At 41.7% G+C, this 63,429-nt stretch overlaps 1 protein-coding gene across 1 annotated transcript; it reads right to left on the reverse strand.

Moving 5' to 3' along the window:
• Window positions 1-34,426: 34,426 nt before the first annotated feature.
• Window positions 34,427-38,974, reverse strand: Dusp6 (dual specificity phosphatase 6). Its single transcript, XM_069989579.1, has 3 exons — window positions 37,923-38,974; window positions 36,914-37,351; window positions 34,427-35,962 (listed from the first exon to the last, which is right to left on the reverse strand). Exons 1-3 carry the CDS (start codon window positions 38,320-38,322, stop codon window positions 35,655-35,657), a joined length of 1,146 nt encoding a protein of 381 aa, XP_069845680.1. The 5' UTR covers window positions 38,323-38,974; the 3' UTR covers window positions 34,427-35,654.
• Between the last annotated feature and the right edge of the window lie 24,455 nt (window positions 38,975-63,429).

The raw sequence follows: 63,429 nt of genomic DNA on the forward strand, positions 1-63,429 counted from the left end.
AGACCGACAGCATCCTATCTTATAGAGCACACTGAAGATCAAGATAATGAGTAAATCAAATGTTAGATGTTGGCTGGCAAGTGACAGTCAAGGGCATGGAAGTGGGTATAGGGGAAAAAAGGAGAAAATGAAGCTCAGCAGATGAGACTAAGAAGAGCCTCCCAAATGATATGCTGTCTGTACTTATGCCAGCCACTCTGAGAACCAGGCCGGCATATGAACAGCTCTCATTTGTGCCCAGTCCCCATGAATTTAAACTTAGTGAGTCAAATTATGTTAGGCAAATGTGTTCAAGTTTTTACCCTTTGTCTGAAGACATAGACTCAAAAAAGTCTTATAGAAAAGCTTACCTTTTTTAAAAATGAGAAAAAGTTGCTACTCTGGATGTGTAGTGGAGAACAAATGGAGCAGGTGTGAAGAAGTAGTGACTCCCACGCATGGATCCTATGCTCCTCTGTACTCCAAACACCCCATGGTGAGTACCAAATGAATCCATAGAACCCAGCTTCAACTTCACTGACTTGGACATTATATGCTATCTTATGGAATCTTTGAAGGAAATTCAGTAGCCTTGAAAGGATAAAGATACTACCATTTGTTAACAGAACCTTGGGAGTCAGATCAACTTACTACATTTTAGGATTTGTTTTATTGCTTTTTCCTTTCTAGTTTAAAAAAATGAAGTATTTTTAAATTACTGTCCATTTTCCATTTAGGTAACATTCGTAAGTACTTTTGATGACAGTCTTAGGTTGATACAGTCTGAGAAATACATTACTAGACTATCCTTTTGTGTAAGTATCATGGAGTGTACTTAACACAAACTAAAGCAGATATGATGTGTCTGCTTGATATAATCTTAAAGGATTATTGTCATATATACAGTCAGTTGTTAATTGGAATGTAATTATATAGTACATGAATATATTTAAAATAGTACTCAAGACAACTAACAACTATGCCCTTCCTTCTTTTTTACATTGTTCCAGGTCATTTATATGTACAGGCATGTATGTGTGTGTGTGTGTGTGTGTGTGTGTGTGTGTGTGTATAAACATTTAATACTCTCCACAATCCTGAGAAGTCAATAATATGACTATTTATCTAGAGAGCTGAAGGAACGGAGACACAGAATAGTCAACTAATTTGTCCAAAGTCATAAGCTTTGTAAGTGGAAGCATATTAAAACCATAATCTGATGCACATTTTGTTTACAAAGAAGGAAATTATGCTTTAATGAAGTTACTAACTCCTAGTAAGTCTTATTGAAGGTTCATGCCAGGAAATCTCTATAGACTTATGGAAATCAATCACCGAGTTTAAATCATAGAAGGTCATGAAAATTTGTTGAGTGACTCAAATGTTTGAAGAGTCTTTGAATCTTGATAAAATTTATTTTAGCTATGAGTAATCTATGGCAAGCATATTTGTCAAGTGAAGCTTTTAACATAACCCACTATTCATAGCTTCTGTTACTGTAACAAAATATCTGGGATAAGCAGCTTAACAGGGAGGAAAGGCTTATTTGGATCCACAATGTGGGGCTCATTATTTTGGGGCCTGTGGTAAGGCAGGACATTATAGATGGAGTACAGGTAGAAGAAAGCCATTTGTCTCATGGTCGCTGGGAAGAGAAGAGAGAAACTCAAGAAGGGTTTGAGTCTTAATATCACTTTGAAGAGCACATGCCAATGAACTAACTTCCTCCCACTAAGCCCTATACCTCAAAGGTGCCAAGGGCAGGGGACCAAGTCTTTAACACATGAACATCTGGAAGACACAGATGATCCAAACTATAATGTCATTGGCAGAAAAAAAACTACCCTAAAATGCAATTTTCAAAATTTTCTCAATGTCACAAAGGAAATTAAAGTATATTGTGACTAGGTTATAAAACATTAAGGAGTTTTGTGAAGATTCATGTGGGTCTAAGTCATGAACACCAGAAAAGAGTTGACCTGGACTTCACAGACCTGAACATCCAGAATTTCATCATTAATAACCAGCAAATATTTAATGAGTACTTAAAAATAAGAAAGATTTTCATCTGGATTTCAAAGTATAACTATAGCATTTTTAATTCATTCAAAAAAAGATAATCCTGTCCACAGTGTTAATAATCTAGAAGTAAACAGGATAGAAAAGGTTCTAGTCCTGAGGCTTAAGTCCCAGTGTAGACAGTAAACAAATGAATAAACCAGAAAAGCCCTGGACAGTGACCAAAGTATGTTTGCAAAGACACGTGGTATGGCAGGTAGAACCAAGGGAGTTACCTCACATTGCTGATTCAAGGAAGGCATGTCTGAGAAACTGATAGTTAAGCTGAGACATGAATGATAAAAATGAAAGATAAAAATGATTTTAAAGACAAGACAGAACACTCCAGGAGTCAGAAACAGAGTTGAAAGGCCCAAAAGTTTGGTTCAGACTTGGCTTCATCACAGAACAGAAAGAGAGTCAGTGTGGCTGGAACACCATAGTCAAAGAGAGCAGGAGATAAAGGTGGAGTCAGGGCTCTCAGAATAATGATGAATTAGATTTAGTGAGAGACTGGGTAAAGAAAGAATAATAGTGGCATGTGAGAAATGTTATGAGAAAGGTAAGGGAAGGTGACAATTGTAGCACAGAGACCCCTCACCTAGCCTAGAAACAGTGATATTGACTTAAAGCCCTAGAAATCTCTAGAATGATAAATAAGCCTGGAATCTGTATAGGATGTATATGGCATATACAAGGAAGAGCCAAATGATAGTCACCAAGAAATCATAATGCCTGTAAAAAGGGCACACAAAATGTGAACAAATTCATCAGTGATACTAGACAGTATGTTAAAAATTAACTATAGAGGCTGGGAAGGTGGCTCAGTGGTAGAGTCCTTGCCTTGTATGCATGATGCCCTGGGTTCAATTCCTCAGCACCACAGAAGCAGAAAAAGCCAGAAGTGGCACTGTGGCTCAAGCAGTAGAGCGCTAGCTGTGAGCTGAAGAGCTGAGGGACAGCACCCAGGCCCAGAGTTCAGGCCCCACAACCGACAAAAAAAAAAAAAAAAAAAAAAAAAAAGAACTATAAAATTTTTGGATGGGGATGGGAGGGAAAAACTAGGGGAGACCAAGGGAAGAGGTAACATTATCCAAAAAGAAATGTATTCATTACCTGACTTATGTAACTGAAACCCCTCTGTATATCACCTTTAAAATAACAATAAAAGAATGCTTAGTTAAGTAGAATAAACATCAAATGCAATGAATGCAGAGGTAACACATAAATTAAAACACTTTAGAAAGTGGCCCTCAAGAGCCTAAAATTCTAGACATTGAGACTGTCAACCCTATAGCTACCACTCCAGCACCTTCCTGCTGGTGGAAAATGGAAATAATAATTATTATATATATGTGTATATTTATTTAGGTTGTCTGCCAAGCTCAGTCACAAGATTCAATTCATGTCCAGAAGTGTTGACTATCATCAAACTATTCACCAGTGCCTCTTCTGCAGGTACTCTCTCTCTCTCTCTCTCTCTCTCTCTCTCTCTCCCTCTCCATCTTTCCCTCTATCTCTCACTGAGGATGGACTATATGTTATAGCCCTATTAAACACAGAAATAGACAAATGACTTACTGTAACCAATGAAGATGTAGAAGGAAATTATGCATCACTTCCACACAGAAGCTTTTAGAGTTACTGAGTGATTCCCCTTATTCTTTTCCTTCTGCTACAATGGCTGAGTGTTCCAGACAGATACTGCTCTGTCATACAATGGGTTGTGGGAAGACAGCCAGTCTGGAAAGAATGTAGTCTAGAAGATCAATCATTCTCTAAGTCACTGAGATTTGAGTGCTATTTGTGCCAGTACTGGGGCTTGAACTCATGGCCTCCTGCTCTTGCTTAGTAATTTTCACTGAAAGTTGACCCTCTACCACTTGTGCCATACTTCCACTTGAGTCCCATTTATTACTGCCATATAAACTAAACTAGCTTGTCTTAACTACTATCGTCATGAAAACAGACTTTCAGAATAGAAAGAACGAGGTAAGAGATGTTGAGGACACACCATGTACCTGGAATCCTTTGTCAGGTAAGTGCCTCGGGATTTACCTCCCCTTGGAACTTCCTGATAGGTTTCACACCAGCACGGGGTAAATGAAGCAAATTGAATTTTACATTTTTCACTTTCTCCCTGATCGTGACCAAACAATGCAGTGCTAATGACTAACTACTCCAACTAAAAAAAAATTTTTTTTTTTAAAAAAGCATGACATGGTATGTAGGCAGCCTGTCTGTGCTGTTTCACAGCTCAGAGCTATAAATAATACCATTAGCAAAGCACACATTGCCTTAGAAGGAAGACACAAAGAAAAGTACTTTCTCCGATAGTTTAGCAACACATTCAGATTTCGTGTCTCAAGGTAAAAATAGGCCTAACAAATGAATTAATTTGGAAGCTGAGCTAAAGTGAAGAACACTGGCACATGAAGCATGCTGTAGGAGGGAAGAGAGACTTATAAGGTGCTATATTTTCTCTGCTGATGAGAATGATAGAAGGGCGGAAAAAAAGGATTTTCCAGAGAAATAAAAATAATCACCAAGAGTCGGAAATTTAAAATACCATACTTAACAGAATTTGTAGCCAAAAAGAGCTCTGAGAATCACACAGTCTTCAATAAAGGATAAAACAAATCTCAACACAATATATTCTTTTGTGAACTTTCAACATCCGGGAGAGGGAGGGAAAAGTCAAAATAAATATTGAAGAAGAATGTTTCTATTATTCCTATTATTTCTATTATGCAGTTTTCAATGGTAGCTTTTATGGGTCTTGTAAATTAGCAAAGGCAATGTTAAGAAAAAAAACAACAACAAAACTTCCAAAAGACAAAAAAAAAAAAAAAATCTGCCCATCAATCTTCAGGCTTTACTCAGGAGAGAGGGCAGGGCAATACTGAACGACTCAGAACTTCAACTCTTAAAAATCCTTCACTCTAAAACAAGTATACCCCCTCTTCCTTAAGTAATATGGAAACTTAAACCAAGTTGTGATTGTTAACTTGTATTACTGGGTTAAGTAACATCTATCTCAGTAAAACACATCTCAAGGTACATCAGTGATGGTATTCAGGTTTAAAGGGTTCTGACCTGTGGATAGATTAATCTCTTAATGGAATCAAAATATATATAATGTCATTATTGTGAGGTTGTATAGGGAGGCAATAGAGCCTTGTTAGAGAAAGTCAGTCACTGGGCATTATATCTGTCTTGCACTCTTTGTTTTTTCTTTCTTTGCTCCCTGGCCACCATAATGTGAGCCACTCTGCTCCTCCACCCCCTCCTCCCAAGTAATCTGACACCTCTGAACCCTGTGCCAAAATAAAATCTTTCTTCTTTTAAGTTATTCTTCTCAGATGTTTGTTCACAGTACTGCAAAACCCTTGTCTCCTAAAAACCCTGCAAAACAACTGTCTTCTTAAGTCAAAGTATCTGAGATTTTAAGTTGGATGTCATGGATTACACTTATAATGCCAGCACTCAGGGGCATTAACAGACAACCTGGGCTACATAGCAAGATTTCATGTATTATAAATAATATATACACTATATCAAAGTAGAAATTGTTTCTCACATTAGATTTTAAGTTTTTTGAGGATAAGACTCATTTCTTGCTCTCTTGTGTATCTATTTCAGGGACTGCTTAGTACAGTACTTGACACCCAATAAGTGTTTTGTGAGCTTTTCTTGCTCCAAGTGTCCTACTGTCAATAAAGGTCAATGCAAAATTAGTATAACTTTGATGCCAGGATAACCTCAGTAGATAATAACAGCACCTCTTAACTCCCTGTCTATATCTGTGGGCCTGAAATCTGCCACTGGCATCATCAATGAAGGAACATAATTAAATCACTGCTGAACAACTGGAGAGCTGCTTGCCTATGGTAACAGCCCTGGGGCTGTGATAATATACCCAGACCTCTGTTCTTGGAGACCAGCCTCTGAACACAGGTGAAGCCTTTCCAGGAGATCCAAATGGTCTGGCCACAGAACTGAGATGACTCAAAGCCCTAATCACAGAAAGCAAAGGAATCTTGTGTGCACTGTAGACAGAGCCTGGAACAACTTATTCCTGGATGTCTGGACAATTCTTGTGGTCAGCCCCTCCAAGCAGAGGAGATCTAAGGAATGTCCTTTCACACAGTCAACAATGGTTGTGCAAGTCCTCAACGACAATAATGATGTGGGGGCTTCATGACTAATTTGTGAATAGTTCTGTTTCATTACTTGAAGGCCAGTTAGCACATTGGAAACACTGGGGGAACAAAGCATAGTTTTAATATTATAAGTTGAAATGTCAGTGGTAACAAAGTTTATATTTTTTTATTTCTTAAATTACTGGCAGATATTTCAACAGACAGGAAACAGCAAATACAGCATTGCTTTTTTTTTTTTTCCTAGCTGGCTATGAAGGAGCTCAACAAAAGGACCTAAATTAAGACAGAGTAAAGCCAATTAGGACTGATGCTTTTATTTGTTAGAATATACATACACCATAGATTATACATTTTTATGGAAGCATAAACAGGAGATTCATGCTGGTCTAAGGCATAAACTCAAGACTCTATTCCAAAAATAGCTAAACTAAAAAGGGCCAACGTGGTAGTCAAGTAGTATAGTCTCTACCTAGCAAACACAAAACCCTGAGTTCAAAGCCCAGTACCACCTAAAGAAGAAAGGAGAAAAGAAACCAATGGCTATGAGCTTGGAACTTAGAAACACCAGGCTCTTCCATTGAGCTTTCACTCCGCCCTTGAGACAAGTCTTGCTGTACAGCCCAGGCTCACCTGGAACTTGAGATACTTCTGCCTTCACCTCCAAAAAACAAGGATTATAGAAGTGTGTTACCACTCCAGGTTTTAGATAACTTGTCTTTTTTTTTTTTTAAAGAAGAGAGTAAGTTCAAGAACAAGAAATATTCCCTCAAACATGAAAGCCTGGTTTGTTTTAAAGAAACTTAAAAATAATAATGATGTAGGTATGATTATAGGAAAGTCCAAATATTAAGATAAAATGTTTCCCTGGTTTGTTCATTTTTTTCCAAAAGAAGTGAAATGGAATTATGGTTTTCTAAAATTAAAAGATTCTTCCTCTGAAGAAAAAAAAGACAGATTAATTGAAACCATTTAAAACAATTTCTATTTATAGTTTTTTCAAAGTTGAAAAAATTGAAAAAAATTGAAACTTCACTTGCTGACAAAAGGCAGCTTAGGGAGCAAACAGAAGCCTTAACATTAATCCTCTCCTCTTTCTGCCTATTTAGAAAAATTTAAAAACATATTGTAAGTCAAGCTCACACTAATGATCCTAGTTACTCAGGAAACTGAGATCTGAGGACCTTGATTTGAAGCCAATTTGGGCAGACAAATCTGAACTAACTAGGAAAATAATTGAAAATAGAGTTGTGGTTCAAGTGGAAGAATATCATCTGAAAAAAGCTGCAGGCCCTGAGTTCAAAACCTAGTACCAGAATTTAAAATAGAAAAGAAAAGGAAAAAAGAAATCTAGGTCAGTTCCTATTGTTCTACCAACAACATCTTTTTAAAACTGGTATTTATTGGATATTAGGTTTCATATATCTATCTTTTATTCCACAAAATCAATCATGTAGAATATAGTATAGTTTATACATTGAAACTAAGCTTTTCCTTGTGGATACCCAGTGAATTAGTAGAAGCCCGCAGAGAACAGCAGGAAGCATTATATGTTGCAAAGTCTGTCACTTGAAAGAGCTGCCAGCTTCATTTTTAAAATCTCTCTCATTCAGCCAAACTCTCCATACTCATTAAACCTTCTAACCTCGGGTAACCCTTAAGACTGGAGGGTGAAGAGGTCAATCTTCATTCACACCTTCCCAGAAGAGACCCTGCTCCTATTTGCCTGTAATAACATCTTAATATTGAGCTTAATCTTGCTCACAAATTACAAGTTTATAACCATTACCTCAAGAGGGACACCAGGAAACAAGGATATATTATTACTACCGCGTGATCCCTTCTTCTTTCCAATTTAGTCTTTTTATACAGGGCCTTTGCAAGAAGCCTCATTTATTCTTAAATTCCAGGAACACAGGAGCTGAGAAAAGCTTTGTTGTATGGCAGACAACTTCAGACCTGACATTCATGGGGAAAGGGAAATCAAATGGGGCCTTCCATCCATTACCGGGGTCAGCCAGAGTTGTTATGAAACCCCCTGTCTATGCTAATGATAGATGGGCCTCCAGTCCTTTCTGGGGCCTGAGCCTCTCAGACTACAAGATGTTTGCATTCAGTCAACACTTCTGTTTTATAAGCCTGTGGAGCCAAAGATTACAAGACTTTTGAACTCCAGGCTGCCTTCTGTCTGGCTACACCCTCTGTTTCTGGAGCCCAAATCTTTTTTAACAGCTCCACAAAAACAAGCAATTAGAGCAAGGCCTATTAATCCTCTCCTTTTGACTGAGAGGTAATTATGTATTCAGAAGCAATCAGTAAGGAAGTACACGACCACTACCAAAGTTGAGAGCTTTTTAGAGAAAAGTTGAAATGTGTTTCAAGGAAATGACCAGGACGGATACAGGTCTCTTTAAAAAAAAAAAAAAAAAAAATGCCCTCCTGTTGGGAAACAGGTACAATACAATAAGCCAAAGTTTTAAAGTAAAGAAGAAAGGTATGAATTAAAAATGAAAAGATGATGTGGTGGCTAGTGTAGTTGCAGATGCCTGTGATCTTTGTGCTCAGATGACAGAAGAAAGAGGATCATGAATTTGAGGCCACCCTGGGCTACATAGCAAGACTTTGTCTTAAAAATTCAAACAAGAAAAGGCAAAACAAAAGAAAGTCATTGAAGGTTTTGTTGTTGTTGTTGTTGTTGTTGTTGTTGTGTGTGTGTGTGTGTGTGTGTGTGTGTGTGTGTTTTCCCAGTCCTGGGACTTGAACTCAGGGCCTGAGCACTATTCCTGAATTCTTTTCCTCAAGGGTAGTATTTGAGCCACTTGAGTCACAGCACCACTTCTGGCTTTTTCTGTTTATGTGGTGTTGAGGAATCAAACCCAGGCCTTCATGCACACTAGGCAAGCACTCTGCCACTAAGCCACACGCCCAGCCCACTGAGGAATTTTTAAAGGCTCAAAATATGCTAAACCTTGACCTGGTAACTGCCTTCCACCATTGGTAGCTATGTATTTGGTTTCTCTGTATGTAATAACACATAACTTCTGTTTTGCTTTTTTTTTTCATTCATAGTGTTAGTGAACTTCAGTCTATTATCCACAACGAAATTTTGTCTAGGAAATCTGAAATAAAACTTGGTAGCCTTTTTAATAACTCCAAATAAAGTGATAACAGCACAGAAATAGTTATAGTATTTTTTTTCAAACTTTGACTTTTAAAATTGTATTTTGTCCTAATTCCCTAGAGTAATAATATAAAATCCACAATAGGTCCTCCAAAAGAAGGAAGAAATCTTCCTTACTCTCATCAACAAATATTTTGATGTAAAATATGCCTAGTTGGCAACTCTATTCATGTAGCATTTACAAGTCCATAGTTTTCTAAAACAACTTTACTTGGATATTCAATCTCACACTTCTTGCAACATGAGCATTATAAATTGTATCAAGGCTACTGCTTCACTAGAGAACAGGGAGTTCCCAGTTTACTAATGGGTTGTGTTTCAAAACCTCATTTTTTACATATTTGGAATGCAGAATGAGTTTTCCCATGGAAACGTTGTTATGACTATTCCCTCCAAATGGGTCTGTCTGCCTAACAGCTCTTCACTCACTCTTACATTCTTCCATGATGTTTTGCCTCGCTCACTTGACTCATGCAATGCCCTCCCCCCCCCCCAGGCCTTTTGCCCTTCCTCTCCCTCACTGTCAAGGCCAATTCCATGTTCCTTATGACCAGCCTGAATGCTAACACATCAAAATTCCCACAAGTGGAGCTGTCACTGCATCTCCTGAGCTCTTCAAGTGTACTTCCTGGCCCTTCTATAGCAGACATGTTGGTTATTTCCCTATGTGGTATCCTTATCAGAGTAACCTACCATAACAACCATAGGATTTCAGTAAGACTGAATCCATCCTTATTGCCTGGGATAGAATCTGTGCCAGTATGGATTATTTCATCCCTTTGACATAGTCATTGGTCCAGGTCGTTCAGCCCTAACCAGTGGGTATTTGGCATTCTTTCTGACAACATTGGCAGTTCAGGTTAGATCCAAGCAGCTGCAATTTTAGGATTATGGACCCATGGTTGTGAATTATTCTCTTTCTGGATTTGAAAACGAAGGAGTATATGTCTCATGTGTCTGTAGGCAGATGTATCATTCCCTGGAAGGAAAGCAGTTTGAGGATGAAGTTGACAAGCAGAGGTAAGTCTAATTGAAAGTTTCATAGAGAAATAAAGCATAATAGAGTAAGCTCACTAAACCTGCGCAACTTTTGAACTTTCCAGTTATATAAGCCAATCATTTCATCATCATTCTAGACATTTTCTTTGTGGATGGTACTGGAATTTGGACTTAGGGCCTTGCACTTGCTAGCCAAATGTACCTCTTGAACTTCACTTACTGCCTTAGGAAGTCTGGTGAGAAGGGAAAGATGTGGAAGAAAGTGGGTTTTGCTGGAATGATCACAAAAATAGAGCATACATGTTACAAAAATGGTGCATAGATGCCTCCCCCCAAAAAAAATTAATAGCTCAATCAATAAATGGGCAAAGGAATGAAATAGAGACTTCTAAGAAGAAGAAGAATGGCCAATAAACACATAAGAAAGTACTCAACATTCCTTTTTTTTTTTTTTTTTTTGGTCAGTCATGGGGCTTGAACTCTGGGCCTGGGTGCTGTTCCTGAGCTCTTTAGCTCAAGGCGAGCACTCTACCAATTGAGCCACAGGGTCACTTCTAGTACTCAACATTCCTGCCCATAAAGGAAATGCAAATCAAAACAACATTGAGATTCTATCTCACCTCAGGCAGATTGGCTAGCATTGGACATTCAAACAATAACACTTGGATGCTGAATGCAACCACTCTGGAAGGCAGTTTGGAGATTTCTCAAAAAAAAAAAAAAATAGAACTATCTGGGCATCTACCCAGAGCATTGCAAGTCAGGATATGGTAAAGACACTGGCACATGTTCATTATGCACTATTCACAATAGCCAAGTTATGGAAACATCCCTACAATGGATGAGTGAATCAGAAATGTGTGACAGCCAGGTGCTAGAGGCTCATGCCTATAATCCTAGCTTCTTCAGAGGCTGAGATCTGAGGATCATGGTTCAAAGCCAGCCCAGGCAAAAAACTCTAAGACTCTCCAATAAACCATTTTAAAAAGGCCAGAAGTGGCATTGTAGCTCAAATGGTAGAGTTTTAGCCTTGAGCACAAAGAAGCTCAGGGACAGCACCCAGGCCCTGAATTCAAGCTCCAGGATCAGATAAACAAAAAATGTGTTACACATACACACACAATGGAATATTATTCATCCATTAGAAAGAATAATATTATGTCATTTGCAGGGTAATGGATGGACCTAGAATAAATTATAAATGAAATAAGCCATGCTTTCTCCCATGGAGAAAGGTAGATCTAAAATAAAACTATGCATGATAACATATACAGGGCTCAGTGTATTTACAAACAAACATACTGACTAAAGGAGGGTATACTCAGGGGAGGAATCCAAAGGCACAACTTCCCTCAAAAACCAAAGTACCATTTATCAAAACGAATACCAGAAAGTAGAAACATGTTTTGGGAGGTGTGCACAGAAGAGAGGCACAGAAATGGAGGGAGGAAGAGTGAGCCAATGTAAACATTATATTCAATGTACATTATGCACAAAATGAGCTATGTAACTTTAGGGTAGGGATGGGAGGAGGAAAATGGGGAACAATGAAGGAAAGGGTGACACTGACCAAAAAGCACTGCATGCATAACCTGACTTACGGAATTGCAATTTCTTTGTAAAACGACATCATCATCACCATCATTGATGGTTCTGGGGAAACCATGATGGGTCTTCCTTCTTCCCACATGGTGAGGGGAAGCTATGGGTAATACACTTCCTGACAAGAGCTTTCAGCAGTCAAAGGCTGCAGAGTAAAGAAAAATCAGGAGAGCAAGAGAGGCTAGAAACTGGATTCCAGGTATGAATTTTAAAAGGAAGCACTTCTACCCTCCCCTCTCATCATTACTGCAACTGCATTCCCAAACTAGTCTTTCTTCCGAATGAGAATAAGTGCCAATGGAGAACCTCCCTACCTGCATTCTAGTCTTACCATTAGGGGCTATTTGATCTCAAGTCATCTGACTCCTCTGGGTCTCTGGTTTCACAGGTAATTTGTTGAAAGGATCAGAAATAGGTAACCTCCTTAAATATTGGTCTTGTGGAAATTAAACAGTGTAATTATTTCAGTTTTGTATTGATTACTATTGGAAAGCTGGTCACTATGACACTGTAGTCAAAAGCAAGAGCTTTGTTATCCAAAAACAAACCATTTTCAAGTCCAGCTCAGTAACTGCCTAGCAGGAAGGTCTTGAGTAGAACAATGTCTTAAACTCCCAAAGTTGCAGTTTCCCCATCTATAAAGGATGGCAAGAGCTGTAGTAGAATCTACTGAGTACATGAAAGAGGCTCTGCGGTTCCATTATAGTACTGGAAGAAAAAGAGGAAAAAGGGGAAAAAAAGCACAGAGGGAAAATGCCATGCAGAGTAACTTTATCATTTTTCTCAGTCCTTAAAAAATTCCTATCCCAGGTGACAGAGAAAAGAATGTCTTCCAGGCATCCAACAAAAATAGAACATTGCCGGGCTCCGGTGGTTCATGCCGGTAATCCTAGCTACTCAGGAGGCTGAGATCTGAGGATCACTGTTCAAAGCCAGCCAGGTCAGGAAAATTCATGAGACTCTTATCTCCAACAAAAACCACTAGAAAATCAGAAGTGACGCTGTGGCTCAAGCAGTACAGTGCTTGCCTTGAGCTGAAGAGCACAGGGACAGCGCCTAAGCCCAGAGTTCAAGCCCCACAACCAACAAAATTAAATTAATTTTTTTTTAAAAATAGAATATTTGGATTAACCAAAAATTCTGATCTTCCCATCTTCTCCCTCATGTACCAGGTACCAAAAGGACAAGTAAAACCTAAAACATCTAGATACTTTCTTTTTCAACTAAATAAAACATTTTATCATTGCAATGGGTCTTTTCCCTTCCCCTCCACAAATTATACCGACATCAAATACAGTGAAAGCAGGGAATATACTGTGGGGGAGGGACATACAAAGCAACAAAGAAATCATCTTGTAAAAGTGTTAGAAACAATCGCATGAAAGAAAAAAACATTTGAATACATATCTTAGGTTCACAAGTCGCTATGTCGAACGAACTTTACAGCTTTGGTAGGGGGGGAGGATTTGGTAGGGGGTGAGGATGGGAAAGGGAAACAAAGGCAACAATGCTTGATAAGAAATGTACTCATTATCTTGCCCATGTAATTGTAACCCCTCTGTACAGTATTTTCACAATAAAAAAAACATTTTATCCATTCATAAAATGAGAAGGAGGTGTATATTTAGGCATGGACTGGAATCTGGTCTGGAGAGTTCAAGGGCCCAGGGTATTTATAGCATGATCTCATAAGAGAGCATGAATAGCAAATGAGTATGTGTCTCTGTCCACTTATCCCAAGAAAAGCTAGGATGGGACCTTTGTAAAGCATGGTCCCAGGTACTGGCACCTCTTGCCTGGCTCTCATGGCAGCAACACTGATCAAACCACTGAATGCCTCAGACCAAGGTCCCGGGGACCAGTGAGGTCCCACCTCCCTCCCTCCCATAGACAGATGGCCGCCAGAGGAGCTCTCGGTGCTTTAACTTCTTTTATGTGACACCTCCACTCCCACAACCCTAGCCATAAATCACAAACAAATGTCAGGCGACCAGCTTCTTTCTAATGTCTCACTCCTGACATTATTCTCCAGTCTGAAAATGAAATCCACTTTGCTATTTTCTCAAAATTCAGAAAACTTGTCCTTTCTTGACATTTTATCCTGCCCCCCAAGACGATACACACACACACACACACACACACACACAATGATACAACATATATAATATATTGGATACAATAATATATTGAACTTGTATTAACATTAGATACAGAACATGTATCAACATTGTACATATATTACATATATATACAAATATCTTTACATTATTACCTTCCCCTGTTTTCCATTTTAAAAAAAATCAGTATACTGCTGCCCAGTTTCCTTTTTCAACTGATATCCAACTTTGCCTCTATTGCTGGGCCCTATTTCCTTATCTTATTAGTGTTCACTCTTCTTTCCCTTTTTACTCATGCTGTCTCTCCTTCATCCACTTCTCTCACTTCTTTGAGAAGAACCTTCTCAGGGGTTTTAATAAAACTCTCCCTATTTTTTTTTTTTAAAGTACCATTTTTCCTAACTAGAGCTCCTTAAAAACCCTTGTCCTCATAGGCAATAGAAAAATTTCTGTCTGTGAGTTTTTGTTTTCTTTTGGGAGAGTTGGTGGTTTGAGGTTTGAATTGGGAAGCTGCAAGGCAGGTGCTCTAACACTGAACCCTTTTGTACATTGGTTATTTTGACATGGTGTCATGCTTTTCTTTGTTTGCCAGGGCTGGTTCCTGGACCACAAATCTCTTATTTTACACTTCCCACAGTAGCTAGGATGACAGGCATGCGCAGTGACACCCAGTGTCTCTTGCCCAGGCTGGCTTGGATCCTCCATCCGTCCAATCTCAGCCTCCCACTTAGCTTGGATGACAGGCATGTGCCATCAGCAGCATGGAGAAAGGGGTCTCAAAAACTTTTTGCCTGGGCTTGTGTCGAAGGATAAGCCTCCTGATTTTAGCCTCCTGAGAAGCTAAGGATTACAGGCATGATTCATTGTGCCCAGATGAACTTTTTGTTTTCTAAGTCCAATGAGACAATGGGTCATGTGCAGAGTAAAGGAGATCTCCCATTTATTACAAACCTTGATCACCTAGAGCATTTGCTCTGTTCCACAAGTACAGAATTCCCATGCATCTATGGGATCAGACGAAGTGGAGATGTCCACAACTAGGGACCACACTTTCCATTCCAACCAGAACTTACATCAAGTTTAGCAAGAAACAATGGCATTCTTGCTGTTCTTCCTCTCAATACTTTGTTATACTCCTAAGCTTCCCTGTTATAGCCAAAATGCTTATCTTGAAAATAATATCCATAAAAACAAGGAAAAGATAGGACAACTAATAGTTTCTTTTCCTTTCTGTCCTCCATTACCCCATTGTAAGCAAAAGGTTAAGAGTGTTGGTGCAATGTTGCATATCCAGAAATAAAAACAACAGAGCTCCTTTTCTGTGGCATTTCCACTGTCCTGGTACAAACAAAATACAGAAGCACTACACAACAAGAAAGGTATATGAAAGATATCTGAATACCAGTACAATGTTCTTGATTACATTTGCTTTAAAAACCTGCATTGCACAATATAGAAATGAGCAGTAAAATTCAATCTAATAATTTGACATGTTCAATGTGTCTTATAATCGTGTAAAATCTCAAAATGAAAACAGCATAACAAGTTGAATGGGAGTCTGGAAAAATAAGAAAAAAAGCTTTTCATTTCAGTACCTCTAACTCTACCTCATTGCCTGACCCACTCCCTTTCTGAACTAGGCCATGCAAGATATGTAGCCACCCCTGGTGAGCAATGAAAAGAGATTGAGTGGGATCCAGACTGAGATTGAAGGGGTCAGAACTGGGCCATAGCCCAGCAGGATGCAAGCATTTGTCTACATGCCCTTTTTGACACCAGCATCCAACACTCACTCCCCTCCAGAGATGTCCTAGCTGAGTTGAAGCCAACCTTCTCACTGTGACTTTATACCTGGAACACCTCCTCTTGCCCACCTCTCTGCTCTCCTTCCTCAGGCTGTCCTCTTCGCATTGCTAACAACCTGTCACGCATTTTCCCACCCTAAGACTTTGCACATATCAACACCTTCCTTAGAACTCCTTTGCTCTCTCCCCCAGATCTGGAGCATTCACCTCTTTGAATCCTTTGCGTCCATCAAAGATTACTACTGCCTTCCCTGATCTCCTCGAAGATAATAATACTTCACTCACTTTGCTTTCATTTTTTTTCTTTAGCACATTTCATCACCAAATCTATCACACATGTCCTCCTTTCCTAATTTATTCTTGGTTTCCCCCACTGGAATGTAAGCTCCATGAAAGTAGAAGCTTTCTCTGTTATATTTGCTGCTCTATACTCAAACTAGGTCAGCACAACTATTTGGTAAATGAATGAAGCTCTTAGACTTCCTAAAGCATGATGTCATTTAGATTGAGATAAGGAAAGCTTATCTAATATGAAGGCATAAATCTGGGTGAGCTATCGTATTATAAAATTATCTCTAACTTGGATCCACAAATGGTGCCTGATGTCCAAAAGCAGGAAGCATTTTGTTTAAGGAAATCCACCCAAATAGGGCGCCAAGGAGCCTGAGGCTGGGAGAAAGGAAGTGCACGCTGTCTTTAACAAGCAGCTCCATTAGGAGCAGTAAGTACAAACTTAGAAAGCGCTCACTTCCTCGGTTATAAAATGAATTTGGTTTAATTAATACCTGCCCTCCTTTAGCATACAGGCTGCAATATACAATAAATGCTAATCACTGAAAGAGACATCTCTTTGCAAGGCTGAAATGTGAAAACAAAACAAAAAATTCTTTACCCTGCTAATTAAGGAAACAGTAGGCTAAAGAAGGGTGGAGGGGACAGCAGAACGATTTAGCTAAGACTGGTATTTAGTGAGACAGGAATGAAAGAAGCGATGGAGAGCAGCAGATGTGGGTCCTTGTTGATCTCTCCCGGGGTGACCCCCATACATCTCCCACTGACATGAATGTCACTGAGCCCAATTAGAATTAGCCTTTCACATAACATTTCAAATTCCTGGACTTCCGAGGCCAGCCATACAAGGGAGAGACAGTGTAGATAAGAGGAGAGGAATGGAGAGGCAAAAGGTTACAGGAAAAAAAATGGAGGTTTTTACATTCCTCACACAAAGTACTAGACCTAGCAACAAATCCTACAAGTGACTAAAGAATATGGATCCAAGGAGTGACAGCCTAATCTCTTCCCCAAAGCATTTCTGTGTATCTTGGGTTATTATTACTATGTTATTAGCGATTTGTTTTTTCTTGCAGGCAGTATTTTTATGTGCTTGGTTGTGATCTGCTTTGTCTTCTATGTGTTTAAAATGCATTTGCTTTGCTGAACTCACTAATCAAACCAGTAGACCCCCAGCACCAATGCCACAACACGCCTCCCAACTTTGCCTGCCCTGGCGCGAAGCAGCCCGCCACATGGCAAGGCTCTCGCCTCCGCTGCGATATATTTTTAAAATTCATTTTCATACTAACAATGCCCCTGTGAAAATGGTAAGGCATGGAGAATCAAATTGCACATGATGGTTAAGTCAGGAATTTACAGCATTTTTAAGGCCCTCCCCCCGCGATGCTTTAAATGAACCATTTTGGTAATTTCAGAACTCCAGATAACTAGCAGAACACTTTTTAAAAAATAAAATAAAGATGCTTTGACGTGTACCAAGGAAGGGAGGTAGAAAGGCTGTGGGAAGTGGGCAGTCTGACGGCTCTCCTGACAAGGAAACCCCTGCACTCTATTTTTAAAGCCATCTGTGTAATTTAGGAGAGAAGTCACCGAGCCCCCTGAGGAAGGCTTTGGGGGCGGCTGGAGGATAAGTTTTCAGTGCTGGAAATGGCAGTATCGCCCACGCTGAGAAGGCAGAGCTGCAAGATGCTGTCTTTTCATAGAACTCCAAAAAAGGGGGGAAAAGTGTGCAGTTCCGGACAAAACACACAGCACAATAGCAGCAGGCTCCCAAAGGGAAAACATAGAACTTCCCAGTTCTTCTGAAATTGGTGCACATGACACCACCATCTTATTGGTGTTGGTAACACAGCATAAAGCTTAAGTGAGTGGTGTAGGGGAAAATTGGTAGTAAGCATAAATAAATACGATGGTTTGTAATTTCACTGAGAGAAAATGGAACTCCACCTGCACCTCCTATATTCCAATATCTGCCCCTCAGGGGAAATAAAAGCAAGGATGGACATTTATCTTTACTGGGAGGATGATCTGGTGTAGGAATTATGGAATCTCACATCCCAGCTCTCCAGTGGAATGTATAAAATAGGATTGACATATAAAATGAGGCTGACGATATTGTATGGCTGCTGATAGGATTAAATAACAGCAAAGAATAAGCAGCACTTAAGAAAACCACAGTGAAGGCTATGATCTGGGGAAAAGGGACTTCATGAGAACAAGCAAAGTAAGGGATGGGATGAGGGGAATGGGGGCTCATACTTTTATTCTTCTTTGGCAATGAGATAATAGTTTGGCTGCTTCTGGTTAGACTAACACCAACCCTGAGGAAAACATTACAATCAGAAGTACTCACCTTCAACACCTAACACATCCAGGTATGTATGCAGTGCACATGTGCATCTGAGTACACACACACATACTCACACAGACACAACACACACACACACACACACACACACACACACACACACACACACACACACACACACACACACACACACACTGGCCACAGCCAAGAGCACACGCTGTACCAGTGCCCAGCTCTGAGTGACTGACCCTGACATGGGACCCAAAGGGCAATTGTCTGACTGAATGGAGCCTCTTATTAAAAATTAATTTCTGTCAAACCAGATTATATATGAACACAGCCTCATTGTGATCACTCCTGTGATTTCTGGAAACAAACATAAGCCCTATTGTTGCCAAAAGCAAGGGGCAATTTAGGACAGTTCTGAGTCTTGATCCACCAACACAGCTAGCAGGTTACCAATACTCACAAAGGCATTTGTCCCCTAGAAGACAGGCCTCTATCTGTCCTTCCCAGGCCCTTCACACTACCTCCTGCTCCTGCAGCCACTCCCTGGGGCATGTTCTTAACCTGAAAGCATGCTTTTCAGTGCAGACAGATCGGGCAACTAATAGAGTTCCACCACTTCAAATAGAGTATGCTTGCCTCGTGAGAGCTTAGGATCCTCCCTCTATAAAGACAGAACAACAATAACATTACTGCCTAACTTTTGGTTCTGACTCCTGGAGTGAGATAAGTCATGAAAGACAACTGAAATGTAGAGTCTGTACTTTAATACACATCACTCTTGTCTCTTGCCACCACCTTTGCTGGATATTTCAATTCTGGGATATTGTCTTTTTACACTAATTCTTCAAAAAAATGTTAAGGCCACTAAACTGGTGGGAGAAAGAGGCTGATTTTTCTCTTTGCCTTTACTGTTTGACTTGTATATCAGGAGATCAAAAAGAGAAAATGAGAGGTAAAAACAAATGTACATGTTACCTTACTTATATAACCATAACCCCCCTGTTTTATCACCTTTTCAAAAAGATTTTTTTTAAAGTGTGTCAGTCCTTCTCTTTGCTCTACTTGATATATCTTCAGGATTTTTTGCCAATAACAACTTCAACCTAGCATTGCATGATCCTTCCTGTGGTGGACAGAACCTCAGCGTTGACAGTGCCTGCTATTCTATTGACTGAGAAAGGGTGACAATGCCCATTGAGCTAAATCCAAGAGGATAAGCAGAAAAATATTTGAATATTTATATAACATATAGATATATCTGTATATTTATAGAAGAAGTTTTGAAACACTATGCTTTGTCAAAGTTTTTAAGTGGACATCTCTAGTGGGAGGATTATGAATACTTTTAAAATATTTATAAAAACATTCATAAATTTAAGTGTGGTAGGGATTTATTGAGTTAAACATCCCTTTCACCAATAGACTAGAACTGAAGACCCAGAAATGAACCCGCAGACCTATGGGCACCGAATCTTTGATAAGGGAGTCAAAAAAAAAAAAAAAAACAGGATGGAAGAAAGACAGCCTCTTTAACAAATGGTGCTGGCAGAATTGGCTAAACATGTGTAGAAAACTAAAGTTAGATCCTTATATATCACCCTGCACCGGAATCAATTCCAAATTGATCAAAGACTGCAAGGTAAAAGCAGATACTGTGAAAACATTACAGGAAGGAATAGGGGAAACACTAAGCTTCTTGGCACAGGTAGAAACTTTCTTAATAAAGATCCAGAAACACAACAAATCAAAGAAAGGTTGGATAAATGGGATTGCATTAAACCCCAGAGCTTTTGCATGGCAAAGGACATAGCTAGCAAGATAATAGAAAGCCCACAGATTGGGAGAAGATCCTCACTAGTCATACAATAGACAAAGTCCTCATATCTAAAATATACTTAGAGCTCAAAAAATTAAATCCCCCAAAAGCAAATCCTCAAAGAAACAAATGCTCTGTTAACAAGTGGGCTGAAGACTTTAAGAGAGATTTCTCTGAAAAGGAAATAAGATCGGCCAATAGACACATGAAGAAATGTTCAACATCTCTGGCCATAAATGCAAATCAAAACAACCTTAAGATTCCATCTTCCCAGTTAGAATGACCATTCTTAAGAAATCTAATAACAACAGATGCTGGAGGGGATGTGGCTAAAAAGGAATGCAACTACATTGTTAGTGGGAGTGTAAACTTGTTCAACCACTCTGGAAAGCAGTATGGAGGTTCCTCAAAATACTAAACATAGGGCTTCCCTAAGACCCAGCAATCCCACTCCTGGGCATTTACCCAAATGATCACAAACAAGGCTATAATAAAGTTACCAGCACAACCATGTTCATTGCAGAATTATTTACCATAGCTAGGTTATGGAACCAACCCAGATGCCCCTCAGTAGATGAATGGATCAAGAAAATGTGATATATGTGTGTGTATACACATACACACACACACATACACGCACACACACACGCACACACACACACGCACACACACACACATGCACACACACACAATGGAATTCTATGCTTCCATCAGAAGGAATGACATCACCCCATTCATAAGGAAATGAAAAGACTTGGGGAAAAGTCATATTAAATGAAGTAAGCCAGACCCAAAGAAACATAGATCCCATGTTTTCCCTTATTTGTAATAATTAGTATATGCCTAGGATAGTACTAGCAGATGAGCAGAATAGCTCAATAGGCATGTGCATATTACCATATAAGATGATGCTATTTGGAATGAACTCCAAGACATGGAAACAAGAGGTTAATTTTTTGTTGTTGTTGTTTTTAATGTACTGTGCCAAGTTATTTCTTTTTTTCCTTTCCTTTACTCCCTGTTATCACTGCCTTTGATTTTGGTACCCTGTGTCTTGTATATATCTTTATCTGATTTGGGAAGGGAGGGGTAATAACAAAATGGTGAGAAAAAGAACAGAGGGTAAACCAATGCAATAGGGATACTGACAGACACTATGTTGGAAATGCGTTTTACAACTTGTGCGGGAGGTGAGTCAAGGGGTAGGGAAAGTGGGAGAAAACAAGGGAGGGGGTAACAATGTTCAACAAAAAATGTACTCATTACCTTATTTATGTAACTGTAACCAATAAAATAATTTTTTTAAAAAGGAAACTGTAAAAAATAAACAAACATCCCTCTCTTGGCAACTTATAGAAACTTGGAAAATGTTAGTAAAAATGCAGATCTAAAAACCTGGAACCATTTGATATACCTAACAACCACAGAATAATTTTTTTTCAAATCCCCAGGATATGTTCATCAAGATAAACCATATGCTTGGCAATAAAACAAGCCTAAGTATTTTAAAAGTTTGAAATCATGCAGAATAGATTCTTAGACCACAATGAAGATAAACTAAAAATCTCAACAAAATGCCTAGAAAAATCCAAAATGTTTGGAAATCAAATAATCTGCTTACAAAAATTCATAGGAGGGGGGAGGCTGGGAAGGGATGTGAAGGGTAAACAAAGGAGGAGGCTGCAATGCTTGGTAAGAAATGTACGCATTATCCTGCCCATGTAATTGTAACCCCTCTGCACAGTATGTTCACAAATAAAATAAAATTAAAAAAAATTCATAGGACCACAAATTACACAGAAAATTAGGAAATATTTTGAGCTAAATAATCACAAATATAATATCTATTAAACTTTTACGGGATGCTGTCAAAGCAGTAAGAGAAATTTACAGCTCTGTTACGGATATGGAAATAAAAGAAGGTTTAAAATTAAGATGCAACAGGGGGAAAAAAGGAAAAGAAGAAACCAAAGAAGAAAAAAGTTTAAATAAGAACAGAATAGAAAAAAAAGAAAATGAAAATTAGACTAATAAAAGGGTTAGCTGAAGGTACTTAAGGCCCCACTTTTTTTTTCTAAAAATGTTTGTAATTCTAGGTGCATTACCAAAGACTTTTCTTACTGTCTTTCAGTGACTCTTATTCTGTTTAACAAACATCCAGTTGTTCGAATGTTTCTTGTAGGCAAAACTTTATAAAAGGCACATCATTTGTGCCTCCACTGCATAAGTGTACAATACCTATGTAACAACCTGCAATTACTGATTTTTTTGCAAATATTTATTAAGCATCTATGAAATAACAGCACTGTGCTTTACACATGGGTTTCATTAATATTCACAATGTCTCATTTGTTCAGGCATTCTAAAAATATTGATTGGATGTGTGCTAGCTATTAGCATTCTGTAGGATAAGTTAACAATAATATTTATAAGCTAGGTATTATCATTCTTATTTTATAGTTGAAGAAAAGTAAGTGTAAAGTTAAAAAAAAGTTTAGCTTCAGTCGATGCTGGTCAATTAAAGATTTTCAATCCATCTCATAGCTGAGATTTGTTTTGTTTGCATGTGGTTTCTGTTGTTGTAGCTATTGTTTTAAGACAGGGTCTCACTATGTAGCTTAGGCTGACATCAAGGTTGCAGTCTCTTGTCTCAACAATCGGAGTGTTAGGATTGTAAACACATGCCACCACCCAGGCTAAAGCTTCATTTTTAACATCTACACAGCATGAAAAAAATTATCTCTCAAAAGTGAAGGGGTCTATTTAAACTAACATTAATAATAGAATGCATATGGTGCTATACAATAGTGATTAAGACAAATTGCCATTAGCCTGGGTTACAATCAACTGTCTGCTTAAAGATAGCATAAAGCTTTCTAGCAGAGGTGGCATTTGAGCTAAGATGAAGAAAAAGGAAAAACTTACACAGGCAGTCAGAAAGTATCACATTTAAGCTGCACAGCGACCATGGAAAGATGATTATTATGGCTGTTGCAGAGAAGAGAGGAGTGAAGGTTAAGAGAGATGGGAAAACTTCTTCGGGACCAGACAGTTTATGTACCACAGGCCAGGATCTGTGCCAAACATTTCACAGCCACTGGTCTAAAAGCTAACCTGAGCTTTAGACAGACAGTGCCCACTACTTGTATTCCCCTGCATTTTGCCTAGCTCTGTTAATGCCATGCATTAGCACAGGAGCTGGGATATCCACCCAACTTAGTCTTATACCCAAGCCTAAGAACTAGAAGAGTCAGGAAAAGTTTTCTGATTCATGAGTCATTGCTTTGGGTCTTAAATCAGAGAGCAGCCTTAGGACAGTTGGGAAGGAAATTAATCTCTTTAGGCACACTGAGAATCTCAATTTTCCCAACAAATTAATTCAAGGGGCTCCTAAAGTGATAAAACTCTAAAAATGCTGATTGTCCTAGCACATTAGGAAATAGGCTCCAAAAGAACTTAAAAGAAAATCCTCTTCCCTGAAACCTCACTTCTCCCTCATCCTTTCCCCAAAGGGGATTCACTCACAATCTATAAGATTAGTCAAATTAGTAGCCTAAGCCTAATTTCCCTTAGGTGAGGGTGATGCGAGGCTCCTAAAGCTTCCAGTGTCCTCTTGAGACCTTTGGATGACCTGTGAATTCTGCCCACTTTGCTTAAGGCCTTTCAGAGCCTCAAATCTAAACATCAAGTGGGATTTAGTTCCTCCTTTCTGCTTTATGGCTTTTTAGAACCTTACTCATGTAGGGAGTCCCACCTACTTTCTTTCTTGTTTCTCTGGCCTAATGGGCTATAACCCACCTGTCTCTTCCATGCAGACAGGATCTTTCCGGGGTAGAAGGTCAATGACAGTTTATTTACTTACAATTCTCCTTTTGCTTTGTGTGACTTACTTTTAATTTATTTATGGTTTTGCTTTTCTCTCACAACTATATTTTCTTTCCCCAACTAAAGAGTTAGTGTCAGCAAGGAATCCTTTGGGATTCTTCCTAACTCCTCTTGTATCATCCTTTTTTAAAAATAAAGCATAATTTTAGCTTTCACCATCACAGACAGTGGACTCACTATCACAGACAATGCACAATTGGCTCAAGAATTCATCTTAAAAAGTCAGACTCAGCATAAGAATCATGCTACTGCATGAGTATTGCTGAGATCCAATATCAACAAGTGAAATGTTTTTTTATTTTTAAAAAAAAGGAGAAAAAAAGGAATAAAAGAAAAGAATGTTTGGGATCTGATGGCTAAAGCTTATATCTTTCCTGTCCTTTGAAAGAAGAGTAAGAGAAAAAACTTCTATAAGAATAACCACCACCAGAAACAAACAAACAAACAAAACCCTCATAATTCTGAAACACAATCTTGCAAAATGCAAAGGTATTTAGCAGAAAGGAAGTGAACTTCATAGGAATATACATGATCGTTGAAAATTATATAAACTACAAGGGCTATATTTTGAAGATCTTGTGTTGACCCTTCAAAATCCTCTAACATCTCCCAATGATTTCCAAATTCAATGCATCGACTATCTATTTCTATGGATATGAGTTTCTGCTAGGAAATGATCCAACTTTCCATCTGAGGCAGTTTTCAGTGCATACCCATATGCAGAGACGGAGAAATAAACACCATTTGGTCAATGCCCTCAAAGAGTACATCGTGCAAGGCTGCACATTAGTGGCCGTCAACCAGGAAATATTGAGTAAACAGATCTTGTCCTCCATTGATTCTGAGTTTACTTTACAAAACCACTCGTCTCTTCTAGGACTTCCCTTGCCAATCACCTTTTGGAAAAGGCCTTAGAGAGACACTCCCTGACAACGTGCAGAATCTTAGGTCAACAGCATGTGTGTAGAAATAAACAACTAAACTATCTCCATCTCTGGGTCATCCTTTTTCCTTCCAAAGATAATCATTCTTTTTTAGAGCAAGTGACGTTCACCTGCAGGTACTCACGCATGGATGTGGGCGTACGCACACAGACACGCACATTGCAATAGCGACTCTGGTACATTTTCTGAAATGTAATTACACTCTCCTCCACAGTGATACGATTTATGCTTTAAAAAATCAAAATAAGCCATAATTTTTGAAATAGGAGAGTCTTTAAAACTCATACTACATAACACTCTCATTTTTCAAATGATGGGATTAAATCCTGGTATAAATTCATTCCGAAGAATTTATATTGCACAAGAAATTAGAATCGTCTTCTGTCTCTTGAAGTGGAAGTTCAAAGGCACTGAAGTCAGACTTGCCCTGGATTCAGATCTCAGCTCCACCATGTAGATGAACTAATCTCTCTAGGCTACCATGGAAATGATTAGAACTGAAGGTATCTGGAATATTCCACTGTGAATGAAGAGGGCTCTTGTTTTGTTTTTCTGAATTCTTCTAATCTACTTAAAAGCAGAGCCTCCCAAAAGTATTTAAACACCATAAATCTCCTCTCAGGAGTTTCGTAACCTGGAAAGATTGACTCTTACTCAAGAGAATGGAAGAAAGGAAAAGGACTTTATCACCAAACCATCATTTCTCCTACCTACTCTGCAGAGGCTCAGTTCTCTTTCCTAATGCTTTTTCCATAGGTGGCCTTCGGTCTCACTTGCCTTTTACATGTGGGACCTAAATTCTAAGGACCTCTTTGGTCATACTTCTCTTTGTACTCCCGCAAGCATATGTGAATAATGTAAAGCTATGTGAATAAACATCTTTCTTCTGCTAATCTGCTGTTTAATTTATATATCTCCCAAGATTGAACCTAAAAGAGCAGAAATTTGCCTGCCTAGCAAGATAGCATTACTTACAATACAGAAAATTGTAAGCATATTGCTTACAATGATCAAGGTTGTATTGCAAACACCCTGTGTATAAATCGATTTAATTGAATACCTTTATATTAGTTCTATTTAAGAGATAAGGAAACTAATTCAGAGTAAAGCTAACCAACTTGCTTAAAGTCAGTTAATTAATAAGTGGTAAAGCTAGGATTTTAATCCAGTAGTTGAGTTCCCGAGTCCTTGCACTTAACTACTATATAAGAAAAAACTTTACCTCACAAGAGGGTTCCACAAGTCATCCATGAGATGAGCTGCTTCCGAAATCCAGCCTGGTGTGAAGAAAGGGTTTCGAAAAGGATTTAGTAAACAGGTTTTACTATTTAAAACTCACCTGTCCATGATGATTGTCAAACCTCAGGTTTTCCTCATTTTTCATCCAGGGGTTAGAATAAAGCAAGACATCTAACTTATAAATAATATAACTAATGTTTGTTACAACTCTATATTAACAGTCAGTGAGGAAAATATTGGGGTACCAGAAAAAAGACAAGGATAGGAGAACCAGAGAATATAACATTGTCCAAATCATCCGGCACCAGCCAATGGGGGATTTCACAGGTGTAGCTCATGTTTTCTTTTGTTTTACCAGAGAACAATATTTGTCTTGACTCTCATCCAACCTGGAAGAGATAGACCACTCACTCTGCTTCCATCTTCCATGTATCCAGAAGTCTTGTGTTGATGAAGTCACTCTCCAGCTACCCTCCTCTTCCTGAAAAGAAAGGAGACCTGAAGATGAGCCATAGCCATAATCTCAGTAGGGACACAACCAGACCTGTTTTGAGCAGATCTGCCACTTCATCACAAATTTTCTGCAAAGACTTCAGTATACTACTTAAACTGAATCTTGGCTTTCTCATCTGCAAAAAGATGTATCTATTTTTTTCTTTTTTCTTTTATTGGTGCTGGACTCAGGGCCTGGGTACCATCCCTGAGCTTTTGTGCTCAAGGCTAGCACTCTACCACTTGAGCTACAACTTCACTTCCAACATGTTGGTGGTGGTAGTTAATTGGAGATGAGAGTTTCATGGGCGTTTTTCCTTGCTGGCTTTGAATCACAATCCTCAGGTCTCAGTCTACTAAGTAGCTAGGATAGCAGGTGTGAGCCGCTGGCATTCATTAACTGTCCCTCTAAAATCTACCTCAGAGAATAGCTGGGCCAGCTTCTTAGTAATAGCACCGTGTGTAAACTTTGGTAAACTCATAAACTTGCCTGGCATGTAGAAGGCTCTGGGTTTGAGCCAACCACCACACACACACACACACACACACACACACACACACACACACACACACACACACACACACACACACACACACACACACACACACACACACACACACACACACACACACACACACACAGAATTTTAACTTGAACTGTTTTTATCAAGGAGTCATAAGTCTTAAACAAACATGGTGGTGCACATATGCAATCCCAGGATTCAGGAATCTAGGGCAAGAGGATTTTGAGTTCAAGGTCAGATTGGGGTATATAGTTAGACCTTACCTTGTCTCAAAATTAAAACGAAACAAAACAAAAAACAGCAACAACAATTACTCTGTGTGTGTGTGTGTTTGTATAGTCTTGATAGAGATTGGTGATAATTCTGAATTGCCCTCTCCCTATAGGAAGTTTGGTATTAAAAACATTATTGCAATATTGCAATTAAAGAAAAGGAATAAAGACTTTCAGAGGATCTCTTTTTCCCTTTTGTTTGTCCTTTTTTTTTGTTAAGGTGATACTCCACCAGCTCTCTACCTCTACTACTTCCCACATAGCTGTGTATTATCAGAATTTAGTATCATGCCAGCTCCTATTTTGAGACAGGGTCTCACTAATGTTTTTGCCAAGACTGGTTTCAAACTGCAATCTTCTCATCTCTTGCCTCCAACTCAACTGGGAATACAGGCATGTACCATCACACCAAGTCCGAGACTCACTATTTTTTAAACCAAGTTCTAGTACTATTGTGGGTTGTGGATGGACATTATGACAGTAGATGAAAGGGCTAATTGCTGTTCTAGTTGAGGATATATTAAAAACTGTACAAATGTGGGCTGGGAAGGTGGCTCAGAGGTAGAGTGCTTGCCTTGCATGCATGAGGTCCTGGGTTCAATTCCTCAGTACCACATAAGCAGAAAAAGCCGGGAGTGGTGCTGTGGCTCAAGTGGTAGAGCACTAACCTTGAGCTGAAGAGCTGAGGGACAGCGCCCAGACCCAGAGTTCAGGCCCACAACTAGCAAAAAAAAAAAAAAAAAAAAAAAAACAACTGTACAAATGTATACATAGAATAGTCTTGCTTACCATTTTCCAAAAAGTGATTTCAATACTGATAAAGCAATACCTCAAGACATGGGTATCCTCGTTTTCTAGCAATGGAAAAAGCAACTTGACCAAAATACATGTGAGGAAGGTCTGGCAGAGCTGAGAGGGGCTGAAGTTGGGTATAGTGCAGTCAGTACGCAGTAGCAGCCACAAAAGTGAACTGGTCTCACATTCTGAAGTCTGAGGCTTCCTGGAGCCGACGTGATCCAGGAAAAGCATGATGGCATCATTGCAGCCCGTTCCCGAAGAGGTCCATCCGATGTATTGTGGCACTTACAAAAGCAAGCATCATCAGGAAGGATGTTAAAAACAAAACAGAAGCTATAATCTTAAGAGCATCTGCACACACACACACACACACACACACACACACACACACACACACACACACACACACACACACACACACACACACACACACACACACACACACACACACACACACACACACAGAGGCACTGTAATTCATCTGCTCCAGAAATACTCCGTGAAGTTCCAGCCATTAACCTTGAAACCATCATAATGAAGCTGGAAGCTATCCACAGAATGTCACAGAAGATCTCTAGGGTTTGAAAAGAAACCGAAGAGACCTTAAAACACTTTAGCCTAGAAATATAAAATGTGAGCGCTGGTAGACCAGAGTCTATAAAGTCACAAAGGAATAGCCTGATGCTGGTAGCTCATGCCTGAAATCCTAACTAGTTAAGCTGAAATCCAGAGGATTGCAGTTGAACATTAGCCTTAACAGGGAAAGCGGGGAGATTCTGTCTCTAAAAATAATCAGCAAAAAGCAAGGTTGGTGGTGTGGCTTAAATGGTAGAGCTCCAGCCAAGAAAGTAAGTCAAGCAATCACCAGGCTTTGAGTCACTGGAAGCAGAAAGTGAGGTGTTTTAGGTATAGCCTGGGTATAAACTATTCCGTGAAATGGAGCTTCCTCCAGAAAAGAGAGTCATTGAGTCAATTATTGTCAGGAATCAATTTCAAATACAATGTTCTCCAGCATAATTTTTATTTTATGGGCCAATCTAAAAAATCTCTATGGCTAACGATGGGGAGAAAAAGTACAATTAATACAATCTTGTTTTCCAGGTAAGCCCATGAGCCAGATACAGCTAAGGGTGTTTTTGTTTGTTTGTTTGTGGAATTTCACTCAATGGGAGCTTACTACCCTTAAAAGCTACATTCAAACATTGTCCCTGTAGGATGTGACAGGTTGCAATTTACAAGAATGAGTGCAATAATACTTCCCACTGTACCTGCTTTTCAGAATCTTGTCCCTCCTCCATTGAAAGGGAAATTCTATGGTCCTTCATCTTGAACTTTGGTTCAGCAGAAGTGACCTCTGAGCCAAGGTTTCCCCTCCCTGGCCATTTCCTGCCACGGAGCTAGCCACCAAACTGTAGGGAATTCAGAACACATGAAGAAATGCAAAGTCTCAGGGTCCAGCCCCCTGCTGAGCTATCACTATACAGTCAGCACCAACTTAACATCCAAGAGAGTGAGAAGTCTTAGACATGGGTTCTCTGGACTAAGGGTGTGGCTAATGTGGTAGAGTACGACTTATAAGTGCTAAGGCCCCGAGTTCAAAGCCCAGGACTGCCAGAACTGGGTCCTTGGAGTAAAGGTAGATTACCCTGACAATACCATACTGACCAGCTTTGCTTCCTGAGCCTTGTTCATGTTCAGACTTATAAACAAAATAAATAATCTTTGCTCAAAGTCACTAATTTGGGTGCCATTTGTTGTATAACAGTAAATAATGAAAATGGGGGTATACCTGTACTCCCAAAGATTCCTTTCCACATCTCCCCTTCTTTACTCACCTAGTTTGTACAAGACCCTGCAGTTCCATTGCCAGCACCACAAAATAATAGTAACAGCAACAATAAATGCCTAAGACTTTCTCCAAAAGCAGAAAAAAAAGGGGAAATTCAAACAAAGAAAAAAATAAATTTCTTTTTAGTTTGCTCTGTGCATTTAAGATGTCATTATCAAATTTCCCTTTCAGAGTTCATGTCTGGGCAGAATAGTTGTTAGAAACGTCCCTATTACAGCTGTCACAAAGCACACCTTCTCAAAGGTAAGGAAGTGCCTGGTTCACCCTGCATTCTTGCTTTCCTTTATAAACATTACGAAGTAAATTTTATGCTGTTGGTTGGACAGTGGAAGCCTAGAAGAACACACAAAATGAATCTAGCAGTCTTTTCGGGGTCCCACTTTGATTGGGGCTCCTATCAGAAAGATGAAGTGAGAGCCATGCCTTCCGTCCCGGAGAGCAGCTGCTAAGGTCTTTGGTTGCCCTTTCTTTTCACCTTGATTCATGGAACCAGTGCAACGCATATCAAGGCCTGGGTAAATATTTGTGAAGTGCATGAACTTTGTATTCTGCCCTTCAATTCTCTTAGGAAATCAACTTGGGACTTGAAAGAAGTTGAACAATTCATTCTCCAAAACTGGTTCCGTTCTGGAGCCCATTGCAAAATGAGTAGCAAGGCCACAAGAGGAAAAGGTGATGTGCAAATTTCACAGAGTCTGGTGGAAAGTGATTATAGCTCGGTGAGGAACAACATATAGATTTGTACCCAGTCATCACCACCCCGTGAAGCAGCTGAACGTTTGCAGACTGATTTTTCTAAGGATGTTTGTCTTACAGCCAGCTACCCACAGGACCTGCCCTTGCTATGGCCTTCTAACCAGTCCCATCTCCATTATTTGCTGGCCTGTTTTTGTTCTGTTGACTCCACTCTCTTCTTGCCTATCCCCTCTCCCTCCTTCCCTCTTCTCCTGGCCCCATGTCCTCTCTCACGTTTCTTCAGGAGTGATCATAATGAGGATCCTTGTAGAATCCTGAAAGAAGAGTATGAACAAGGATGTGGGCCAGGCCCTGAGACCTGTAGCCACTTTAGGGCTAAGGGAACTCAAGTTGGTAGTGTCTGTGCTAATGATCCAGGAGTTGATCAACTTCTCTCTAGGGGAGGAAGGACAGAAGCTTCCAGATTAATTGACATCTCTCTGGGCTGTGGCACAGAAGCTAGAAGGTTTTCCTAACTGAGCTATCTGATTCAGGTTTGATTTGGCAGGTCAGTTAACTTCTGCTTCCTGACTTCCTCAGCTGAAAAAAGGAAGACTTCACTTCCTAGCTAGCACAGTGCTGACAAGCAGGGGACAGCAGAGTCAATGGTTCACAGATCAGTTCCCACCAGTGACAGGCCACCCGTATAGACACCTTCCCTAACAATGTGAAAGTCTTCTCTGTACTCAGTTTCCTCTTTGGAATACAAAGATAGTAAGAGGCCCAATCTCACAGCTGATGGGAGAATTAAATGAGATGATCCTATCCGCCAAAGTAGTTGGTCCTCATAATGAATGTAGATTGTTTCACTGACTCTTGGCCGTATCATTTAATCCGTGTCACCAATCCATGACCCAAAAAAGCTGGAATTACCAGATGGTCCTAGAATGAGAGATAAACACTCCCTCATTTAACAGACAAGAAAGATAAAATGTCAGTGGCGAGGCTGGATGTCCTAGCCAGGGCTACTGGATTCATTAGTGAGAGGAGTTACAGCTCTGGTCTTCCGATGGTAAGGTCAGGGGCAAATCTCCATTTTCATTCCTTTGAACACTGTGTCGGTATTTTTATCCCCAGATAACCCTTTCTTGTTCTAGTTTTAACCGGAAGACCAGTTCCTACCATTATCTGCATGCAAGCCGGCTAAGTTTCCTGCTGCTCCCACAAAACCTGCAGATAACCTCCATTCTCCAAGTCCCGGCAACCCCACCCCCACCCCGCAAAAAAGAAAAAGAAAAAAAAAACGAAACAGGAAAGGTAGCCGCTTTCTCTGAGGCAGCCACTAATGGGGACAGCAGGTGGGGCGGGGAGGGTGCTGAGGAGCTGCAGCTGCTGGGAAAGGTTGCCCTAGTAACCGCGCGGGTTCCATTCAGGAAGCCAGCGCAACTCCAAGATGCGAAATGATCGCCTTCAGGCGGCTCCTCGCCAGCACAAAAGAGCCCCCAGAAGAGCCCTGGGGTGGCGGAGGAGAACGGGAGGTGCACGCTGGGAGAGGAGGGAGAGGAGGGAGAGGAGGGGGGAGGGGCAGGCTGTCAGTTACAGCCTTCCACCTTTCAGAGAAGAAAAGGAAGGAAAGAGAATAGCTCTTTGGGTCGTTAAGCCTGTGCGAACCATAAAAAAAAAAAAAAATACCCCACTCTTTTAACATGAGTCCTTTTGTGGGAACAGAGAGAAACAGCTCCCCGCCCCCCCCCCCGAACCCCGTCCCAGCATTCACCAGCCTTCTGAAACAATATGCCAGCAGACAGGGGGAGAAACCTGAAACTTTGGAACATTTATGGGAGCTCTACACTCTACTTGCACACTCCTTTATCACGACTGGCGGTGATCAAAAAAACCGTTTGCTCCCAATTTATTGGAAACTTTTTTTTTTTGCTTCACAGCTTGAGTTGCTTAAATGCTTCAGGTTCCCTCTCCCCCAATCACCCCAAGACACTTGCTGAATGGCCAGGCCTCAATTATGCTCCCTCAACACTGTGACCCTGCATGGCTTCCTGCTATTCATATGTGTTACTTCCCCTTTGTGGTAATGGCTTGTGGCATTTGGCCAGAAAACATTATTAATTTCAGAAGTGGACTGACAAACAACCAACCCACAGCGAGCTCTGGGAGGAAGTGTAGAGGAGGCCAGCTGTTCCCCTGAGCCAGAGCAGTAAGAACTCAATGTATGCAGGTTGGAGGAGGAAAAAAAAAAAAGCAAAAAAAGATAATCCACAAAGAGAAATGCACTAAAATTACCCACAGTCCATGTGTGTGCATATATATGTATATTATATATATATGAAAAAAGAAATCAAAGAGAGGGGGGAAAGGCACCCAGCTACTTGAGCTGCAGCTGGACAGGAAATTGCTAAGGCTGCTTACAAATCCCTACTTTGAACAGGCAGTTTAGGGAATGCCAGGAGCGGAAACTGTTCAGAACCGGATTAACAGGAGCCAAGTTGAAGCGAAACCCACTTCTCCTGTGTTTCTGCTGACTTGGGAAACCCAAATACCAAGACTAATTTTGGTTATTTGGCAAGTTAATTTGCTTTTAATTGCAATTAACTTGCTTTTATACTGAAGCTGCTTTGAAAAAAAATCATTTTATGTAATCGCTATAGTGTGAAGTTGACTTGCCTCCTAAATTGTACTAAGTAGTTGAATGTGTCTGGTGGGTGAAAACTTTTCTCCTCAGAGTTATTATAAGCTCATGTCCACCAGAACCCCAATTTTGTGTTCTATCACTTTTGATCCTATATACCTAATTTTACCTTTTATACTCAGGATAAGAGGAAAATGGCATGTTAAAAAGCCTTTAGCTTACAAGAAAATCACAATTATCTCTACCTGAGATTCATTAAGGGCTCCTGATCTGCATTCTCTACTAGTCAAACACAAAAACACACTAGACCCAAGATGGCTAAGTGTCATCTCCATCGCCAATTTGTAAATTCTAAGGCTACCTGCTCATGCTTGGGAAAGCTCACATGCCACGGACACAAAACAGGAAAAGGGACAGGGCATTCAGATTTGTCATCCCAACACCCATGAGTAACATGGGTGTTCCAACAATTCATGACTGGAAAAAATGATTATTCCCACTGCCTCCCTGGGTTATCAGGCACTTACTGAAGACGATCTTGAAGTGAAGGGCAGAGAGGTGAACATGTGGCTATCACCTTGTTATCTGGCAGTTTAAAAAATAGCTATCTTGAATATGTAAATCTTATACCTCAGCAAAGTATATACTCTGGGGAGGGGGTGTAATACATTAAATAAGCCCCATCCACACACCTAGAAAGTATTGTGTATACAGGATTGTTCATCCATCCTCATGTGGGTGCAACTAAGGAGATCTTTTTAAAAGATAGTACACACTTAATAGCCAAAATAGTTATTTATTAATAATTTAAGGTTTTACATTCTCATAATAAATTCCAGCTCAAAACTTTACACCACGAACATATGGAGCAACTCTCTTATCCACAATCAGATGCATTCCACCTAGCAAATGGATACCCATGCTCTCAACACACACTTCCAGTTTTATACAAATTCTTTCAAAAAAGGAAAGGAACCAACCCAAAGTATTGCATTTGAGATGACACTCCCTGAAGAATTTTTGTACAGAGGTAATATACTGTTTAGCACAGCTGAAGTTAAAAAAAAAAAAGTGAGCCCATGATTTTGGTGTCTTTCCCAGATAACCCCTTTTGATTGAGACAACACAAGTCAGAGTATATTACAAAGGTAAGGCATAGTCAAACTACATTAAGAGAAAAAAAAAATCACAATGATCAGACTTCATATATATGAAAAGACTTTAGACTGCACCATAACAAGGTCTTAGTGATAATAGTGTCCATGAAAATGTCCTCAGAACTGGTATAAGTCGTGCATGCTTGCAAGTAACCCTTTGGATTAGAAAAGAGCCAAAAGAAAATTATTTTTCTTCCCCTTCTTTTTGTTTTAACATGTGGCATACTGCTCTTTCTCCCTTTGGATTTCTTTTAACTCTATCAAAGAAAAAACAAAACAAAACCCCTACAATCCAAACAAATACTGCCAAGTGATTGAAGATCAAATATTTACAATAATCAAATGGAGTATCAGTTTTTCCTTTCCAAACTGATACTACAAATACAGAGCTGAAATCTCTCTTTGGCTCCACTATATGCAAAGTTGAATCAGTCTTCACTGAAGACAAAATAGTTAATTCCAGATGCAAAAGGAAAACAGCCATACAAGGCCCTAAAGAACACATGCCTCTAACCCTACCTACCCCATTTGGTCCTACCCTATGTACCTGGAAGTCCTGAATTCCAGTCCCAGCATGGGGTAGGCTGTACACATGGGTGCAGTTACACATGGGTGCAGAGCAAACCTACTGTCTGTATCCAGGCAGCATGTCCTGTTCTTCCATAGAGAATGGAGCAAATCTCTCTTTGTAAATAACCAATTCCACAACTTGGTAACCCTGTCTAATACAGACAGCTGGTGACATTTTGACACCTAGGGCCACACAAAGAAAGCAGCCCAGCTAGTGCTGCCAAGAGAAACTGCTGAAGGAATTGGAAACTCCCAGCAAGGACAGGTGTGGTGCCTTTCACGTGGACTGCAGTGAGTCCACCTGGTACACATTCTGGTTGGAAGGGGTGGTGAAATAGAGCTGCTGTGCTGGCACCCGGTTGTCACAGGGGCTGCTGAGTCCCAGGGTCCTCTCGAAGTCTAGCAACTGGCCCATGAAGTTGAAGTTAGGGGAGATGTTGGATTTCTTCATCTTGACAATGTCATAAGCATCATTCATGGACAGATTGAGCTTCTGCATAAGGTAAGCCACTGTCACCGTGACAGAGCGGCTGATGCCGGCCAGGCAATGCACCAAGACACCACAGTTCTTGCCCCGGGCTTCATCTGTAAACAACAAAAAAAGAAGCAAGATTTCACTAGACTGAAAACTTCATGATCAGACTAAAATCTGAATTTTAAAAAGGGGGTCCTGAAGGCAGCAGAAAAATATATTCATGATAAATGACAATGACATATTTCAGATATTTTTCTGAAAAGGGAGCTTTTGTATTAAGCCTTTACCAACAACAACAACAAAAAGAAAAATTCTTAAAGTGTGCATTGTTTGCTTCAGCCTATGAATACCAGAAAGCCTGCAATATGGCAGGGAATGCATTTTATACACACAAGCAGACTGCAAGGGTCTATTAAATTATTCTCCAACTGTTGTGCAGCTAACAATGGAGGTATTCAGGCATTTTAAAAGAGAGAGGGAAGTCACAGGGGACAGCCCATTAGGAGGAACAGGATGTCGACATGGCCTGAAAATGAGTTCCTTTGTAATAGGAAATGCACTACAATGCCTGGAGATTCACTTCTCTCAGGCTCCCAGCCCACACTTCTTCCTGCTGTGATCAGGTTACCTACAGTCTCGGTTACCAGTATCACACTATCATTCCAACTGGATAACATTTAGCATTCATGCAGCTTTCCAACAACTAACTTGGGTGTCCTAAAATAACTTTACATCATTTAAAATAATAAATCAATTATAATGCTCTGATTACTGTTTGCAAGGCCACCTCCAATTGACTGGAAGAAAAAAAATCTGCTTGTGCACTCCTGCACTCTTTCCAAATGACTGAATTTGCAGGAGGCTGAAACCTTGCTTCAAATACACCTGTGGCCTCCAGCTACACCAAAAGAAAGCACACCCGAATTTAGGGGCCTTCCAAGAAACATTAGAGACCTGCAGTATTAACAAAATTAGCAGGCAACTGGATGATCAACAGTTGAAACACTGAAGAGCTAAGTGTTTTGCATTTAAAAGTCAAAGCAAAGCCTGTTAAGTCTCACCTATGAAAGAAATGGCCTCAGGGAAAAACTGGGACAAGTTTTGGCTCCAGTGATCCGAGATCGGAATTTGCTTGTATTTGAACTCTCCTGCATTCTCAAAGAGATTGGGCAAATTGGGGGTGACATTCAAGATGTACTTGATGCCGAACTCCTCCAACACGTCCAAGTTGGTAGAGTCCTTGGCACAACCCAAGTACAAGAAGGGCAGGATCTCCACGGGGAAGGAAGGCTGGCTGTTGGACAGCGGGCTGCCATCCGAGTCCGTTGCACTATTGGGGTCTCGGTCAAGGTCAGACTCGATGTCTGAGGAGGAGTCGGAGCTGATCCGCAGGCCCCCAAGCCCCAACACTGGCAATGGAGGCGAGCTACTGCTACAGGAGCCGTCTAGATTGGTCTCGCAGTGCAGGGCAAACTCGGCTTGGAACTTATTGAAGCCACCTGCCAGAACAAGAAAAGCAATCTTGTAACCCGAGCAGCCGTAGTAATTTTCACAGCTTGTGAGAACCGCAGCTGGGAGCAGAAAACAACCAAGACCCTCCCCGCCCCCCCCCACACACACGGATCCCCTGGACATAATCAAATAAAGGAGAAATACAACGGAACGTGCACATATGGAAATGTAACAAATGGGCCGCTTAAGTCTTTTTTACTAAATCCAGAAATGCACAAAATGGCAACTTTTCTGAATATTGGGGGAGGGGGGCCTAGCAAGTGCTCATCTGTACCCCTCCCATATACACACAATATCTTTCACTCTGCACATATTGAATAAAAAACTGAACTAGAGAGAGAGGAAGGATATTCCGGGTTTGAAAACGCACGATTCGAGATAAGACAAACCAGGGGTGCCGAACGCGGGAGGATACCACGCGGGCCCAGTCCTGCCGAGTGGAAAGCTCCGGCTACCCGGGCGGCCACAAGCCGTTGGCTACTTAGAAGCCGCACCGCAAAAAGCAAAGTAAATAAACCAATCGTTTACAAGCCTCCAGGCCAGCCCGGCGCGCGTTACCTTCCAGATAGAATGCCCGGCAGCCCTCGTCCTTGAGCTTCTTGAGCAGCAGCCCGAGCACCGACTCGCCGCTCGTGTTCTCGTTCCAGTCGCTGCTGCTCTCGTCGTACAGCACCACCGTGTCGGTGCCGCAGCGCCGGGTAAAGCGGTCCCGGTCCTCGCCGCGCGTGAAGAGCGCGCGCACCGGCAGGTTACCCTTCTGCAGGCGCCGCAGCATGATGCCCGGGATGGCCACGTTGATGGCCGACTCGATGTGCGACGACTCGTACAGTTCCTGTGGTCGGCAGTCCATCAGCAGCAGCCGCTCATTGCCCAGTTCCAGCTGCTCGTTGAGCCACGCCACGGTCTTGCTGATCGCCATTTCCGACGCGAAGGGCACGGGTCTGAGCGTATCTATCATGGGGGTCGAGGCTGCGGAACGAAGGGCCGATTGCCTACCAGACGCCCCTCCGGGCAGGCATAGACTGAGCGCGCTGCTGCACCGAGCCGCCGCTCTCCGAGCGGGATTTAATAGAGCCTGGCCTTTCCCAAGCGGAGGCTAAGCGGTTGGGGAAGGCGAGACACCCGTGAAGCCGTCGGTCCCAATGCGCCCGGCTGCAGCCGTTCGCTCTTTGGAGTCAATGAATGTGTCTCAATGAAGCTGCCCAGTTTTGTTCCTCCCCCAGTGAATGAAATCCAATTAATTCGGCAGAGGGGGAAGGAAAAAAAAAAAAAACCAACCCACAAAAACCCAAGCGGCTCTTAATCCCCTCCCTCCAAGGTTGCACCTCAAATCTACCCCGCTGTCTTTTCTCCCCGGATTATTCAAGCCTGGATTTGTTCCTAGGACTCAGCCGGAGCACACCCCCAGCGCGAGGCAGCTCCTCAATGGATACAAACAGCGAGCGTCTCAATGGATACATTCTCTCGGCCAGCCAATGAGCGCGCCGCGGAAGGGGCTGTTGCCGTGGGGACGGGCCGGCTGGAACAGGTTGTGTTGATGAATTGTTAATGAGTTTGTCATTCACAAAAACGGAAAGGAATTTCCGCTCCGGATAAGCCCCAGTGCAAACAAGCTGCAACAGCGGGCTCGGCGGGAGGAAGGAGAAAGAAGAGGAGGCGGTGGTGGAGGAGGAGCAGGGCACAAAACCCCGGGCACTTCAGTGTCTCATGTTTCCTTCTGTTGAGAGTTCACACTTCGCGTCGGAACTTTTGCGCACAAATGGAGCAATTAGCATGCACAAAAGCCCTCGTTCGCGACGCCTGTGCTCTCAAGCTAGCTTTAGGAAAACGTGTTCTTTTTCCCTTTTTTATTCCCTTCAAACTCACTTGGATCCAATTCGCCTTCACCCCTCCCCCCCGCCCTCCTTTAGGCAGTGTGTGGCATTTGTTTGCCTGTTTTAAAAGCCCTGCTCTGTTTGCTCTGATGTTCTTTTCACCGAAGCCGTGTTGGGGCTGGGTGAGCTGCCTGGGCTTTAGTGACCCGACGATGTGTTAAATGCTAATCCAACATCTTTCGGAACAAGCCACGATTTTGTTTAAACATTTTAAAAAGCAACCAAACAAAAGTCTGGTTATCCAGAAAAGTAGCCGAGTCTTTTCTGTTTTCTTCAATGGTTAAAAAAAATGCAGGGAGGGGGGGTGGGGAAAAAAAATGCAGGGAGGAGGGGGAAGTCGCTGGATAGTTTAATAGTTTTTTATTCCTCTAGGGCAGCGTGGGGGAATTAGGTGCCATTGTTCCGGAGGTCTCAGTCACCCCCGCCTCACGGTCACCCACTGCGCACTGGGGGTGGTGGGGGGTAGGGAAGGAACAAGTCTGGCAAGGCTTCCTGGACTAGGTGCCCTGGGATGCGACGAGGCAACCCTGGCAGTCCCCACCAGCAGGGAGGATGGAGGAAGTCGCCCGGCCAGGCTTGCACACTGGGGGAGGGGGGCACTCATCAGGCTAGCTCGGTGATTGGCTACTGTAGACAGCGAGGCATGTCAGAGGGGAGCCTTCCTATCCGAACCCCACTCTCCCGTCCAGTGCTGGACCCTTCAGAAGCACCACACCGCGCTTGCGCGCTGTGTCCGGCCACCCGCCGCCGCTGGCGCGCGGGTCCTTGCATGACCCTGTCTGTGAGCAGCTCTGTGGGTCTGAGCTCCCCTACGATGGCCCCAAAGGAGGTGGAAGGAAGGCCAGGAGTGTCCGTGGCGACCTTTCTGCCTCACAGATGGGGCGGAGAGTCGCAGAGGGACGCCTGTGTTGCCCTGCTGCATGGCCCGCGAGTTAACTTGGCAAAGGCACGGATGGCCGGCGAGCTGCGTCCGGCTCGGTCCCGTGGCGCCGCCGAGCGGGGCCGGGCGCACTGGAAGCCGGATGGAGGTGGGGCCGGGCGGGGGCCGCGGCGGCGGGGAGGCGCTTTCCCGGCGTGCCCGAGCCCTATTGTTACATAAAAGTGCCGAGGCCGGCTCCTCCCGAGCGGAAAACCACCTGTGTGCCCCAGACGGGCGGTGGGGCTGTGGCCGGAAGGCGCGGGTCCTGATCCGGCCTCCCCTCCCTCCCTCGCCCCCCGCCGGTCCCGCCGGAAAAAAGAGGCAGCGCTTTGTCCGGCCGCTGCCCGGAGGGCGGAAGCGGGGACCGTGGCCGGCCGGCCTTGCTTTGCGCCCACTCTGAACACCAGCCCGGGCGCCTAAGGTCCTGGGGCGGGGGGGGGGTCTCTCCTAGCACGACGCCGGGGCTCCAGGGTCCCGCCTGCGGACGCCCCCGCTGCAGTGTGCGTTTTTAGTCACTCGTTTCTTCCCTGCTTTGGAAAATAGGATTAAGGGGGGGCGGGAAAGGCAGATTGGAGACCCAAGTTGCCAATTTTGGAGCTCTGCTGCAGGCAGGCAGGCCGCGCCGGGAGGAGTGAGTTCTATCAAAGTGGGGGTTGCTTGGAGCCTCTCAGCGCCGCCTTTTTTTTTTTCAGGGTGTGTGTGGGGGGGGGGAGAGGGCAGCCCTCAGAACAAAATGCCCATATTTCACTGGATAGTTTCCAGTTCCAACTGGAGGGAGGTTTGAGCTAGAACTGACGCCCCCGAAGCCTTCCCCATCTGTTAACAGACTTTCCCACCCCGAATCGTGGCAGTCGTTGGGACCCCCGCCTGGAAGGAGGGAGCAGAAATGAGGGGAAAAAGCAAATCATCCAACCCAGGTCGTCCAAGAGGAGAGGAAGATACGTTGGGTTCTGTATGTCTATTTGTGAAATGCAATCATGTCGGTTGTGTGCCCAGGCCTGGCACAAGGCTTGGCAAACCTGGAGATCAAAACATTGAGTTTTGCTCAGCTTTTGACCCCTAGGGCATTGGGGCAGCCCTTCTTCTCATTTTATTAAATGAGTTTTATTAGAATTCCCATGTTATTTTTATTATCCCACTTCATTAAATGGGTTCTGATGGGGGGGAGGGCTAAGAAGAACGTTATAAAGGGCCCCTACTTCCTCCCAGAAGGGAGACTTTGGTTACATTTAACTGTTTAAATGACAGTTCTTGCTGACATTTTAAAAAATCATTTAATTTGTAGGGTTGCTGTGTTAAATAAGCTTAGTAAAATGTCCGAACGTTGTTGTGGTATACCATTAGCTGTTGGTAGTATTATTTTTTTAATCGCTTGAATTGACAACTGGCAAAACAGCCAGAGCCTTTTAGTAGAAATATTTATCCCAAAGACACCATTTAAGGTCTGCCTTACAATCCCACCCGTTCCCCATCTACAGCAAACCCTTTTGACAGGACTATTCTAACAAGACCACCCATTCCAGTTTAGCTGTGAACAAAGGGGGCACTGATGGGTTATGTTAAAAAAATTCTATAGCAAAGTTAACAGGTAGACCCAACTACATCCTCAACTGTCTTCAACTCTATCAAATGTTTACATGCATAGTTTTGGCCCCTCTTCAGAAATCCTATGTAAATTATTTCCATTCAAAGAGATGAAGGGCTTTGCCAGAGGTCTATTAGCAGCAAAGGTAAGGAGTCCCTGATTCCCAGGCTCACGGGGTGCTTTGGACAGTAGAGTCACCTCCACATACTGTTTCCTGTGAAAATGTGAATGATTAAAGGTATTCATGTTGAAACGACCACCAGACTTTTTCTAGCCTTAGATTACTCTGCTGTATTCACCCTACAGACGTCAGAAATAGGAAGGGGAGGCATCTTTGCTTGCTCCACTTACAAACCATTGCTTTTCTGTTGCACACGGCTCTTCATTAGTCAACCATTCACAAGAAGAAGCATTTTTTTTTCTTTCCTTAGAATGTGTCCTAGATTCTTATCCTCTGAACTATGATTACTTATCTAGTAGCACATGGGCCACAGTTGAAATTGTACCGGGTCACTCACCAGTCCTGTGTTAGAGAGAACTTGCTGGGCCTCATTCATGTAATCATAGTCTAAGTTACAGGAAATCCACAGAAAAGAAGGGTTGGCCTTCCTGAACCTTACATTCATATAAGGACAGACAGTAAACAAAAAGATTCTGTTAGAAGCTGTACGGCTATGGAGAAAAATTAAAGCAAGAAAGAGAATCAAGTGTTATGTAAAATTAGGAAGGTCTATATCCTCAAAGGCCAAACTGATACTCTAAAAAGCATATGGTTTGCTGGGCACTGGTGGCTCATGCCTATAATTCTAGCTACTCAAGAGGCTGAGATCTGAGGGTTGTAGTTCAAAGCCAGCCAGGGCAGGAAAGTTCTTGAAACTCTTAACTCCCATAAACCACCAGAAAACCGAAGTGGCCCTGTGGCTCAAGTGGTAGAACACTTTGCCTTGAGCTGAAGAGCTGAGGGACAGCCAGTTCAAGCACCCCAACCCACAAAAAAAATAAGGTTCAAAGTGGGTGTTCAAAAGATGATCAACACAAAAAAAACACTGCTTCATTCTTGTATACTGCTGACTTGATGCGGTGAGCTAAGGATCTTAGGATGGGAAGAACTATGGGCTTTCTTATTTTCATAGACTCCAGGTGCTTTCTATGGTATCATTCCTGTGGAGGGTGGTGGTGAGGGGGCTGTGTTGAAGGCTGGAGAACACAGCAGGTCTTCTGAAAGAGAAGTGCAGAGATGCCTTTGAAGTCCTAGTTTCTCTACCTGTAACACAGGCACCACGCTCCTACTGTTGAATCCCTCCCAGTATATCCCCTGGAAATCTAAAAGTTGATAGTCTTTTGGTTATAAATTTTCTCTGGGCCAGTCCACATTTGCCAGGTTTCCTGAGTTTAAAGGCCCTTCGGATTTTCACGACCCAAGTGAATTAGCAAGCCCTTTAATCTTCTTGGAGTAATCTGGCTAAATGTAATGACATTAACACATCATGTGAAAATAGTTACACAGATTTTCAGTGAATAAGGAGAAGGTGTTTTGGAAGGTTTGGCTTAAATATAATCTCTTAATATATTTAAGGTTTACTCTTAGAGTTTCCAGGGAAACTCCAGAAGTGACAGTGACTTTTGGAGTAGATTTAACTATTTGAAAGATACAGTTTGAAATCAAGTCATACACACACACACACACACACACACACACACACACACACACACACACACATATTTATTTAGGGGTGCACAAATTTTACCCTTAGATTTCCTAGCTCAAATAAATAGCAAGAAGTAACGTCTGAACAGCAGTAACTTGACCCAAGAAGCCTGAGGAACCAACCATAAGCTGTACAGACAGAAAGCTAGGGTTTCAAGTAGCTCCCGACTGAGACACCACTCAAGCATCCCCAGAGAACAGCAATCCTGGTTTACAGTCAACTTGCTTCTCCATCAGCTTGCTGCAGGAGCTGAGAAGCTACTAGGCCTTGTTGAGTAAATGATTTCTCTAAACAATATGGGGGTGAGCAGAAAGGCAGGTTAGGTTAAACTGCAGGGAAGAAGTGACCAGGCTTCCGTCACCCATCCTCCGCTGGCATATGGGGGTGGCAAGCGTGTCCCAGCTTTCTTATAAGCAGAAAGACACTTAACACCTTGTCAAGGTGATGGACTTCAGTGAAAATATAAATGAAGCAAGCTGAAAGGCAGACGTTAGCCAATTTGACTATGCTTTTAGAAGCAGTGGTGACTGTCATTTCCATTTTCTATCATGTGATGCCATGGCTCATTGATTTACATTTGGGGTCTCGTGGAAACTTGATCTACACGCTGCTTGTTGAAGCTGGATAGTATCTAGCAAGGAAATGCATTGAAAGATAATGTCCATTTCTGTCGGCTGTTTCAATTCCATCCCTCCCATTAGGAAAACATTCATTGATTCTGTTATCTTGTCTTCTTATGAAATAGGAAATAGAAGTACATATAAATAAATAAATCTCGAGGAGACTGACGTTTCTGTAGTACCGCCAAGCCCATTTGCCTTTTTCTTTTTTAAATTTTGGCAAAGATACTATTTATTGCACCTTGCATCACATTATAGTATGTCAGAAGTTCCATGTACAGTTTTTAGTGGTATGGCTTACACTGACTTCCAGAAAGACAAGGAACTATACAAAATCATCTTTCCAAAGCCTTCCCTGGTCACATACCATGGGTGCAGCACACTGGGAATATCTGGGATGCATCTATGACGGTGTTTCCCTCTGCCTCCTTGTCTAGGCCGTATTTCCTCTGCTGAGTTTCCTTCTCACCCTGTGTTCCTGTAATCATTGGCCCAGGTATGAGAGTACATATGACTGTTTGTAAGAGAATTGGTTACTTTTCTAATTGGATACTATTTCCTACTGCCCAGTTTTTGCATCAGCATTCTGTAAAAAAAGATTGCTCACAAAACAAAGAGGGCTCTTTAGCCCAGCTTCTCAAATTTACTCATAAAGTCTCCAAGAGTATATGGAGAGAACCCCAAAAGCCCCTAGAATCCAATCTAACCAACATTACTTTAGGCCATTTGGTGGATTAATTATAAAATTTATCTCTTGCTATATCACAAACATAACATTATGGTTATAATTTATTCTGTACCCAGGTTTGTACATATTAAATGTGATATGCTAGCCCTTCAAAGCAGTATTTTAAGTGGGAAATCCTGGGCTCAAATGCTCAGTTTTAAGCTGGAATCTACCCTCAGGTCTGTCTCTTTAAGCCTCTTTAGCTCCTAGTGCAGTTCTTAATCAGAGTGGCACTAAAGCATGACATTGTGCAGCCTATTATGAATTCAACCTGTTATATAATGGCAGTAGTTACGTAGGTTGTTAAATTTTACCTTACTCGTCCAACCGGGATTTCTGGAGTCAGACCAACCTGGATTCTCATCTGAGGTCAGCTGTTTCAAGCCATATGAGGGAAACTAGCTAATCTCCCTGTGCCTCACTTTCCTCATCTGTAAGATGGGAATTTGACCCCACTGGTCTACTGCAGTCAGTAAATTTTATTTGTAAATATGTAGGATTAATTTGAAGATAATACAATGCATCGTCTTCTACCTACTTTTACTGGTTACACTCTTAGTACATGTTTATTCACCTTGCTAGAAAGAGTTGATTCTATAATGAAAACCACTGCAGTGTGAATTTAGCTTCGTTCAGATAAACAAGGCATACAAAATTACAGGGGAGATTTAAAGAAAATCAAGACTCAATTGCTTCATCACTACCTCTCTTGGTTGCTGAGGTAAGCAGTCCAGAAATTAACGTTTCTCACTATGCCAAGAAACCTGGGTAAATTAGGACACCAAGAATGCCAGTGGTGTCCCAAGGATTTCCCGTCAGTCTAGGACCTGACCCTGTCTGTCACTGCTGGCTTTGGTTCACAGCTACTCCTATAGACTGCAGGTTCTACAGAGGAGGACTGGAAATCTACTGGCCTGAGACTCCTATCTGTTGTCTCTGGAGTTGTATCTCCCATGAGAGCATGCATTGATTTTCTGAGTCTTTACATGTAAGAAATCTCATTCTGTGGGAATTTCCTTCCTCTCTCTGACTTCATGTCTTGCTTTTCAGGAACTTTTAAGAAGGAGAGGGGAAGTTAAGAATTAGATATGAGAGCCACTGTCTCATAACTAGAAGGAATCTTCCATTCTGAGTGAGGAAGGCTGTGCTATGAACATAATGTGAAAAGATACCCAGTCACCCAGTCCTGAGTAAGAAGTCTACCTGCTCTGCACAGTTCCTGCTGTCGTTTTTATTATAGAAATGGTATAATTCTAGCAACATATTTAGGATGTATATACATGTATAATGTCTTGCATGTTATGCATGTATATATACATGTCTAATATATATAATTCGATACCTTAAATTTCTGAATATTAAATTTCTGAATATTTTTTGGTGTAGTTATTTGTACCCACCAAAAGTTTTAGATTTCTCATCTAAACTTCCTAAGTCTAAAATTCCTGCTAGGTCTTGCAAAACCTATCTTGCTGGTTTCCCAGGGGAAAGGGCTTCCTGGTGGAATTTCTCCGCTCTTTTGTTGTCTACAGGGTAATCTATTTTTAAAGTAATTTAGGATAACTACTGTGGTACTCTAATGTTTTAAGGATGGATGGTTAGCTGTGACATTTTAATGTGAATGAAGATTTTTGAAATTAGCATAAAGAAGGTTAGAGGAATTACTCCTATTGTTAAAATTGATAGGCTTACAATACATAATTGTTACAGGAGGCATGACTTGATCCACAAAGCTTGCATAATCAAGATTTAACAAGGCAGGTAGCCCACCTGCATATGTTATAATCCAGCCTTCCACTCAGGAGTCTAGGATCTTGCCCTCCTGGAAACAAAAGCTGCAGGGTTTGTTTTGTTTTGTTTTGTTTTTTGACGGTGGTAGAGCCTGAACTCTGGGCCTGGTTGCTGTCCCTCAGCTCTCCAACTCAAGGCTACTGCCGTACCACTTGAGCCACAGCACCACTTCCAGCTTTTTTCTGCTTCTGCATGGTGCTCATGCATGCGAGGCAAGCGCTCTACCACTGAGCCACCTTCCCAGCCCATGCTACAGGTTTTTTATTTGGGAACATCTCTGCATTAGCTTCAGCAGGATTCTTTGCACAAGATGCTGTTTATGAACGTACTGAGGGCAGAAAAAAGGGCTATTTTCTGTATAGCTACCTACATACGACTTTTGGGGGAGAGAAGGGTCTACTTACATTTAGTATGAGATTTACCTTTATTTTTTTTTTTGGGTCCATCAGGGGGCTTGAACTTTGGGCCTGAGCACTGTCCCTCAGCTCTTCAGCTCAAGGCTAGCGCTCTACCACTTGAGCTACAGAGCCACTTCCATTTTTCTGGTGGTTTATTGGAGATAAGAGTTTCACGGACGTTCCTGCCCGGACTGGCTTTGAACTGTGATCCTCAGATCTCAGCCTCCTGGGTAGACAGGATTACAGGTGTGAGCCACCTGTGCCTGGCTGAGATTTACTTTTATAGCAAGAGAGGTAAGGGTACTATGTGGAACATCAGTACCATCAGTATTTGAGACTACTGATTTTTTTTTTGGGGGGGGGGTCCGGTCGTGAGGCCTGAACTCTGGGCCTGGGCACTGTCCCTCAGCTCTTCAGCTCAAGGCTAGCGCTCTACCACTTGAGCCACAGCGCCACTTCCGGCTTTTTTCTTTTTGCTTATGTGGTGCTGAGGAATCGAACCCAGGGCCTCAGGCATGCAAGGCATTCGCTCTACCACTGAGCCAACTTCCCAGCCCAATAATAATTTTATTATTTTGCCAGTCCTGGGGTCTGAACTCAGGGCCTAGGCACTGTCCCTGAGCTTTTGCTCAAGGCTAGCGCTCTACCACCTGAGCCACAGCACCACTTGCAGCTTGTTCTGTGTATGTGGTACTGAGGAATCGAACCCAGGGTTTTGTGCATGCGAGGCAAGCACTCTACCACTGAGCCACCTTCCTAGCCGTGAGACTACTGATTTTTTAAAATTAGATTTTTCTTGTCATCAAGTAGTTGTTCAAAGGAATTGCCATTCAACGTATCCATTTGGAATACAATGCATCTTGGTGGATGTCACCTCTTCCATCATTCTCTCCCATCCCTTCCAACCCAAGCTCTCCTCTCAGTTTTCTTAAGTTCATAGGAATACATTAAATAATCTTCCCCCTCCCTTTATTTGTCTAACCCCTTCCCTTGACCCTCTCCCACCTTTCAAGTACACATTTCCTGGTATTCATTTTGTTGGACTGTGAGTTAGTTTTCTATAATGCTTGAATTCTCCCTTGCTAATACCATATTTTGGTTAATACATAGGATGTACACTCACATATAACCACACTCTGTTTACTTGTACTTTTATAAATTATTACTAGCTTCCAGTTATGAGAGAAAACATGTATCCTTCAAAGTCTCTCTGGGCCTGATTTACTTCACTCAATTTTTTTCCAGGTCTATACATTCCTTTGCAAATGATATAATAATACCTCCCTCCCTCCCTCCCTCCCTTCCACCTTCCCTTCCTCCTTCCTTTCTTCCCTCCCTTCCTTTTTATTTTTGTCAGTCGTGGGGCCCTGAACTCAGGTCCTGGGCATTGTCTCTCAGCTCTTCAGCTCAAGGCTAGCACTCTACCACTTGAGCCATGGTGCCACTTCTGGATTTTTTCTGCTTATGTGGTGCTGAGGAATTGAACCCAGGACCTTGTGATGCAAGGTAAGCATTCTACCACTGAGCTACCTTCCCAGACCCCCTCCCCCCACCTTCCTTCCTTCCTTCCTTCCCCTCTCTCTCTCTGTCTCTGTCTGTCTGTCTGTCTGTCTGTCTGTCTGTCTGTCTGTCTGTCTGTCTGTCTGTCTGTCTCTCTCTCTCTCTCTCTCTCTCTCTCTCTCTCTCTCTCTCTCTCTCTCTCTCTCTCTCTCTCTCTCGCTCGCTCTCTGTTTCTTGCCAATCCTGGGGCTTGAACTCACGGACTGTGCACTGTCCCTGAGCCTCTCTGTGCTCAAGGCTAGCACTCTACCACTTGAGCCACAGAGCCACTTGTGACTTTTTCTGTTTATGTGTTACTGACGAATCAAAGCCAGGGCTTCATGCATGCAAGGCAATCACTCTACCACTCAGCCACATTCCCAGCCCCAATACCATTCTAAAGGATGAGTAAAATGCCATTGTGTATATATACCATATTTTCTTCATCCAATGAGAGGCCACTGATATTGAAAGAATCCTGTAATTTCTCCTTCCCATCCTGACATATTGTTAGCTAGCTTTCCATTGCTATAACTGAAAAAAATCAATTTAAAGAAGAAAAGATTCAGGCAGTGGCTCCTGCCTGTAATTCTAGCTAATCAGGAGGCTGAGATCTGAGGATTACAGTGTGAAGCTAGCTCAGACAGTGCTGTTACCTAGGAAAGATGCATGTTAAGCTATGAGAGGGGAGGCTACTGGGCCAACAGGCAGGAAAGTCCATAAGGTTCTTCTCTTCAATAAGCCACCAAAAAAAGCCAGAAGTGAAGCTGTTGCTCAAGTCATAAAGTGCTAGCCTTGAGCAAAAGAGCTCAGGGACAGACTCAAGCCAGGAGTTCAAGCCTTATTACTGGCACACACAAGAAAAGGAAGAAGTAATATTCTTTTGGGCTTGCAGCCCATGGTCAGCTGGCTTTCTTACTTTGAGGCCTGCAGTGAGACAGAATATGAAGGGAAAGCACATGGCACAGGAAGTCACTCATACCATGGTAGTCAGGAAGCAAAGAGAAAGAGTGGGAAAGAGGCCAGGGTTCCAATATTCTTTTCACAAGACTGATCCAATTACCTAACTTCCTCCAACTAGGTCCCATCTTCTAAGGATTCTGCTGTCTCCCAATATTGCCATAGGTTGGTGACCAAGCTTCTAACATGTGACCATGGAGAACAATCACTATTCAAACCATAACACCAAGGGATGGGGGAAAAAGGCATCCTAGACAACAGACAGATGGCGTTAACCAAGGTGTGGAGGCAGGACATGCCTGACTACTGAAGTGCAGTTTGACTGCGTAGAAGGAAAAGAATGGAAAAGGATAAAGGAAAGATAGTTTGGAGACTTGGAAATGGGATTTGTATGCTGTGCTAAGGAGGTTGGGATTCTTGTTTTAAGGCAGAGAGAAGTCATCAGAATATAATTTTGGTAAGAAAGGGTAAATAGGAGGCAAGAAACTGAGGTAAGGAAAGCCCATTAAGAAGGGAGTGCAATTGTCCAGGTACACAAAGAAGTTGTCTTCTTCCTAAAATAAGGTATTAATCAACGCGCTAGCTTTGCATCTTATTTCCAAGACTAGAAAACTCTCTTAGCCCTTCTGTGACTCAGAATCCTTCCCTATTAATAGAAGATGACAGAATACTTATCTTACCTCATGTAGAGAGGTACTGAGAGATGTTTGTAATTGGAGCCAGGAAAAAGGAAAAATGTTATTCTAAATGCCAGTTGCAATAATTCCTCTTGGGGAAAGGAAACTGCCTTTCTCTTCCTAAGGGTTTATTATAAAAATTTCAAACCTACACAAAAATTGAAGACTGAGTCAAAGCATTAGAACTCTTTGGAAGGAGCTTTTGCAGAAATGCTAAGTAGTCCCTTACCTAAGAAGTGGCATTTCTAACACAAGGTGCCATTGCCTCTAGGATGCAAATGCCATTGCATTGTGCTTGCTTGCAAACACCTTTTGCAATGCAAGGGTTTGTAAAGAAAGGGCGGTTCTCTCATTAGTTTTCATTATGAACAAAAGTGTAAGGGGTGCTACTCATTCCTATTCCTGAATGCAGCAGGAATGAGAAGTTTTACTCATCATCTAAGTGAAGAATTGGGCCTAAGGTTTTCAGGTCGCACTTTGACCTGTGAAGCTTATAATCTGTCCATGTAACAAAGGGCACAGGGCCATTCCTTTTTCCTCTACTGCCATGCCCTTTCCTATAACTAGGAACCCATTTTCCAACCCTGAACCACAAGAGGATTCTTTCCTTTGAACTGAGTTTAACAAAATGAAAACCAGGAAGCTGAAACATGTTTTGTCAGAGAAGTATGAGGCAGACAAATGGGGAGGAGAATGATGAGCACTCGGTCATATACTCAATATACATATGAGCAAATGGAACCAGGTATGCCGAGGGGCTGGGCAATGCTGGGAGAGAGGGCACCAGGAGAATGATGGAAGAGGTGAAATTGGTCAAGATGCATTGCACACATAAACAAAAACACTGAACTGAAACCCCCTAATAAAAATATTAAATTAAAAAAATCCATCCTCAATAGTCACATTGAATTGGCACAAGACATTCTAAGAGATTAAAAAGACAAATCAGTGGCTGGGAAAGGTGGCTCAGAAGGTGGCTCAGTGGTAGAGTGCTTGCCTTGCATGCATGAGGCTCTGGATTTGATACCTTAGCACCACATAAACAGAAAAAGCCAGAAGTGACACTGTGGCTCAAGTGGTAGAGTGCTAGCCTTTAGTGGAAGAGCTGAGGGACAGCTCCAGGGCCCACAGTTTAGGGCCTGCAACTGACAAAAATAAATAAAGACAAATCACTAGATATAGGCTCCTGAAGAATTTAACAAGTAAAAGCCAAATATGGTGACACATATCTGTAATCCCAGCTACTTCAGAGATAGAAGCAGGAGGATTACAAGTTGGAGGTCAGCTCTGGCAAAGACATATGTGAGATCTTGTTTCAAAACAAAAGGCTAAAGGCATAGCTCAAGTGGTGGAGTGATTGCTTCACATGTGCCAGGCTCTGGTTGTAACCCCTAGTAGACAATGAGAGGAGAGGAGAGAACAATAGAACCAGAAAGAACTGTGATCTAATAGATAACTTAGGAAGGTAGTATTCAGTTATATATCAAAGCAGTAACAGCGTTCAAGACCCAAAAGGATAGCTGTATTTATGACTGACATCATTAGACAACCCAGGAGAGATGATTTGACTTTACAGTGACAAACTCCAAATTGCTTCATTTTATGTACAAAAAATAAAAGGATACAGAGTGATATATAATGAGGTGACATATCACGAATACATACATAGAAGACAATGTATGCTCCTTTCTTAGCACGCTTACGTAAGTAATGAATGATTAGTTCTTTCAAATGGAAATATTTGCTTTCGTGCAGAAAAATTGTTCTGATTCATTTGTTTCCTGTTATCATGTATTTCTTGGAAAACTTGCTGGTGCAATTTGTCACAAAGCAATCAGGAGACTAGAAAGTACAGAAGAATAAGCTTCTTTAATCATTATACAACTTAGTTCTTATTTTAAGGATGGTTGGAAATCACAGATCCCAGCCTGCCTTTGCATGCCTTCTTCCGTGTTACTGGTTAGATTGCTTTACTGCAGAGAGCTCAAGGAAAACTGCTAGAAACATGGCTGTGCTGATAAGAAAGAACTGTTAATAAACTAATGTGGGTTGCTATTTGATCATTCAGGTTTCTGACTTAATCTCTAAAAGTAACTAATTTGCCTCTATAAAAATAAGAGTGTGTACGTTGCTGCCATGAGATTTGCAACTACAGAATATATTTTGTCCATAAATTAGATAAAAGTCTTCTCTGCCTTACACAGGAATTCATATTGTGCATGATTACACCTATAGAATAACTTCTTAATGTGTAGTTGTTTGATCAAAATGAGTTTATAGTTCTGATCAGCATCACCACAGTGCCTTTTCACAGACAGCAGTAATTTGCATTCCTACTAGTAATGTATTTCTCTATACCTTAGCTGACTGAGTGCTAACCTGATAGAGGAATATTGATCTCTCATGGCAACCTGACATTGCCTTATTAAGAATCACTGGGCGGGAGGGAGGGTGGTGAGCAAAATCAGCAGTGTTGAAAAGGAATCAAACAACTTGTGAGTGGGAATGGGAAAGGAAACCTGGGAGAGAGAGTGAGGGAAAGGGTGACATTGTCCAAAAAGAAGTGTACTCTTCACTTCTGTAACTGTAACTCTTATGCACATCACCTTTATAATAACAATTTTAAAAAATTTGAAGTCACTTGAGCATTTATGTATAAAGAATATTTTAAGTTACTTTCTATTGACTATTTACATTCTTTAAAGTGAGTTTTTAATATTTTTTACTTTATCTTTCAATATATAAAATTAACATACATAACATTAAACTCACTATAAATAATGGACTTAAATACCATTAATCAACATTTATGTCTCACAAAAAAAAAACCCAGCCAACCACCACTACCACCACCACCACCACCAACAACAACAACCCTGGATTCTCTTCAAGCATTCTTTGAATAAATGTTTAGTTTTGTAGTGCCAGAGATAGAGCCTAGCATACATGTTATGCAAGTGCTATAACACTAAGCTCCACCCCAGCTCCTGACTTTTCCTTCTCTATTCATGCTAAATCTACATAAAATTGTCCTCACTTCTTCGGCCCAAAGAGTCAGAGAATCCTGGGTTTTGTTTGTTTTTATTTTAACACAAGCAGAGATATTTGTTGTAAATTCTTTTTTTTTGGTCAGAGACTATGCAAAGTTTCAGAGAGATTTCATCTTATTAATATGATGGTTTTAAATTGTGATATTACTAAATATCTAAAAGCCTTTATTCTCTTCTGTTTCCTTCCATAAGAAGATATTATCTTGCTCATTAAAGAAGTGAGCCAGTCGCCGGTGGCTCATGCCTGTAATCCTAGCTACTCAGGAGGCTGAGATGATGAGGATCACAGTTCAAAGCCAGGCCAGGCAGGAAAGTCCATGAGACTCTTATTTCCAATAAACCACTAGAAAACCAGAAGTGGTGCTGTGGCTCAAGCCGTAGAGCTCTTACCTTGAGCTGAAGAGCTGAGGGACAGCGCCCAGGCCCAGAGTTCAAGCCCTACAACTGACAAAAAAAAAGAAAGAAAGAAGTGGAAAAATCCCTGTTGCTTCTTTCTCAGTCTGAGATTGTTTAAAAGTGTCTATTTAGGGCTGGGAAGTTGGCTTGGCGGTAGAGTGCTTGCATGAGGCCCTGGGTTCGATTTCTCAACACCACATAAGCAGAAAAAAAGCTGCAAGTGGTGCTGTGGCTCAAATGGTAGGATACTAGCCTTGAGCTGAAGAGCTGAGGGACAGTCCCCAGGCCCAGACTTCAGGCCCCACGAACAAAAACAAAACAAAACAAAAGTATCTGTTTACAATCTGTAAATATCCTCTTTTTCTTGGCTGCTAATATTCCTCAGCTGATGATTAACGGATACATATTTTACACAAAATATGATATCCTGAAGCAGAAGGCTTTGAATATTAGTTTGAATAACTTTATCTTTGATCAATATCTGGAATTCACTGAATGTAAAATGAGTGCAAGGATACAAGAAGGCCACAGCAGCAAAGCAGATGATAAGATGATTTGTAAATTCCTGCGGGAGGTAGGCTGGAAATAGGAAAAACTACTCGTGCCATACTGGGCAGAAACAACCAATCCAAGAAAATAACTACGACATACAATCATATTTCATTTTACTTTTATTTTGGTGCTGGGACCTGAACCCACACATACTGCATTCTTAGCCATCATTCAATTTTATTCTGGTGAGATTAAACTCCCAAGAAAGAAGACTATATCCTTAACACAGCGACATTTCACTGGAGCAACTCTAGTGAACCTTACTTAATAAGAATGATAAGTCTTTATCTGTGCTGTGGAGGAAAAAGACCGTAGGTAAAAAGGCAAATTGAAAAGTGTGTGTGTGTGTGTGTGTGTGTGTGTGTGTGTGTGTGTGTGTGTGTGTGTGTGTGTGTGTGTGTGTGTGTGTTGTAAACTTAGTCAAATTCCCAGGAAAATAAAACTTGAGGAAAAGATGCGTAGATGACTTGCTGAGGCTATGTTCGGAAGTGAGATCCCATGGCTATAAAAGTGAGTATGGGTGAGGTGAGGCAAAACAGGAAGGAATGCAAATATGAGGTGTTGTGTTAAGGAACTGGTCGAACTCCACAGAGAAACACAGCTAGTTGCTAAGTCCAGAAAGTCAACCTGACAATCCACTGGGAGGCAAGGGTCCCTCGTGAGGAGGGGCAGTAGAGGAAGGAGAAGGTGATGATCTTCCTGTCTTCTCCTTCCTTGATCCAGAATTTAACTCTCCTGCACTTTTGAATTGTTACCCCATCTAAGGGAGAGAGGGTGGAAGAGCTACTTTGATTCCTCATCTCACTGAACTGCTTGGAATAGGAGGGAGAAGGCAACCCTAAAGCATAAAATATGTGAGACTTATTAAGTTGGACTTAGGTTCTTGAGTCACTGAGGTTTCTGTTGTAGCCAGTAAGACATGTTTTTCCCAGAGCCCCCTCTTCCTGAGGAAGGCTGACTACATGCCTCTGGTCTCTTTAGAAAGAGGCTGAGACATGGCAAGGATCCAGGTGTCAGGTATAGCAAGGAACTCTTGAGAAGCACAAACATCAGTCTGGTTTAGTCATGTGTTAACATTATGAAGGAAAAGGTTAAAATCTTTTTAGGCGTTGGGAAGGTGGCTTAGTGGTAGAGTACAAGAAGCCCTGGGTTTGATTTTCAATACCACATACACAGAAAAAGCCAGAAGTGGTGCTGTAGCTCAAGTGGTAAAGTGCTAGCGTTGAGCCAAAGAAGCCAGTGACAGTGCCCAGGCCCTGAGTTCAAGCCCCAGGACTGGTAAAAAAAAAAATAAATAAATAAAATAAATCCAAGGGTTAATACTTTTGTAGGGATTAATATGAATGCTTTTCAGAGAAAAAGTCACCAAATCATAACAGGTATGGGGTAGAAATTCTATGATTAACAAGATTTATGATTGCCTGACATATATTTTATGGTACACATCACACAGATTTCTGGACTGAGTTTACTCTTCATCTGATGATGTTTGTTATTAATGGTAATTTTCAAAGGAGTTTTCACTAAGAAAAAATATTCTTAGCTACAATGCTTTATTTCCAAGTCATATGTCATATTTGTGCTAAGAAATGTATCTCAATTTCTAGATATATATTTTTACCGAAACACCCACTGTCCTATGGAGAATATGAGAGACACTTCCCTGCGTATTCAGGTGCTTTGGTATAGATTTGAAAGGCAGCTGGTGGTGAAGGAAGCAGGGAGAAACAAGTGGAAGAGGCTGTGTCAATAAAATGAGCTTTGATATGAAAATAAAATAACAAAATACTTTTCCTAGCCTACACATCCAGATGATACTTGGAAAGTTAGGTGGAACTGACCTGGAAAGTTAAGTGGATGCAAACCTGGAAAAAGTATCATCTTTCAAACTTAACATCATTGTGTCAGATGCTAGAAATCTATTTTTCAGTTATTGAAGTTATTGAAGTTATTGGCTCCACACATACATCAGGAAGCTAAGTTTAGGGAGTGATCCATGGGTCCCTTGCTCCAGGACTGTAAGACAACATTATCTTATGTCCTTTCCATTCCTAGGAAGAAGGGTTTGTGTGTTTCTGCATAACATACTTTTACCTGAACACAGTGTCTCCCCTCGTTTTTTTTCCCTAAGCACCTGCCGGCCTTTTATGGGTCTAGAGAGCTTGCCAGTGTGGTACACAAGAGCTTTCACTTGGTTATCCTACAGGAGAAATTCTGTTCCCATTAACTGAAAGTAGTTTATCCCTTTATCTTTAGGAGATCTACCGTCAAAACTTCAAGGAAAGAATAAGTATTCTATCGTGGGCCTGAGCCTGGGATTTAAGATGTCTGAGAAGAATGTGAGCGGATGTGGATTTACATGTTAGTACCTGAGAGCAGAGCGGATGCAGCCCGCACCCAGGAATGAATACACACTTCCAGAGGACTCGTCTCCACACGGTGGTGGAACAACAGAGACAGCTATGTGCCCACACGCTCAGCCATCTGCGGTTCCAACCACACATCCCCCCCCCCATTTCCTGCAAATGATTCATCTATGCTTTTTGGCCTTCTTCAAAGATAACTGTGTAGGCATTTTGAGGAGGGGAAAGTCATTAAGAAAAGTGGAATCTGGAGTTATTAGGATGAGGTAGAGCAGATTAAACAGTCTGGAATTTCACAAAGCAAACAGTGAGGGATGAAGACAAGGCCTCATGTCTCCTAGCAGAGCATTATCTCAACAGGTTAGCGTCTGTGAACAAGTCATCCAAACTGGCTGCACGTAAACTATGAGCACACAAGCTACTAAAGAGCAAAAGGGGAGAGAAGAGCAGGTCAAGAGATTCTAGATTGTTCAGGTGTAGAACCTCTCTCCCACCATTGTAGATGGATGGCTTCTGTTGTTTTACCAAATCTTTTGTCCCAATGAATGGAGTCTTTGTGAGTTGTTATTTGTTCAGAAAGCAGACCAAAAGAATGTCACACAAGAGTGAAAAATGACTGCTTAGAAGGTCCTAAAAGGTCTTTGGTGCAGGACAGAAGTATACGCTTCTCGTCAGCTGCCCAAGAGCCTTTTCCTATATTGATACTTTTAGATGACTAGTAAATGATGTTACAAATATCCAAGTGGCCCTGTAAGGAAACCTAAACAGGGATCCTGTCCCTGACACCAAACAGTATTGTTGTCCATGTGCAGTGCGTGGAGAGTAGGAGTATGTCCATGATGAGGCACTTGGTAGGCATTGAACTGCATCACATTGGAGCTATGAGTCTCAGTTCACAGTCAGGCTCTACTTCTGGATTCCGAGACACTAGACAACTGTTACGCCTCTGGGGATTTTAGTGCACCTCAAAATAAGATAGATGGCAGAAATTTCTTTATCTCTTCTCTCCTTCTACCTTTCTTTCCTTTGTTCTTCCCTCCCTCCTTCCCTCCCTTTTTTCCTTCCCTCTGCTTTTTTTTTTAATTCTTGTAATTTTGGTTCTATTTGTGCCATGTTCCACATCTTAAGGCTCACAAGGTAAAGGAGATTGGGAGCCTCTGGTGAGTTCTAGGATGGCAGAAGGAAAGGCAAATGTGGAGATCTGTCAGTATGACTGCATGGGACATACGATCTCACTAACCCAAGGCACAAGGGAGAAGGATGGGAGAGAGACACAATCAGAGCCTGAATGCCCCTAACTCCACATGAACAGTGACCGTGTCCCACATGGCAAGGGAAGGTCAAATAAGCAAGGGATTCTATCATTGAAGAGAACATACAGATCCCAGACCAGACCAGCTCTTCAAGACTCCATTCTCTCATCTTTAAATGGGTATTAGAACAGCACTTGGCTTGCTATCTAGGTGAGATAAGATAATCTATAAAAAGGACTAAGCACAGAGCTCAGAACAATCAGTAATATACACATACTGTTATTTTGTACTTCAGTTCAATATATATTGACTAACCTGTTAATTGGCGCACAGGTTTTCATTTAATAAATGGATTTGCAATGAATGTTTGTCCATTCCATTACTCCATTCATTTATTTATTATGAAACATTCTGGAGATTACATTCCATGCTGGTGCTATGTTAGACTCCAGAGATGTCAAGGCTGTATGGACAGAAATGTCAAGCTCAGGTGGGGAGACATGAAGAAAAACTAGGCAGGATAAAGTATATTCAATGTCATCATCAAAAAGATGAAGTATAAAATACTCCAGGAACTGAGGAAACTGGGATGGCTTATTTACTACAGAAGATGCTCTGTGTGTGTGTGTGTGTGTGTGTGTGTGTGTGTGTGTGTGTGTGTGTGTGTGTGTGTGTGTGCATGTGCGCGCGCGCGTATGCGGGCACGTGCATGTGCATGTGCACGTGCATGTACTGGGCTTAGACTCAGGGCCTGGGTACTGTCCCTTAGCTTTTTTACTCAAGGCTAGAGCTCTATTACCTGGGCCTGGGTGCTGTCCCCTGAGCTCTTTTGCTCAAGGGTAGCACTCTATCACTTTGAGCCACAGCTCTACTTCCAGTTTCTTGGTGGTTAATTGGAGATAAAGGTCTCACAGACTACTTCCCAGGCTGGGTTCAAACTGCAATACTCAGATCTCAGCTTCCAGAATAACTAAGATTACAGGCCTCATGTGAGCCACTGGTTCCAGGCAAGAAGATGCTTTTTAAACATGATCCTGTAGGACGCTTAACCCAAAAATCTGAGCTGGGAAATTTCAGGTAAGAAAACCAGCTTGCAAGAAATGGATGAAGTTGGGGTAAGTGGGCAGGGGATGGAGGGAAAGAGGGGGGGAATGGAACCAGAAGGACTTTACTGTGGGTGGCATTTGGCCTTTCTGTTTGGTACCTTCCCTTATTTCTAAGCCTGGGCTCAATCTCTGGTTGGGATGACAGAGACCCACCAGCAGCTCAGTCCTGTCACAGGTGCTGGCCATCTGCTCTGAGCCCCAGGAAACCCAAGCAGCTCCTTTCACTCAGAATCAAGTCATCTGGGCCCCAGTTTCAGTTCTGAACTCTGGCTTCACTGCCAGCTGTGAGGGTTCCACTTGATTTCTGTCACAGGTTTTATTGTGTGTACCAATTCTATAATTGGGTTTTTGTTTGTTTGTTTTTGGCAGCACTGGGGTTTGAACTCAGGGCCTCACATCTACTGGGCAAGCATTTTGCCTTCCTTGCATCATACCTCAAGTCGGGGCTATGTGGATTTTTGTTGTTGTTGTTTGTTGTTGGTTGGTTTAGTTTTTCCTAAAGGCCAGACATGGACTGGGAACCTTTTGCCTTCCCACACAGATGGGATCGTAGGCATGTACCACCACGCCAGCTTTTATTGAGATGAGGTTCATTCATATTTTGCCTAAGCTAGCATTAAGCCATAGTCCTTCTATCTCTGCCTGTTGAGTAACCAGGATTACAGCCATGAGACTTTCTGCCTTCTCTGGTGTTACAGAAGTGAACCCTTGAACCTGTCTTGGTCTCACGCTTATGCCTGTGTGGGTCACTGAACTTTGATCCTCTTACCTCTGCCTCCCAGCGTGAGAAGATGGCATTTCACATGTGTGCCACTACGCCCAGGCCCATTTGGTTTGTTGCCTTGTTCCTTTTATAGTCTACCTCTAAGTTTCTCCTAGACTTGAATGTTGCCTCTTTTTAAGCCATTCTCCCTAACGCTTGGGCCCTCCAGATCCTTGAACTCCGCTATGGGACTGCAGTCAGGGCTGGTTTGTGCACTGATGGCTATTTATTGCTTTCCAGATGCCTCCTCTTCAACCTTCTGCAGGTAGAATACAAATGGGTGACTTTGGGTTGCAAGTTTCTGATGACCAAATGGATAAGTACCCTTGATACTGCCCAGAAACACATTTCCAGCTAGAACTGGATTCAGCTTTGTGTGGTTCTCTCTTGCCAAATCTGGTCTGTCTCACCACTGATGGGATTCCTGAGCTCCATTTTGAATATTGCTAATGAAAAATGCACACCCTTTGTCTTAGACATTGTAGCCAATATGTACTTTGGGGAATCTTAAGATATCAGGATGCCATATGCATTTGGCCTCAATAAAAGCCATTAGAGAGTATGTTCCAAATGACCCTCCAGTCATCGGCATGCTATGCATGTGCAGTCAATATTTCATGGAAGATATCATTTTCCTTAGCATTGATCCAGGAGGCCAGTATACCAGCCACAACTGTTTTTTGTTTTTTGTGTTTTTTTAAAACAAACTTGGGAAGAAAGTCATGAGGAAATGAAGACCAGTTGGAAATTTGAGAGCCCACATGTTCTCTGTTTTTGTTATTTTTCAGGAAGAATTGCAAAATTTCAACCTGTTTCAGTGCTTGCCCATCTGGCTGCTTTATGAATGAAAATGGCAGCATCTTCTAATGCTTCTGGGAGGCAACAGAACTCTGCACAAAAAATCACAGAAAATAACTTTTTGGTTCGAAGTACCATATTTTGTCTTTGAAAAAATAAATCCCAACTGGAGAGCGTTTGCAACAGAGCATGTGCATAGAAATATTCAGTGAGTCATGTCTTGTTGTAGGTCTATTCCGGTGCGTGGGGTTTCCAGAACAATTACATAAGTGTTAGCATAGCCAGGAACTTTTGACATTTATGGCAGCTTAATGGAGTCCTTTTCATCATTGAAAATATCCTAATTCTTGTTTCCTTAAATTTAAACTGCATAGAACTGATGAAGCTGTATAATTTGACTTGGAGGTATTTCTATCAAGTATGTTTTGTTGGCACAGAAAACAGAAGACATTTTATTTGAAATGAAACACAGGTGATCAAGCTGCAGCAAACATAATGTTCCCATCATCAAGCAAAAGTAGTCAGAGTGAGAACTGTAGGTGAGACATTTTTGCTATTGACATCCGTCAAGAGTTCTTGCACACTTTGAGTGCCCAGAGCATGATGGTTGCTTTCTTGGACAACATACTTATTTAATAACTTGATTTTGAAAATTCCAGGATTCCAAAAGTTACTAGAATACGCTACTTCCTTGCTTTTATTTTTCAAAAGATTACCCCAAAATATTCCATGTACCACCTAAGTGATAATCTAAGTATCACTAATATCTTCATTTAAGTGTTAGGTTTGGGATCTAGTTTTAAGTACTGTTTCCAAGGTATCTTCTAATATGACAAACTAGAGGAAGAGCCTTATCAGATTGCTAAAGTCATTTTTTTTGGTATCTCAAAATTTCCATCTCAAAATTGAGCTCTCCAAATCCAGGGTTTTTAGAGCATCCTACAGAGGGTGTAGTTGTTAGTTCTTACAGATGCTTGTTTACTGATTTGTACAACTTCACCACTGGATTATTTTCTTGCAGATAAGAAGCTATGGTTCTGGGTGTTATTGTATTTATTGATTTGAAAGACATGGTGTAAGGACAAGTGGGCAGAGTAGGCTCTGACTCATAAAGCTACTCATAGTAGCTGTCTATGAGCTACTCATATGAGTAGCTCCTGTAAGAGCTTCTTTTGAGGGGAAAACACAGTGTAGAAGGACAGTTCTGTATGCCTGAGCACTGCTGAATTCTTTCCACATGACTTCAAGTCCTTGAATACCTTTACTCTGCAGCCGCAGACCTGAGAGCACAGAACACCTTGAGTGTCTATAGAGAAGGTGTGGCAGGGCTGTGTGAACTGCGTGGGTTGTGGTCACATAGGTGATCCTGTCCATGGGAACACAAATTTAGTAAGTATCCTGTGACACTCACTCATCACTAGAGTGTGCTTGTTAATGCTGGAGTGCTATTTGCTATCCAGGACTGTTTCCAAGAATCTACTTGAACATGTACCCCTGGGCCCTAAGAGAGAAGATAAAAAGAGTAATATGGGGGTCCTTGCCAAGTTTCCTAGATAATAGAGTTGTTTCTTTTTTTTTTTTTAAGGAGGAAGTGATGTGCATGACACAGGGTTGGGATGGTGGAGGTGGAAGGAGATGCCTTAGCAAGTAAGCAAACACTGCCCAAACCAATGCCAAGTCAGAAGCAATGGAAAGGAGGTCAGGGGAGCTGCCCTATTTTCTTTCACTGAAAAACGATTCATGTTAGTTTTCTGTGTTTCTGGCTTAGGGCATCCGGTAATCACTAAGACAGGCCAGGTCCATCTCCTCTGATTCTGGGTTCTGTCCTCCATTCTCTAACTCTCCAGCCAGTGAGTTTGGTCTCTTGCCACCATTTTCCTGGATTACTACAATAACCTCCAGCCCCCCTGACTAATGTCCTTGCTTTTCAGTCTTATCTCAATAACGGTAGCTCACCAACTGGATTGTTTTTCCTGTCTTTCCACTATTAAAGCAAGTGGAAGTTTTGGGGAATATTTCTATCAGCTAGCAAGACTTGGAAATGGATGGAAACTGGTGGCATAAGATGGGACAGATCCAGGAACCATTCAGTAGCGTCATCAGCATCTGGCCTCCAGAAAAATCATATTCTACCATCTCCCCATTTTACTGTGTCTTTCTGTCATTTTAGGGAGTGACCATTGTCCCAGTTTGACAAGTGACTGTAGATGAGTGAAGTTGTTCAGCGCACCTAGATTTAGCCCTCTCCAGACTTTCCAGTGGAAATAAAGGCAGCATGGATGACAAGTGAGTTGTCAAAAGTCAGCATATGACTACAATCTATTGAAGGAACATCTAATATACATAGTGCATTTGATCTTGTTTATGCCAAGCTCATGCATTTATCTCCCTCACTCAATAGACAGTGAAGTCCTTGAAGCAAGAACTTCTTAAGACCTTATACATCTTTGAATATCTGGCCTCTCCCTGCACTCAGAAACATACAATAAATATTGGTTGTGTGAGACAGTGAATAGTGTTGCCAGAAAAGGAAGCTTTGTTTAGGCCAGTCTATGAACTTTCAGAACTGAATCATGGCTCCAAAGGCCATAGCCTTCTGACCAGGAGCTTCCCAACATTGAGCTGAGGAGCAACACTCACACTGCTCTCCCTCTGGCTGCTCCTGAAGGGAATCATGAGGGCACAAGGCAAGCCTTTGGCTTTTGGCCCCCATTCATCTGTCTTTTCCGCATCATTTTAGTCTTTAAGAACTACAGCACCCACATGTTCTTGGAGTACTTGGTAGTCCTTATCTTCTCTGACATGGTGTAACAGAATGTGTTTTGAAATCAGATAGATATAAGTTCCAGTAGGAATCCACCAATTACTAACTTCGTTAGCCAGGATACTTTTTTTGAACCTCTCTGGATCTTGAGTTACACTTAATGTCCATTGAAGATACTAGAAGTGTTAATGAAATAACATAAGCAAAAACCACTTGTCATA

Source organism: Dipodomys merriami, unplaced genomic scaffold (genome assembly GCF_024711535.1).
Source record: "Dipodomys merriami isolate MVZ:Mamm:240054 unplaced genomic scaffold, mDipMer1.0.p SCAF_10, whole genome shotgun sequence".
Classification (NCBI taxonomy): Eukaryota; Metazoa; Chordata; class Mammalia; order Rodentia; family Heteromyidae; genus Dipodomys; species Dipodomys merriami.

Coding starts and splice junctions, on each gene's coding strand:
- Dusp6 (XM_069989579.1), bottom strand. CDS start 38,322: ATGATAGATACGCTCAGACCCGTGCCCTTCGCGTCGGAAATGGCGATC. Junction 37,352..37,922: donor CCGGGCATTCTATCTGGAAG/GTAACGCGCGCC, acceptor TTGTTCTGGCAG/GTGGCTTCAATAAGTTCCAA. Junction 35,963..36,913: donor TGAGGCCATTTCTTTCATAG/GTGAGACTTAAC, acceptor TGTTGTTTACAG/ATGAAGCCCGGGGCAAGAAC.